The sequence below is a fragment of the Lipophrys pholis genome (assembly GCF_963383615.2).
Source record: "Lipophrys pholis genome assembly, chromosome: 12".
NCBI lineage: Eukaryota > Metazoa > Chordata > Actinopteri > Blenniiformes > Blenniidae > Lipophrys > Lipophrys pholis.
This window is the reverse complement of record NC_137641.1, coordinates 24741651-24792168: the sequence shown is the minus strand read 5'-3', so window position 1 is coordinate 24792168 and position 50518 is coordinate 24741651. Positions and strand designations below refer to the sequence as shown.

At 41.0% G+C, this 50518-nt stretch overlaps 6 protein-coding genes across 7 annotated transcripts; 2 read left to right on the top strand and 4 right to left on the bottom strand.

Moving 5' to 3' along the window:
* Positions 1-1260: 1260 nt before the first annotated feature.
* On the bottom strand, positions 1261-4062 carry s100z (S100 calcium binding protein Z). The gene is made up of 3 exons (XM_080476450.1): positions 3919-4062; positions 3643-3817; positions 1261-2250 (listed from the first exon to the last, which is right to left on the bottom strand). Exons 2-3 carry the CDS (start codon positions 3781-3783, stop codon positions 2092-2094), a joined length of 300 nt encoding a protein of 99 aa, XP_080332576.1. The 5' UTR covers positions 3784-3817; positions 3919-4062; the 3' UTR covers positions 1261-2091.
* Positions 4063-14818: 10756 nt separating this feature from the next.
* Positions 14819-15704, top strand: ch25hl2 (cholesterol 25-hydroxylase like 2; the record flags this gene model as incomplete). The annotated part of the gene is given in 2 exon segments (XM_080477638.1): positions 14819-15637; positions 15639-15704. Coding segments are annotated over 2 exon segments (885 nt in total).
* Positions 15705-19936: 4232 nt separating this feature from the next.
* Positions 19937-22737, bottom strand: f2rl1.2 (coagulation factor II (thrombin) receptor-like 1, tandem duplicate 2). Its single transcript, XM_080476787.1, has 2 exons — positions 22550-22737; positions 19937-21633 (listed from the first exon to the last, which is right to left on the bottom strand). Exons 1-2 carry the CDS (start codon positions 22614-22616, stop codon positions 20543-20545), a joined length of 1158 nt encoding a protein of 385 aa, XP_080332913.1. The 5' UTR covers positions 22617-22737; the 3' UTR covers positions 19937-20542.
* Positions 22738-24761: 2024 nt separating this feature from the next.
* On the bottom strand, positions 24762-26997 carry f2rl1.1 (coagulation factor II (thrombin) receptor-like 1, tandem duplicate 1). The gene is made up of 2 exons (XM_080476788.1): positions 26829-26997; positions 24762-26497 (listed from the first exon to the last, which is right to left on the bottom strand). The coding sequence occupies exons 1-2, from the start codon at positions 26899-26901 to the stop codon at positions 25443-25445; spliced, it is 1128 nt and encodes a 375-aa protein (XP_080332914.1). The 5' UTR covers positions 26902-26997; the 3' UTR covers positions 24762-25442.
* A 298-nt stretch (positions 26998-27295) lies between these two features.
* On the bottom strand, positions 27296-30917 carry LOC308118032 (proteinase-activated receptor 1-like). 2 transcript variants are annotated; one of them, XM_080477235.1, is made up of 2 exons: positions 30758-30917; positions 27296-29567 (listed from the first exon to the last, which is right to left on the bottom strand). In XM_080477235.1, the coding sequence occupies exons 1-2, from the start codon at positions 30834-30836 to the stop codon at positions 28318-28320; spliced, it is 1329 nt and encodes a 442-aa protein (XP_080333361.1). In that variant the 5' UTR covers positions 30837-30917; the 3' UTR covers positions 27296-28317. The 2 variants fall into 2 exon arrangements, with proteins under 2 accessions (XP_080333361.1, XP_080333362.1); XM_080477236.1 differs by having other exon boundaries at positions 27302-29530; positions 30758-30904.
* A 12062-nt stretch (positions 30918-42979) lies between these two features.
* LOC308118137 (proteinase-activated receptor 3) lies at positions 42980-45968 on the top strand. Its single transcript, XM_080477409.1, has 2 exons — positions 42980-43149; positions 43795-45968. The coding sequence occupies exons 1-2, from the start codon at positions 43086-43088 to the stop codon at positions 44859-44861; spliced, it is 1131 nt and encodes a 376-aa protein (XP_080333535.1). The 5' UTR covers positions 42980-43085; the 3' UTR covers positions 44862-45968.
* Positions 45969-50518: the final 4550 nt, after the last annotated feature.

Sequence of the window (50518 nt, the reverse complement as noted above, 5' to 3'; positions counted from 1 at the left end):
GTGATTTTCCTCCACGTCACAGCGGAGAATGCGTCGGTGCAAATCAACTGTCTGGTTTGATATTTTTGGGGAAACGGGCACAGAGAGGAAAACCCTTCGAAAATTCGGCTTCAGTCGACACGCCTGTCCTCCTCGAAGTTGCAAATGTGTGCATTTCTGCTGGAGGGGCAGACTTGTCTGTGTGCGAGAGGGTATGTTGGCTGATGCTGTGGGACCCAGGTGGTCTCGAGTTCACCGTGCGTCCTCCAGACAGGACACACCGTCGTTTCCCAAAAGCACAGCCACTCTGGCCTTGTGAGACGAAGTGAGAGCGGGCTGAATGACACTGGCCGTAGCCCGCATGTTCACACATTCTGAACTGAGAAAAGTCATTTCACTCAAGTGGAAGAACTTATTTATTTAAAAAAAAAAAAAGGGCCTTGGACTTTACTCGAGCATTTCTATTTAAGTACCATGACCCAGGCCTTCAGAGGGGAAAAATGCATGATCAGTTTATTTGGTCTTTAAAAACTTGATTGGATTTATGTCTAAGTAACAAACTGGGGAGTAGATACAGGAAAAGAAAATTCAAATAAAAAAAAAATAAAAAATCACTTTTACTTCACATGTATCTCAAAAATATGGCTTGGCTTAACTTCCCGTCTCAATTTGCTCTGAAAAAAAATAAAAAGTTTAGTAAAGATTGCAAATCCAAGACCAAAGAGGAAGCACTTTAGCTTTACGTTGCTGAAACGTATTTGGGCTTCACTTTGTATAGGTATTTTAGGGGAGTTCCTGGAGACCAATATCGCTGTCAAATAAAAAATAAATAAAAAATTGAAGACGATAAGCCTTGCTCTAAAAAAAATTACAATTTATAGTGACGCATTTTAAGCCTTTTCCACAAGATATTTCATGTATATTAGGAGCCATTGGAAGACTTTAATCCCCATGTTCAAAATCCATATTGGATTTTAAACCCTACAGAAGTACAAGGCTTTTTCGCGGTGCTGTTTTACGTAGGGCAGCGTTTCAAGTCCCAACATGGTATATCCTGGTTTAATATTCACTTCCTGAAGCCGTTTCCTTCCACAATGTTTATTGGAAACAGATCTTGCATTGCACCATTTTTATGTAATGCTTTATTATATTCCATAAGATGTTCCATAATACACACATATATGTATATATATATATATATATATATATATATATATAGAAATTGTTCAACCTGAAAAATACCTGAAAACTAATATTTTAATGCAGTATTTTTTTTTGTTTAAGTGCATTTACCTCATAAATAACAACAAAAAGTCCATTTTTCATTTGGTTGCCAGAAGATGCAGTGCTTTTCATTTACTGCATTTTATTTTTACATTCTCCCCCCCCGAGCCTTCACAAGTTGTAACATTAAAATCAATACTAAAAGCAAAAGGCGTGAATTTGAAAAGGTTTCCAGATGAGTCAGGGAGGAACATACATGCACGACACAAAAAACACGACACGGCAGGCTGTTTACAGTGGAACACAGACACAAACACTTTACACATATTTACCGTGATCCGGCGCACTTTTCCATGACTCCAACCTTGCTCGAGCATGAGGGGAAAAAACTGTTTCCCCTGGGGGACCACAGATTGACAGCAAAACCGACAAGGGACGGAAATGTTCCCCACTAAATGCACCATGAGGAAAATATTACACGTTAACCATCTGACATTTAAAAACTGAACGAGAGCCCCAGTAGGGACTACAAGTGAAAACTATGAAGACATGCTTTCTTAGATGGCGTATGTGTCTTGTTTAAACTGCTTTCAAAGGGAAATGTCAACAAACACATAAATTAGAAGCTAAAATTTTGTTAAAACTGAAATCTTAATCCAAAGGGTCACACGCTAGAGCCAACATGAAAATCTGTGTAATTTAGAGACACGAGAAGTGAGATCAGGTGAGTGTTTAACAGCTCCAGGCTGTAAAATCTGTAATAAAACGTGTGTCAACTGTGAGTATTACTTTGACGAGCCTGCAGCTCAGAAGACACTATTAAAAATCGTACGGCTAAGGGGAAATGGATCAAACTGGAGATGGACTGTCGTTTCTGTCGACACACATCTACTTGGCTTTCTTCTTCTGCTGCTCCTGGAAGAAGTCGTTGCAGGCAACCGTGAGGGCAGCCACCAGCACCACAAACTCGTTGAAGTCCACCTCGTTGTCTTTGTTCGAGTCCAGGTCGTTCATGATTTTCTCCACAAGCATCGGATCTTTCTGAGACTGAAACGGGGAAAAATGACAAAAGTGGACATTCAGACACACACACACACGTATATACACGTATACATAGTAGGGGAGTAAAGCAGTCATCATGTTCAGCCAATGAAAAAGACCTTCAACATTCACTGCATGAGAAAAATCTATATTTGAGGCTGATTGCAGGACTGAAGGGGGATTCTGCCACCGGAGCCGGGCGGAGAGCAGAGTGATGTTGCTGCTAAATGACCCGTGAGCCGCCGCTGATCACTCACGACATTTATTGCTCTGAAAAGACATGGCTTTCCTTTCCACCCTCTGCCCTCCGAGGCAGCGCTGATCTTTCATGAGGTGGCAGTCATTAACAATCAACATTTCACCAAAGGTTAGGAATTTAAAAAAAACAACAACAACAAAAAAAACTCCAATCACACTTGAGGCAATTTAATTCAAGTGGAGCCGCGTGCACGGATATATGTTTTTGTAATGTCACTTTGAAAAATGATGCAATGCTTCTTTTGTGGTCAGACAGAGTCGATAAACATGAACAGATAAGATACTAATATAATACGCAGGTAGAGAGAAAAAAGAAAAACGACCTCCAGAAAAGTCACAACATTTCATTAATGTCATTTCTGTTCGACATCTCACTCTGTGGATATAAAGATATCCACCAATAAAGACGTTTTCTGCTTGGCACTTCTCTTGATGTTGATGTGCTCGTATGGGTGTTTACATCCCTCTATATAAAAATAATATATTAAAGTCATTGATTAGAGTTAAAGGCCGAGGTAAGGATAAAGTTAACAGCTTGGTTATCAAGTGTCAAAGTTCCCTGCTGGCGGAAAGCGAGAGCGAGCTTCTATTCTCAGAGCTGACTGCAGCCCACGGGGAGGCTGTGACATCATGAGGATGTCTATATTTGGAGGTGATATGGGCCACCGAAGATGATGATGATAATGATGATGATGATGTGTGAGCACCTGAGGCTTCCCTTTCCGAATGGAGGAGGACAAGAAAAGGGGAGAAGGATATCTGAAGGTATCTCTAAGCTTTTTGTTAAAAACCGGCAGGCTCTCACCGACACGCTGCTATCTCCGTGACCCAGGGGGCCGGGACTTATCTTGAATGACCTTATCTGTCTCCTCCTCCACCTTCTTTATTTCCTGCGGTGCCACGACGCGAGAGCCATCGGCAAGTTTACACTCTCTGACAGCAGGATAGCAATCAATGAGGCGACGGTATCCTCCAACAAGGTCGTCCACGCTAAATCATGGGAACTGAAAATGGCTCCATGTAATGTGACCTTCAGGCGAATAACGCGACAAAAAACAACGGCCGAGGTTGCTAAACGACTCGCAGACGTGTCAAAAGTCTCGAAAATCTGCGGGAAGACTGGACAGTGTGTTGGCTTACCGTGAGGAAGTCGGTGAGCTCGCTGTTCAGGAGCTGCTTCAGCTCGCCTTTGTTGAGCTTGTATTTGTCGCCGTCGTTTCCGGAGTAGTTGTAGAAAACCGTTATCAGCGCGTCCATGGCACCCTCGAGCTGGCTCGGCATTCTGCTGGAAGGATGAAGAGCTTCGCGTGGCTTCCTGGGAAAAGCAAACGACTCACATGCTCCATTACCTCGAAAGACGGTACATGAGAGAAAATAGACGGGCAATTATGCGTCTGCGAAGGGAAGTCTTCTTACCCGGTTAACAGTCCCACACGAGTGTGATGAGAGACGCTGCCGCTCCGCTTGTTTATTAGGAAATGGGGAGAAGGTTCAGTGGGCCACCCTCTATCTTGGAGGCGATAATTAATTCCACAGGTGAGATGGCCATGGCAACGCTCTTCCTCTCCTGGTTTTAATCAGCGTAGTTAAGTGAAAAACAAAACAGGCACCAGTGTAACCCGGCAGCCCTCCTGGGCATTCCTGTGTCTGTAACACTTAATGCTCCGTTCAACACTTCACCAGGGGGGACGATAGTAAAGACCTGATGAGATGGATTCGTTCTAAAAAAGTACAAGACCGGGTTTATTTCAGGTGACTCTTTGTCGGTGCATCAACAGTAATTCATGTACTTGTTTTAAGACTTACACGGGATTTTACAAGTTTTAATATTTGTACATGAAAACCCTAAACCGGGCCTCGTTGACTCGGGTTGAAAAAGGTTTTAGTATCTTTAAGAATTTTCTTGCTCTTCTTAACACTTAAGTATTTTTTTCTAGGTCCTCTGAAACACTGACATTTATTTTACCCTTTATTCATTCATTTAAATTTTTGGGGGGTATTTCTTCCTAATTCTATCAGTGATTCTTCTTTTTTCTTTGAATATTCGTAAATTTTTTTAATAGTATTTCATCTTAATTGATCACATATTTACGCTTTTAATCACCGAAATTTTTTTTGCTGAACTCCAATTATGATGTCATGATTCATTTATTTATTTATTTATTTTTAATCATACAGTATTTTGAGCTTAATTTATCAGCTATTTTGTATAATTGATATCTTCAGAAGAATAACATTATATTTGAAAAAGATTCACATTTTTAGGCAGTTTTGGATATTTCTTGAAAATGAACACGCTTTCAACAGATTTACCCAGAACAGACATTTGCTAAAGCTGACTCCGTCCAAACAAAAGATAATGTAAAAACCTAAACGTGTGTCTGCGTTCGCTGAATGAAGAGCTCTAAGATTTACTTTCCTCAGTATGAATCCTGCTGCAATGTTTCATCAAACCAGCACTGTTATCCTGCTTCTCATAATTCTGTAATCCCCAATGGTATTTTAATAAAGTCAAGAGACTTTCCAAATTTTAAGGTAAAGATTTTTTTTGAGATTTTCCAAAACAACCCTTCAGCTAGTGGAACAATGTCAACAGTGGTATGACGTTCCGTGCGACTCTGGGGGGAGTTTAGTTTGTGGCTCATGAGGAAGTAACACTGATGATGACACGGTGATGTGAACACGGTCATCTAACCCGCTTCCACTGCAATGATTCCTCTTGTCTTTTTTTTTGTCCGTAATGAGTTCATATGAAGAAAGCACTTTTAAAATACCATTATGAAGACTTTTGCAACGACAAAACAAAACGGCAGTGAAAAAGATCCATCACAGGGATAATTTATCAATTAATAGAGTCTATTGAACAATTTTCAACCATTTTCAGAAAGTTGAGTTTCCCAAGCTTTGCACATCGAGTTGGAGCATTGTCGAAAAGTTCCACCGTGGAAGCCGTTTTTTTAAAAAGTTGCTTTTCCAGAGTCTGAGCACTGTTGTAGCATAAATGGACACCCTGAAATGCAATACAAGTTTGTACTTTTCATCTGAAAATGTTAAATATCAAATTTAAAAGCACACACAGATAATATGTACATAAGACACAAACATGAAAAGGTCCACCACATATTGAACTCTGAACTTATCTGATGCCACCACGTTAGCAACCGAGCCTTTAAATCCAACTACCGTATTTTCTGGCCTATTCCACAAGCAACTTTTAGTTACCACCAGGAGCCACTAGATGGCGCTGTATGACAACAGAATGCTGCTACAGGAAAACTTCCCTTACTACTGTATTGACTGACAGCGCAAGGACATTTTAACCAAAAACAAAACAGTAGAATTTAAATAAAAATTTAAAAAAATATATATATTTAGCAGAAAACTAAAACAGACCAGCAGAAAAAGAGTTTGGAGTGTCTGACAAAACTTGTGAGGGGCTGAAGAAAAGCACTGCTGAAAAGCGTACATGTTCTGCCATAATGCAAACTTTGGTAGTACTTTTTTTTGTGGTGGAGTAGTTATGGACACCCTCACAAGTGTGTGGCTACGTTGTCCCATACATACAAATACTAATTCACTGTGTATTCCCATTACTTTCTATTAAAACAAGTATTAACGGCTGCATAAATCAGAGCTCATCTGTTGTTCATCACACACAGGCCGTCAATCATTCATAATCTATCGACGCTTCGCCTCTCTTGGACCATGTTTGATAGATAAGAATGTTTGAGAAACTCACAAATAAAGCTGCAGTTCTGGAAGCGTCGCAGGAACAACTTGGAAATGGGACGTTACATCAAAGTTCTGATGCAATTGTCCAGCAGTCATAACTTGGCCCTCATCAAACAGAATCATAATTTATCATATTTTTTTTCAAATCTTTTGTCTTAATTTGCTTTCTGCATCTGTCCTATACTTTTCTTTCCATCTTCTAACACAGCAGAAACCCACCACCTCTGAGCCTTTTAGTTAGGTTTTCTCCATTAAAGTGCCTCAAGATGACACTGTTGTTATTGGCGGGATATAAATCAAATCTATCAAATTTACATCTATCCATTACAGGTACAAAAGCAGTTTTTGCCTTGTACACACAGTGGCTCCTATTATATGTATAAAACAAAATAACCAAAGGTTATCTTGCTTTGCTGTTTTTGTTGCCATTTTTTCAGTTTCACCTTGTGATTTCCAAACCGTCACCTTGTCAGTGCCGCTTTTATTTTTTTAGCAGCCGCAGCTTTCATCCCTTGTCATTCTGGGCCACACGTGACTGCACTGCACCCCCCCCCCCCCCCTGTCACTGTGCCATAACTGACAGAGGAGAATAACACTCCATTCAGCCCTCGGCCCCCAAAGACGGCTCCTCGGGGACACGAGTTGTCAGGTGCGCCTGCAACTTTTCTTCCACTCGTCGGCGCTGCCACCAAGAAAATAACTTCCCATTTATTAAGGTGATGAAACAGTTTCCCCTCACTGAGTTGGGGAGTCACGCCGTCAAACACCACATTTTTTCAGAATCAGGGAGGTTATCTAATTTCATTTGAATTTAATTAACTTCATTTCAGGTGATTTAAACCCTGAATTGCTTGACCAGCTTATTACATAACGAGACAGATTTTAGTGAGATGTATTGACGAGCATGAGCAAAAAAACAAAAACAAAACTGCTGAAAAGCATTACGGGTGGAAAGTTTTGTCAGCACTGAATTTCTCATAAGATCGTCTGAACAATAAGAATTTATTTACAATCGCTAGGTTATATTAAAATTGCTAGTCTGCATGTTCACTTTATGAAGATACCAATAACACTAAGCAAGCGCTTATAATTTCAACATCGTCTTCTTGTTTACTGAATATTAACGTAAAAACAGACCATAAGTGTGCTCGTCTTTGACCCACCTGACAGGTGAAGGATCATTTTACATCCTTATGCGTTCCTTCGGGCTCGCCGCGTAATCTTCAAGGTCGCTGACAAGACAAAATGTTTCCGGTGCGTTTTCACTCTCCTCCTGTAATACAGAGGGAAAAATAGGCACAATTAAGATTATTATGCTGAATAATCCAACTTTATTCATGTAGCACCTTGATGTAACACATCTCATCTCAGGGGAACTTTAATGTCGAGACCTTAGAGAGAACAACCATTTCCCCTTTGGGGGATGAGTACTAATAAAAAAATGTAAAAATAAAGTGTGGAGTAGGAAAATGTCTGCATTTAGACTGATGATATACTGTACAGTTTTGACTACTGTAAGGGTAACCAGCACAGTGTCGAAACCAAAGTTATACCACATCGTACATTCATAAATACCAACATGATTTCTTTCTTGTGTATGCAGCTTAACATCAAATTGTTATGATGCGACGCGGCAAGTCACACACAAAGCAACGAGAGAGAGAATCACATTGACCAAGAGGCCTGTGTTTCTCACGGCACTTTAATGAAAACAAACAAAGAAAAAAATCTCAGATGTATTGTAGTGAGAGCAGACATTGGCAGAAAAAAACTGCTTTAAAAGTCGTTCAGTCCTGTGTTGGATAAAGCAGTATAGAAGATGAATGGATGAAAGCAACACACAACACAGTTGGAGCAACAAGAGCATGAGAAAGTAACTGGAAGAGACAGAAGACAACTGGTGAAGCCGAATCTCCACAGGACGGTAACATGACCGTGGACAAAAGCACGTTTTATACAAAGCTTCCGTCATTTTCGAGAGAGATTTACCAATCCGTGATAACTAAGCGTGAGCTTCCTTCCAGGAATCACTGGGATTTCGCCGTGCTTTCCACAAATGTAATTTAAAGCTGCATTAAAGAAGAAACCATGTGTGAAGATAATCTACCAATGCAGACGTCTTATCTCAAATGTTCAGGTGAAAGAAACTGTGTGGAACTTTCGGTATAGTTAATCAGTTAATCACACTTTCTGCATTACTCCATTTGTATGGTTAGACAGTAAACACGCTTATTCTTGTTAGTGTACACGCACCGACTGTGATATTGTGAAAGACTTTACTCACTGTCCTCTTCCGTTATTTGGAATAGTTTTATTACAATTAGCACTCAGTGTAACAACTCATTTGATCTGAACAACAGGTGCATTTCAATAGTTTTTTCTTCAGTGTTTTAACATTGTTTGCAATGGTTGCAACTGGGAGTGCAGACACACACAAACATATATATATAATATATATAATTCTCAGCAAAATGACCACATTAACCATCAGTTTTTTGGTTTTTAAATGACAATAAAACATGACAAATGTCATCAAGCATCGCCAAGCTGAAGCAGTTTATGCTTTACTCGTCTACATTTGGTTCAAAGTTGGAATTTCAAATTGAGGTGAAACAAAAGACTGAAGACAATTAAATGATTATAAAATCAATCATCTCTCAACCAACAAATTGTATTGTTCGACCTCTTCATGAAAACCGTGTCAGTTAATAAGTGCTTATCACTCCAGTGAAAGCAATTGCCTTCTAGAAAATTACAGCAGTGAAACGTTCGTTACTGTTTTCATGCTTCAACATCTTTCAAAAATGCTGAAAGTTTTAAGGAGCCAAAGAAAACGGCGTGGAACCAGCCCAGCTATGGTCGAATAGAGGCTCATATGTTAATTACAGCTACATTTAGGGTGCAGCAGCAGAACAAATGACGGTGAAATCATATTAGACCTGCAGAACAACAGCAGGAAAAGAGGCTTTCTAAAGTTTGCTTCCTGAACTTCCTCTCACAGAGACGCCACTGTCGCGGGTTTTCCTCGCCGACACACGCGGTCGGCCTGCGAATAAACCTGCTGATGTGTCTCACGCCGACTCTCGGGGTTTTCCACCCCGTTGTTCGGCAGCAGGCTGACTGGAGTCTCTGTCTCTCGCTCGGCGGCGGAGGTTGTTTTGAGAGGAGGGTGGACTTGCACCTGTTGATGAGCCCTGACGTGGTTCTGTCTCTGAGGATGTGCCTCTCTTCAGAGCCGCAACACACTGTGGGAACAAACGCTGTCACACAGCCTCGAGCGGAGAATCACAAGAGAGCGAGAGAGAGGGGGGGGGGGGGGGGGGGGGGGGGGGGGCGCCACACAGAAGACGAGGGAGATACAAATGTGGCCCCAAATTAAAAAAAAAAAAAAAAACTGTAGTACTCTGAATACCAAAACTAATGAATTCAGATTCAGGATGCACGATACCGATAACGTCATGCTTCTCATAACCGATTCTGGCACCGATAACATTTTTAATAGTTTATACACACACCACAGGTAAAGAAAGGCAAAGATGTAGGTGGGATGTGATGAAACTAGTAGACTTTTCACCGCCTCTCAGCTGATCATTTATTGCGTTGTCTTTTTCAGAAACAGTGAAAAACGGCCACACCGGTGACGTCCACGTTGGAGGTGGCGCATCAACATCACGTAATCCACACTCCAACAGCAGGTAGCGGCGTCATAGGACAATCAAACGGATTGACAATGAGCAAAATCAAGGCAATGTTGGCGGTTTATATTCGGATCTAATTATCGGCACAAAATGTCCTAATCTGACTTATATGTGTGAAGTCATTTTTTTCTAATATCCGGCCAATAATTATCAGTACCGATAAGTTATCACGCGTCCCTAATTCAAATTGTTAAAAAGACACACGCGTCGGCGTCAGGAGCTCTTTGTGTTTCTAGGAAGGTTCATTTCATCAGTATTGAAATGGAAATTTTGTTCATAATATTGACAATGGTGGTAATATCAATGTGTTCATTGTTGTATTGAAGAAACACACCAGGTAACCAACAACATTTATTTGTAACCTTGGATTTCATTTCATGAAGTATGATATAAATGGACGTTACTATTATATATATATATATATATATCTTGATCAACGGGACTTCTCTTCCTCCCATCAAAGACCTAGATACCAAATGCCGTCTGTCCTGAGCTTAAAGCATTGTCAGAGACTGCACACACCCACACCACAGACATTTCTGTCTGCTGGCCTCTGGCAGGACGAACCGCAGCCTGAAGAGCAGAACAACCAGGTTCTGCAGCAGCTTCATTCCTCAGAGTCATGAGACTCTGCCTGCTGTCAGGTCTTGAGGACGATGCAATAATACAGTGCAACAATCCAGAATTTATTATAAACCCGGTGCAATAATTCCTCAGTGCAACTCCAGTTTTTGTGACGCATCACTGGCACTGGAATGTTTTTTAACTCTGTGGTTTTATACGTTTATTGTTCTTGCATTTTTAGACACCTTTGCAGTAGAGGTGTCCATGTATAGTTCTTTCTATCTATCTATCTATCTATCAACATGAATTTATGGAGGAATCCCTGCCAGCCTGTACTTGCACCAACCTGGAATACTCACTTTGAGGCGAGCTTGCTTACATCTGTATTTTCACTGAATACAACAATAATACTAAACTTTGTGCACCACAGGAAACATTTACCCACCAGTGTATTGATCACTGCAGCAACTAAATATTAACAATATTCATCTACTTCCTGGTCAAAAAAAATCCCACAAGTACTACACAAGTGAGGATACAGTGAGATATAGGAACCGTGTTTAAGATTTCTCTCAAAGCATAAAGAAAGATGACCAAGTCCAGTTGACCTGATTCAATTGCTTTGAGATTCTTCTTTTAGATTCCTTTAGAGATCATTTTCTTACCTCACTTCATTTTGCTCCACATGTTTGAAAGGCATTTTGTCCTGCAATGGAGGTTTCACTATGTTCTCCTTTGGTACTCAGGGGTGAAGGGGGGAGTCTCACACCTTGTCATCCACTCTTGGTGTCGCGTTATGATCGATGTGGTGACATGCCGAGATCCACTTCTCATTTATTTTCTACAACATCTTCGTGGCAAGTGGCAGAGCAGATTTCAAAAACGTCGTGCCTCGTCTGTCTGGTGACTTCTTGTCATTGTGACAAAATGCCAATATTTGTACTGTATTTCCAAAGCCTCAAAAGACTGAATACTTCTGCGTGCCACCAGTTAGTTTGCTCGATCTTCTGCAATAAACTAGCATTTATTTTTCTGTGGCTCACAGCGGATTTCTTCTGAGTCCTTTATGATAAAGTCAAAACCCAGAGAGAGTCACTAAAGCCAGGGGCTGTTGTTATTCTGTCTGCAGACAGTGTGCGGCATTCGACACGTCTTCACGGGGTGTTATCAGTGAATCACTGTTTCTTCACACATCTTAATAAATGTGCTACTCCCATTGCCACCAACATAGCAAATAGTATAGAGACACACTATACTACTGTTAAATCAAAACCTGCTCATTCACATTTTGGAAAGTTTCCATATCGTACTTGATTCAAATCCAAAAATGTAATTCCAAATTAAGATTAATCTGCCATTGAGCCCCTGAAACAAATTTTCACTTTTAAATCTCCCTGAACAAGCACACATTAGATTATATTTGAAATAAGCAAACTCTAATGTGTGTATAAAATAATTCAGACTTCTCGTCATTCATTATTTTTTATTCCATCCTGTCCTCTGTCACTGGTCAAAACTTGATTCTTACTGCCCTCTAGTGGCTGATTGTCACAGCTCAAGCAGAACAAATGAACTGCTCCTCATAAAGCTACTGTGTAGACTTCAATCATTCATCTGGTGTGTGACTACACTGTGTTACATCTGCATTTCTTCAGAACCAACAAAGGAACTGAATGACAAACATAGAATAAATAAAGAAATAGTTGAAAATTGTGCTGCTTCTGTGAACATTTATGAAAACTAGTAAAGCGCATGACACTTCCTGTATACATTTTCTCACTATAACATCAGTATTGTTGCTTTTGCTCTTTACTTTGGAAAAGCATCTCAGTCGGAGCACCTTTTGATACCCAGTACAAAACTAGTGCACGTGACTGTAAGTAAATTCATCAAATCTACACCAAATACATCTTATAAGTCATATTTACTGACTAACTTTAATATGACTTGTTAAAGTCGTGTAAGTCTTTAAATACCCCTAAATAAACTGCATTGTAAGTGTTATTCTAAAATACACAATTAAATATGTTCCTTTGCAATAAATTATAAAATACATACTGGATGACCTCCGAGCACTGGTTTTTTGTTATACATAATGGACATTTGAAGTCCAAATATCTCATAATTATATGAAAGCTGCTTCTCGTTTATGGAGGGAATCAGAATTAAGTGCAGTGAAACAGTATATAAGTACAATTTCAAAAGGGAGGTCATCGGATTAGACCAAAATGACTTAGAATATTATAATACTTAGCAAAATCACCAAGTTCTACCAGCTATATAGATTAAATCTTTCTCCACAAAAGTTGTATCACTGAACGAATAGCATCAAAATCTGGAGATAATAGACATTTTATCAGCTATAGTTCCATAACAAGAGCACCAAGTCAGTCTGCTGTTAGGAAAGTGCTGTCACCGTTACACTGCTGTGTGGAATGTAAACTAATCTACAATTCATTGGAGCTCTGTACAGACTACAGAAACAATAGACACATTTAAATGTATGCAGCCATACATGCACGGTTAGAGAAACGCATACATTTTCATACATTATTGGGGAATAAGTGTTCATCAGAAATTCGATACAAAACTTTTCTGGCCAAAACAAAATATAGACAAAACCGCCATAAAATACCCACATTATTCATTTTTGCAATGTGAAGTAAATCCAACTTCACTGAACTGTGGCAACACTCACCTGCACATCAGCTGCAGTGGTTGGTCGATGTTTCCTATTGCAGAACAAAAAAAAAAAACATTTTCCCCAGCACGCGCGTGCTCGTGAACAGCTTCCCAGGTGCGTTTGATTTTTTTCACACCTGTGGGTCTTTCTGGGTCACATGACCTATTGCCTCTTTACTGTTGTTACACTCACCGGTAAACAGTGGTCGTTGCATAACCGTGTTTCTTTCAATGATTTTATTACTTTCTACCTGATAAACACGTGACATGATATTTCCTACATGCGGTCAAACTTTTATCTCAAGAACAAATGACAGGTTTATAATCTATAAAACCATCAAATATTTCCTTTTTGTTTTGGTGCAAGCAAATATAAATTTGTTATTAAAAGTTATATGAACATCTTTTCTCAAAAACTGAAAAAAGGTTTTAATTCACAAAGTAACATTAGAAAAAAATTTGATTTTTAATTAAGTCCGCAGCTGCAAAATAAATGTATTTATTTATTAAAAATTTTTATTTTTATTTATTTATTTACATAATTTCTGAAAATAAAAAAAATTTATTTTCGTGCAAAGAAAGAAAATTCACTGAACTTAGTCACATTTTGCATGAAATTATAAATCTATTAACGTTTGATAAGTTGTGTGTTCTAAAATGACTTAGTGGGTTTATGACACAAATGATACAATAGAATCTTTATTTTCATTCGTTTTTTTAATAAAAACTAATTTACACTCATGTTTAAGGTCCATTTAGAAGGTTTAACGTAATTTCAGAAATCATTGTAACGATTCTCCTGATATAATGATGAAACGAAATCTGTTGGAATCTATGAAAGCGTGATTGTAAACCACAATGACTTCACATGATATTTATTCAAAGGTCCAGTCTGTGCAGAATTATTGAACGGTACCATAGAGATGAAAGCTGTGATTTCTGCTAAAGTTCAGTTTTGAACAATGAATTCCTTTTTTCCTGTAAACAAACTCAAACTGAGCATCAAGCCGGTCGGCTACCCAGCGTCGGAGAGGAAGTGCTTTTTGTTTTGACAACTCGTTAATGATTAATTACTCTATCGGTCTCATGCTGTCTGCATGTGGGTAATTCAAAATGATCGCAGTGGTCTTATTGCAGGACAGTGGTAGTAACAGGTTGATATTAACACACAGTAGGGAAAATACAAGTCAACATGATTCAGAAATGTTGTTATTTATTGTCTTTAATGGCTAAAAGACATGTTTGGTTGTATTTTATGTGACACAGTGGAATCCACAGCAGAGCGGAAGCTCTCTCTCCATGATCTGGGTCAAAAATGAGAGCCGCTGTGGCCCGGCTCCTGAGTCCTGGCTGCAGTCCTTGTGCCCATGAAAAAAGGGCCTTTACAGAGTGCCTTCTTTTAAAATGCAGAGGGTGGGTGGAGGGGTGGAGGTGGGGCTTCAACATACATAAGAGACTCGGACAGTCCACCAGTTCAATTTGGCACGGCATCACCGGACAATTTGCGCATTGCTGAACCTAAAGGAGGAAGCTGATTGGAGCCTTCCTTTCATTTAGAGGCTCTTTATCCTGTCCTGAGGCTGGTGAGGGAATAATCCTCTTGGACCAGCCCTCTTTAGGAGAGAAACGCCAAGTTAGTGATGAGAACCGGCAAATTACTAAGGACCGAGGCTTTATCCTGGATGTCGGAGGTGCACAACGTGACTGGGGGCCAGTCTGGAGAACTGGTCCTGCAGCTCGTTTGGGACTACCTCCACCAGAACCACCACGACTTCCTGAGGAGCCCCCTCTTCCCCGTGGTCCTCTCGGTCACCACCTACTTTGTCCTGGTTGGTGTGTACACCGTGCTCGACCTGCTGGCTCCCTCGTGGCCCTGCATCAACCGCTACCGGCTGCACCCCGACAGACCCGTCACCTGGCCCAACATCTGGACCACCCTGGGGGTCACGGTCTACAACCACCTGCTGTACATTTTCCCTGCTGCGGTGGCCCAGTGGCTGTGGAGGCCGCCGACCCCTCTGCCTCGGGAGGCGCCCACCCTCTGGAGCTTCCTCCTGGGAATCCTCGGCTGCATGGTGGTGTTCGACTTCCAGTATTATCTGTGGCACCTGCTGCACCACCGGGTCCCCTGGCTGTACCGCACCTTCCACGCCGTGCACCACCAGTACAACCAGCCGTTCAGCCTGGTCACCCAGTACCTGTCGGGCTGGGAGCTGTTCAGCGTGGGATTCTGGGCCACGGTGGACCCCATCCTGCTGCAGTGCCACTGCCTGACGACGTGGGGCTTCATGGTCTTCAACGTGTACGTCTCCACCGAGGACCACTGCGGCTACGACTTCCCCTGGTCCATGCATAACCTCGTGCCCTTTGGCCTTTGGGGAGGCGCGCCGAAGCACGACGCCCACCACCAGCGCCCCGGCACTAACTTTGCCCCCTTCTTCTCTCACTGGGACTGGCTGGGGGGCACGCACACCCTGTCAACCCCCTCCGGCCAGACAGCCGCCGTGGGAGAGCCAGATGAGATGAAAGAGGGAAAAGACTGAAGAGCTTGAATTAATCACTCATTGACTCTCTCTCTCTCTCTCTCTCTCTCTCTCTCTCTCTCTCTCTCTCTCTCTCTCTCTCTCTCTCTCTCTCTCTCAAACTCTGTCTTTTGTAGCTGCTCTCGTTCTCAACTCTCCTGCAGACTAGTTCATCTCCTTTCTATCTCCCGGCCTCCTTTTTCCCTCTCCAGTATATTGATAGTCTCACATCATATTGGTATTTTCTTCTTTCTAACAGAATAAGGATTTATCTTCACAGTTTAGGAGGTGATAATCAGTCTAACATTTCTTGACTGTCTGGTAAGTTGTGCTTTTTTGTTTTGTTTTGTTTAAGTACAATGATAGTATAGGTTATACTGTTGTATTATGTACATGTATCTCTTATTCGTAGAGATTTTTCCATCCATGTTATTGTACCGATGTGTTCCTACGTGTCCCTGTGGCATTCTCAGGTCGGTTTCCACACATTTGTCATACGTTTTAAGCGATTGTGAAAAAAATTTAATAAAATTGATGAAAACACTAATCTGCTGTTTCTTCTGTTATTCTTTGCTGAGTCTTACTGGGTATTTGCTGACGGTAGATGGCGTGATCTGTCAGAATGATTACACACACGTTAGCACGTACATTCTCCCTTCCCTCCCTCCTCGGTCCTGACCCCCTCACACTCCCACACATGAATAGCGGTCTTTTAGCTGCAACCCAGTATGATGCGTGGCTGCAATACTAATCTATCGCTCGCGCTTTCTGAGACTAAATGAGTTTACCGCAAGAGTTCCGAGAGACGTTCCTCCAAATCTCATGTCTTTATGATACCGAGGCTTCCACTGTGCAATTTTCAGAACGCAGCGTTTGCCAAACCTGTAAAATAACAATTTGAGGTTTTCTCAACTTTTGCTCATCAAGTCAAATAAAAGTGAAGATAAAAAATGATCAAACCAAACTTTTACAAACTGGTATCAAAGCGGTGCAGAAGATTGATGAATGCGTTTCATTAGGACAGAATTGACCATCAATGCAGAGTAATATATCTTATAAAGCATTATTTTTTACACAATTGCTTACACTTCAACAAACTAACCAGCAGATGTCCCTCTTCTTTCCAACACGACAAGGATTTAAAAACATGCAAAGCAAAAAGATAGAAGAAAAGAGAATCATACGCTCCTCTTTATAAGAGTCCTAGCTGTTGTTTGAATGTTGATGGATATTTACATAAACATGTATTGACTCGCTGTGTTGTAGTGGTGCTGTTAAGGCTGCTTCTCTCTGTGACTCTCCACTCTTTGTTGTTAGTCATGTTCTTTCCTGACATGCAGAACTGGTTTGACATGTTTCTGGCTGACAGGGGAAGTGACTGTTGCCACAGGTCATACTTTTCCCCAGAGCAACACTGAACTCTAGTGTATCCGTCGGTATGTCTTTGTTTCAAAAATCCAATGACAGTGTATTGTTAGATTCTCTCCCCATGTGTGGCGATTTCTCATCGTGCCGAGAGTGAATTATTTAATTCAACTCGAGAATATAATGAAGTAAAGCTGGAGTGTTTACAATCAAAGGATTACTAAGGATCGACGGTAATTTACGTTGCAGGGTCATGAAAGGAAAATGTTCTCTTGTGCAAGAAAATGCAAGAGCTTGTTGTACTTATTAAGGCAAATATTGCATTAAGACCTCCCACTTACAACTTTTACCGCCTTGCATGCAAACATGTCAGACTTGTAGTTTCTCCAGAATTGTTGCAGCTTACACGTCGTGCAAAGAACATACCATAGATATTTCATCACAGTGATATGCAACACAAACCACGACATGAAGAAAGCATATGTGCAGCAAGGGAGTTACTTAATGGAAGTTTTCTTTTCTATGCATTTGGGGGGGGGGGGGGGGGGGGGGGGGGGAAGAAAAAAAGGTTGATCAATTCTAACAACCCTTTGAAGAGGTACTGCACCCTCTAGTATGCTATTCCTGCATGAACTCCATTATTTACCCAAAACATGAAAGTAGAGTGCCTGCAGCTCAAAAGACTAGAAGTGACACAATCTGATCACAGGCGTCTTTAAAATTGAACAACGGGTACAAAAACAAATGGTATCCAAAAGCAACACACAGGTGTAAATATGTTTGGGAGGTTTAAAACACTGTGAGATGCCATTTTTTACTATTGGATTTTCAGAGAGAAATAAAACAGGCACTATTTGGTGGTGAGCTACAGTACCAGATGGCAGGACAAAAAGTGGTAATGAATTAAAATGAATGTTAGTCACATTCTGAATGAATGAAATAAGTTCACTGGCAGCCCCGCAGGCAGTTAAGTGTCTTCATGGTGGGATAATCACAAAGTTTAATTCTTGTGTGTAAAGGTTGCAGGTTTATCAGTAGTCGTAGAAATGTGTGATTGTGTCTCCAGATAAAAACACAAAAAAAAACCCTGATCTTGCTAGATTGGTGGGGAAATAATGTGAATGCAATGAACTTCTTTATCCTAATGATAACACAACTTCAGAATTACAAGTGATCCCAAAGCAACAAATGAAAGACATCACAAACCTACAAAAAACCAAACTTACCTTGACATGTAAAACCCTCTAACCAGCAGATATCAGGAGGAGGTATTTAGTGCTTCTTGAAGGTAATTAGAAATTCTTTTCATTTAAAACACCTGAAATATGGTTATATTGAACAAAAAACTGATACTTGATTTGAGAAGTAAAGTACTGAAGTTTGATATTAATTGCATGGACACCCCTCTCTCAGTAAATACTTCCATTTAAAGATACATTTATTTTCCAGGTGTTTTATGGTCTGCTGGTTGTAGTGATAAGAATCTCTATAGCGATCATCATTCTCCACTGGTGTTCATATCCTGCTGGAATTAATAAAAGGTCCCCCCCCGCCCCGAGGCACTTTGAAGGAAAACCTCAGACATGTTGCCATGTACGTCCTTAGAGTATGACTTTCTTCGCCCTTCAATGATTCATGCTCACGGGGTTATTCTCTGCAGAGTGCAGCCCGATGAACTGCTTCCATCTTTATGTCAATAATTTCTTCAAAGTTAATCTTCACCGATAAATTCTCTGACTTGAAATGTGGGGGAAGTTCTGAAGTGGTTTCGTTCAAGATATTGCTCCGCCTGTGTGCATGCGTGCGTGTTCTTTAGTCCGGGTTACGCACTGAAAATCACCGAGCGGCGCTGTGTAAGCGCAACACAGCCGGGGTGTGGCTCAGCTGCAGGTGAAAAAACAGGCCCTCTATTCACAGTGTTGACAAAAGGTAAGACGACACTACGCAACAATCATTTACCTCTTTTTAACAACTGGGCCACAACCTGAAAACCGGAAGCTCTCCGTGGTGTTTTACTGCGAGGAAGACATTCCTGGGGGTGGGGGGGGGGGGGGGGGGGGGGGGGGGGGGGGGGGGGTTCACTTAAAACAGAAGTAGCTCAACTTGTGAGAGAAAATCCTTCAAATGGACTAATACCATTGTTGACTATTGTCTCATGTGAGACTTTTCCCTGATTAGTCACTGTGAAGCCTGTTGACAGGAAGATGGATTCGGGGTTTGATTTCAGTGTTTGTAAATGATAAACAAGTTAATCCTGTCTTTGGAGTGTCAAACATACAACAAAACACCATAGACGAAAAAAAAAATAATCCTGATTTATCAGGGCTACTATTGCTAATTTTCACAATATCAAACAAATTGCCATACATTAATCTCTCCTGCTGTTTCAGTCCTGCTTGGTTGTTACAGTTTTACATCATCGGCTAATTTAAAGCTTCTGCTGGTTTTGATAAGTGCCGTGAACTTCGTCCCAATTGTCAGCTGAAACTATCATGCAGGATAGAAATAGAGTGAGACATCCAGCTGAATCTAGTTTCAAACAACACTGAAAACCAGTGAGATGACACAGTATTTCGATCATCCTGCGTGCATGCCCCATCACGCTTGAAACTCACCCACCCTCATTCTCACACTCAGCTTTTCTCCAGGCAAAGGGGAAGGCAAATCATTAACCACAACCTACAATTAAAGCACCAGTTGAAACAAAAAAAAAGGTTTACGGACATCGAGTTGCGAAATACCACATTCCATAAATTCCTGAACTCTCCTTCAGAGACGGACTCCCACTCCGCCCGTCTCTGAACGTAGCGAGTGACCTACATGACACAACACCGAAATGGAATTTCACACAAACTGCATTCCTTTTGTTTTATCATTTATTTTAGAAAAGTATTTAACACTACAAACATCTGGTCGCTCCTTTTCTTTAAAGAAAAAAAAATAATAAAAAATTCACACTCAAGCAGTTTAAAATGGGAAAAAAAAAATAAAAGTTGCACAAGTAGATACGCAAGTCAAGATCATTTAAAAGGCATTAAAAAAACAAACAGGAATGAACATTAAATATAAATCTCTTGAGCCATTTCTCTATTAAGTTAATGTCGGTGTCATGTTGTTGCAGACGCGTCTCTTTTCACAATGAGCTTCAAATGCTGTGATCGAGTCGGTCAAAATGTTGGGGGAATAAAAAAAAAAAAAGTACTTTTATTAGGCAACATGTGAAGCCAGCTGCTTAATGTCAGTATTTACCAGGCCTCCTTCCACATTTGAAAAAAATGAGTTCATTTTAGCACCAAGCTTCGGTACCTGCGCAGCAGCATCAACGCTCTCCCTCCCCTGCTCGTCATATTTCACATTTTAAAGAAAAAGGTCATCTTTGGTCGTTTCTGGTCGCCTGGCTGCGGATCCAAAAGTCTCCACAACGCCGCCATCAGTGCGTCTGAGAGCAACCCGCAGCACGCCGTCAGTCTTCTCCCTCTAACAGGAGCTGCTCTGCGTGTTCCCGCTGTCCGACACGTACGACTTGCTCTTCCTGGAGTACTTCATGGAGCTGAACGACACCCTCATCCTCTCCACTGTCCGGCTGCTGCGGCAGAGCAGCGTGTTCTTCACGTGCTGCCGGAAGTCGTCCGACACGAAGTAGTAGATGAACGGGTCCAGGCAGCTGTTGAGGCTGGCCAGGCACAGCGTGGAGGTGTAGAAGCTGTACCCGTTGTTCACCACGCCGTCCTTCAGCAGGGAGTAGTGCACCACCAGCATGATGTTGCTGGGGACGAAACACACCAGGAAGGTCACCAGGACGATCACGATCAGCATCACGGCCCGGTGCCGGTTCTTCGCCGCCGTGCTGTCCCCCATGCAGTTGCCCAGCGCTCTGAGCAGCATGACGTAGGCCACGATGATGACGATGCAGGGGACGAGGAAGACCACCGTCGCCATGAAGATGAAGTAAAAGTACGGATGTTGGATGGAGGGGAACGGATTGAAGGGGTCGTGGATGACGCTCACGTCGTGGCAGGTGGTGATGTTGGGGTCCTTCAGCTTGGCCGTGTGGTTGTACAGGTACAGAGGCGTGGTGGTGAGCCAGATGAACGCCCAGATGGCAACGCAGACGCCGATGGCCACTTTGTTGTTCTTCCTCTGCTGGGACAGAGGGTGAGCCACCACCCAGTACCTCTGCACACTGAGGCAGGCGATGAACAGCACCGAGCAGTACATGTTCCCGTAGAAGAAGCCCACCAGGACCTTGCACAGGGGCTCGCCATAGATCCAGTTGTTGCCGTCCAAGTGGTAGGCGATTTTCAGAGGCAGCCAGATGACAAAGAGCAGGTCGGCCAGAGCCAGGTTGGCCATGTAGATGGAGGACGGGTGCTTCTTCTTGGTCCTGAAGAGAAAGACCCAGATGGCCATGCCGTTGGTGGGAAGTCCCACCAAGAACACGATGATGTAGATGATCGGGAAGAAGACGGTGGTCAGGTTACTCTTCAGAGTCTGTGAGGCTGCTTCATCCACAATAACTCGATCTGAATCTGTAGGGTCCACAACCCCAAAATGCCCCCGACCTTTACCTAAAATAGAAAGCACAGTAAGTATTATTCATTCAATTCAATAACTGATTAGACAAGTAATAAGTCAGTTTTATGTAAACAATTCTGTTTTTTTCAGTCCTTTTTAAAAATAGACTAAATATCTGTTTGAAAGTTGACAATTGTTTTTAGGCTGCATATCAGACATCAAATTAGAGATGTTTTTTAAACGAATTACCAAACAACTAATTAATCAATATTCCCAGCTTTGAAACATATTCACATGTAAAAAATTGACATTTTAAAAACGAATCAATTAATAAACTTAAACAATTTTCTCTCACTATTTATATTTATGCTATATTTTATTGGGTTTCATTGAGTATGTTGGATCATGAAATGCTATTGTAAATCGTTTAAATCGTTCCAAAAATCCTTCAGCAAACAAAAATGACCCCCACTCTCCTTCTGTCCCACCCTAACAATAAGTTGAGAGTTGTTCGTGCCATATAACATTCCACAGTATCATTGTCATTATGTTGGAACTGGTTGGTTGAAAAGAAGTAACCTGAAACACGTTTCTGTGTCTATTTATATTTTTCCTTAGAACAAAGAAGTTGAGCAAACACAACCCAAAAAAAAAATCAAACAAACAAACTCAGAATCAATCAATGGAAAACATTCAAACAAACTAACTCTCAATTAGAGATTTTATTAATAAAACTAAATTTCCCAGCATGCCACGCGGTTAGAGAAAACACTGTAATTAATCAGCAAATGATCAACTTTTCCCTCCCAAGCTGTGTCATTCATAACGACTGGTTTAAAAACCTGAAGCATAAAACAGCAGAATTCTAACAACAATTCTACCCTTTGAGGCGACTCTAAACGTCTCATTACGTAAACCACGCAACCTTCACACACAAACAAACACACACAACAACGTCAGATCTCTTACCACTTATGCCCGAAGCGTGAGCGCAGAAAAATATCAACAGGAGCGACAGCGACACTTTCAAATCCATTTCTGCGCTCTTCAGTGTGACCCCGAGACTTCACTTCTCCTTCGAACCTCTCCTTCTGAAGACGAGCCGCTCCTTTAGAGTCTGAACAATACCTCCGCCACCTCCGAACTCCAGGCGCGAGGACACGCCCCGAGACTACCTGTGCGCCCTGACGTCAGCTCCCACGCACCCACCTGCTCTGAGCGCGTGCGGTTTCATTGGGCACGGAGGACAAAACAATGCTCCATAAATAGACCCACATCTGGTTGAATTGTGTATCTTAAAAATTTATTTCAAAACTTATCGTTTTATATATATATATACACACACACACCATGTCAAATGCGTGAATAACATGTGCAATATCATTTTTATAGTTTTTTATTTATTTCCTGTAAATACACTGTGTACTGTTCACAGGTCTGGACCGTGCACCTTTCCCCCTACACCCCCCACCCTCCTTCTCACACTATATTCTGCTCTTTTTAACTGCTGCACTGTCACTGGAGTTGTTTTTAATCTCACTGTACCTAGTACAAGTGAGATTAAAAGGCATTCTATTCTATTCTATTCATTCTAACAACAGCGACATGTGTGCAAGACACAATGACGAAAATGTTCAACAAACGAGTTGAAGACTTGCTTAGTAAAATTACTATAATGCACATGTTAGTAAGTTCAAATGAATATACCTTTCAAAAGGAATAATGCGTTTGGGCTTTGTGGTATAAGTGCTAATGAATTACAAAATGCACATGACGCAAACAAAGAGGGAGGTTATTTCTCTGAATGCACAGAATTCAGCATAATGTGCACCGACTAACCTAGAATGAGTTTTCTCTGTTGAGAGAAGTGGAAGTATCACCAAACCTGTTGAAACTTGTTGCTCCATGAACTGTCTGTTCATCTTGGGATAAAGTGACGCTCCTATTAAAACAATCTATAGAAAAAGTGTTACAACTCAAACAAACATTATGTGGACTTATCAGTGGATCCTAATTTGAAGTTGATTTAGATTCACTGCATCCCCCAAATATGAGACATTCATAATCTGTCTTTCCTTTTTTTTTTTTTTATTATATTTGTGGAGCTTGAAGCCAACAGGAGGAATGGCACCGGTCAGCGCCGTGGCACAGGAGGAACATGCAAACTCAACAGAGAAGAACCTGGACAAAGGATTGGTGGCGATGATATCACAAGATGGTACAAAAGACCTTCAATGTCTGTCAATTGTTCATAAATCTTTTTTCGATGTAGTTTTTAAAATATTAGAAAACAGTTGAAAGCAGACAACTTCTCTACATATAAAGTTGCACCTTTAAAAATCTTGTTTTATCAGTCTGACACAACAAAACCCACCAGGGTTTAGTTGACTATGATTTAAAAAAAATCAAAATGCAGCGGGATGTCACATTCAGGAAACATTACAGTTTTCTTGACATCAATTATCTTTGCAGTATTCAAACACATGAATGACTTTAATTTGAAGGTTTTAATACGTAACTGATATAGCGTGGCCCAATGAGGATCAAAGTTAATATCTCTGCGGCCATAAAAAGGAGGAAACGGCACAGAAGACGGGTGGATGGCTCGCAGACAGGTGACCCACATCAGAGCTGATATAAATAGCATTTTATTCACTTCCTCGTTGTGTTTGTATTTGTGTTACTTCCTAGACGTCAATAGAAATAAGGTTTCGAAGGGATCGCACCGGTTGTCTCTTCCTGTTGATACCACAAGATAATTAGATTCCAAATATTTCCCCCCGAATTTGAAATAAGAATCTTTAACCACTGTAAATGCAGGTATTTGATGGCCTTTCACTCATGAGGAACAACAACAACAACAAAACTTTAAAGGTGTTCAAATTACATTTCTCACTGCTCTCATTGCTCACTAAACAGTTATGAGACAAGTTCGGGCCATCTGGTTTAACTACCGTACGTGTGTTAAATATGTGCATTTTGTTTTGAAAATAAGGAACATCCAGCCTGACCTTTCAAAGTGACCCGACACAGCATTCAGTCAGAAAGCCTGAATGCAATGCAATGTATTACTGCGGTTTAAAAAATAAAACATAACGGTTGAGCAGATTTATAAGATTGTGTTTTCAAAAAAATATAAAATAATTGTGGAAATTAAAAAGTTTTAGTGTGAATCGGTGTTCTAATAACTGATAGCAATTTATTTAAGAGGATTAAGTTACAGAAACTTCTTTTATTTAAATATATGGTTAGGTTTTACAGTGCATGACTTGACAAATCTTCACATATAAAAGTATTTTATAGACACGAGTCAAAATAACAAGAATTTCTTTGGAAACGAGGAAACTGTTTCAAATGAGGAAACTGGAGAAAACTGACATGCACGGTGAGAACATGCAAACAGATAGAAAAACACAAGTCTCAGACTAAAAATTATTTTTGCCAACATTGATAGACCTTCTAGTGAGTGAATTACATTTTAAGAACTTCAAGGGCTTCAATGAATTCAGTGCTGACAAAGAAAGTTACTTTTATTGACATTAAATGTGTTGCCTCACTTATATACACACACCTAGGGGCTATTTCATCTCACATTTAAGACCTGATGAATTCATAATAATTATAATAAAAATTAGATTAGTAAAATAAGGCAATCGATCACTTCCAGTTCAACAGATGACTGCTTGAAGAAATGCTCATAAAATAAAACATAATACACATAGTACAGAATCGAAACTTCCAGGAAGTCACATGACGCTCCTGTATTTTCCTACAAGTAGCAAACCTGAATGTCCGTTATGTTTCATACCTGAGGTTCCAAAACAATCTTAAAACATTTAAAAAATAATAATAAATAAATCCTCTAACACTCGGTGCTCTGCGTGTTGGCAGTGTCAGACGTATACGTGTTGGACTTCTTGGAGAATTTCAGAGCGCTGAAGGAGACCCTCATCCTCTCCACCGTCCTCTCGCTGCGGCACAGGAACGTGTTCTTCACGTGGTCCCTGAAGTCCTCGGAGATGTAGTAGTAAACGAACGGGTCCAGGCAGCTGTTGAGGCTGGCCAGGCACAGCGTGGTGATGTAGAAGCCGTACAGGTTGTTGGGCGACTCGCCGAGCAGGAGGATGTAGTGCACCAGCAGCATGACGTTACTGGGGGTGAAGCACACGAGGAACATCACCAGCACCGTGATGATCAGGACCACGGCCTTCCGGCGCTTCTTGGCGATGGTGGGATCCGCCATGGTGTTTCTCAGGGCTTTGAGCATGCGCACGTAGGAGATGATGCACACGACCGTGGGGATGACGAACCCCAGCGTTCCCATCGTCAGGAAGTAACCGGCGGCGACCTTCCGCTGACTGGGCCTGGTGACGTCGTGACAGGTCACGATGCCGAGGTTCGTCACGCGGACTTCTTGATCGTACAGGTAGAGGGGGATGGTGATGAGCCAGACCGTCAGCCAGACCACGACGGAGATGATCACGGCGACCCGGTTGCTCCTCCCCCGCTGGGACAGCGGGTCGACCACGGCCCAGTACCGCTGGACACTTATACAGGCGATGAAGAAGATGGAGCAGTACATGTTGCCGTAGAAGAAGGCCACCAGCACTTTGCACAGCCCGTCTCCGTAGATCCAGTTGTTCCCGTTGAAGTGGTAGGCGATTTTCAAGGGGACCCAGATGACGAAGAGCAGGTCGGCCATCGCCAGGTTGGCCATGTAGATGGAGGACGGGTGCTTTTTCTTGGTCCTGAAGAGGAACACCCAGATGGCCAAAGCGTTGGAGGGCAGTCCCACGGCAAACACAATGATGTAGACGATCGGGATGAAAACGGTCGTGAGACCACTGGTCAGGACTTTCCTGGCCTGTGGGTTGACCCACACCCCATCATTAGTCTCTGTGCCGGAGAAGCCTCGATCTGTGAAGACACAACATGTAAATATATATATATACACTGTATATGAAAAGTTGAAATATACCAGGTAAAAAACCTGCTGACATCAGAAACACTCAGCTCCTCAGACCTGTGACCCACTGCTCCATCCGATTTAAAAAATCAGCTCCAATCAAACTACTGCAGACCGACTGATCAGAGCAGGAGAACCTGCAGTAGCGCACTGATTACACTTTACACAGCGTGCAGTGAAACACTTTCCGAAATACGATCCAGTCTCATTTTCCTGGCGGTCAAAACAAAACAAAACAAAACAAAAAACCCTGCGATGAGTGAAATGAGGAAGGAAACATACCTTCTGCCGTCAAGCAGGTCTGGAAGCAGCAGAACAGCAGAAACACCTGAAACCACCGTGTCCGTGAAGACATGGCTGAAAAACAAGGTTAAAAAATACGAAATGTGTCCGAGGGCGTTGTCCCGCGTCGTTTTTCTTTGACGCTCCGGTTTTAAACTGCCATTGCCTCCTGACAGCAGCAGGTTTTCATACCTGCGTGACGTCACGTGGTCACCTGAGCGCGCACGCAGAGCGCACACACTCCAACCTGCTTTCTTTCTTTCTTTCTTGAAAAGGAAATGCTTGCTTCAATTTAAAGGAGGAATCTACTACTATACACTTCATAAAATCTGCAATTTTTTTTTTAACACGCAATGACTCACTGAAACGTAACCTTGTGTGAACTATAGATAAAACTAGTGATTTGTATTTTGAAAAATTAGGAAAACACTAGGAAACATTAGGGAAATCTTACACAACATGATTTTATCAGCTTTATTTAATGTAATCATCCAAATCCTTCTCAATGTACCTGAATTCACCCTGCCAGTAAATAGAAAGTTTTTTTGTTTAAATGTCTTTGTCAATGTTTTACTTGCGTGCCATTTCCCCCCCAGATACCTTGTCATCCTCATCACCAGATAATAATGATGTGTATTTTCAGATGGTTGGTTATATAATGCTAAGACGTTGTACCAGCTGTTTTCCTCATGTTGTACTTACTGAAATTTGATTTCTTAGTCAATATTGCAGCCAAAATTAAATGCATGTACTCGATGGTGATCTGAGTCACACAGTGAATCTATCATCATCATTTTAAACATTTTATTGCCAAGAATGTAAAGAGCAGTAGTGCAAATGAACAGCTTTAATAGCAGTGTGCATTTCTCACCAGCAGGGGGCAGCATGCGACAAACTGAGTGGAAGCGATTTGTTTTTACACAGTCAAAGTGAAAACAGCAATTTATTTCAAGACAAAACGCAACTAACAAACAACAAACATAATGTGTGTATAAATCGATAACATAAATATAAAAAAAGACAATGGACAGCTTTTCACGGAAGATATGAGAGCTTAAATGCAGTTTATCTGCAAAACATTTGTATAAAATAATACATATTGGTTATTTTCAATAAAATGTAACATCTAAGGAGTGACAGATAAACCCATAGGTTTTTACATATACAGTGCAAAATAGAAACACTTCATTCTATTGAATGTTCTATAAACATGTTTTTGTTTAACGTAACCATCCATCATAATGTCGGTTCTGACTTCATTCATCACATGTGACTGTCATTGCACATTTTACCAGCTTGAGTTGGTGTGAAAGACTCTTATACGAGTTATTCTCTATTCACAACATATAGGTAACCACACAAGGCAAAATCCAACAGATTGGCCAAGTGGCTCTGAAGTTCAAAATACAATATTTCAAATTGATTTTCAAAGGTATAAACTACAGGAAATAGTCAGTTAAATCACAGATTTACGATCTGCTTGGAGTGATCAGACCAGTAGTTTCTTGTATTGGCTGTTGAGGTTTGCTTGGAAAGAGTCGATTTTGGTGACCGAGCTGTTTAATTTGGAGCTTTCTGTACGGCTGGATTTCAGAATTGTCCTCGTGCTGGATCTGCATGAATCAGAGGATGAGTGGCTGATGCCGTTCCGCTCCGTAATCTTCCGACACCTCAGCAGGTTGGACAGTTGTCTCTGGCACTGTGACGATCCAAAGTAGTAGACCATGGGATCCAGGAGGCAGTTCAGGCTTCCCACACACAGGAACACCAGGTAGAGAGCATAGGAGCCGTCGGGCGTCTCCTGGCTCTCCTCCACTGATTGGCTGAATTGCAGGTAGTGTGCGAGCATCAGACAATTTGTCGGCATGAAACAGAGAACGAATATCACCAGCACCGTCAGAGCCATCACCACTGCCCTCGATCTTCTGCGCGAGCTTCCCGAAACCCCTTTGGGGACACGGCTGAGGGACCAGATCACCCGAGAGTAGGACGCCACGGTGGTGAGCAGAGGCAGGAAGAACAGGGCGCAGCACAAGGTGATGAAGTAGAACTTCAACCACGCTACGTTATCGACATACTGCACGTCATGGCAGGTGGTGATGTTCAACTCTTTGAGGTAAACGGTCTGCTCGGAGACGACGAGGGGCACGGAGCCCGCGAAGGACAACACCCACATGATGACACAGGCAGTGATGGCGTTTCGAGGCCTCCTCCAAGCCAGGGAGTCGATGGGATACACAACGGCGAGAAGCCGGTCCACGCTGATGCACGCTATAAGAAGAACTGAACAATACATGTTCCAGTAAAAGGCGGCGGTGACCACGCGACACATGGCCCCTCCGAATATCCAGTTGCTGCCGTCAAAGTGGTAGAAGATCTTGAAGGGGAGCATGACGGCGAAGAGCAGGTCAGCAGTGGCCAAGTTCAGCATGTAGATGGCCGCCGGCTTCTTGGGCCGGATGCCACGAGCGAAGGCCAGCATGGCGCAGACGTTGATCGGCACGCTGATAACGCACACCAGAGTGTAGAAGGAAGGTATGAAGATGGTAGAAATAGGTCCCGTCAGAAACAGCAGCGCCTCTTCGGAAATTCCCTGCTTGTAGCTCGGGATGTTCTGCACTCGCCCGCCGGCAGACTGATTCGATTTAAAGTCGTCATCATAAGAAAATGAATCCAGATCTATTGGTTCATCTGTGACTGAGCTGGGGAAAAAGACAAAAGTCCTTAGTCGTGACGTTCCTGTGAAAACAGAAAAAAGAAAGTGTTAAGGTGATCCAACATAAAAAAAAGTGTAAGTTAGTAAAGTGGTAGAGTTACAGACACCAGTCATCCAATCAATCATTGATAAATGGAAGTGACTGACTCATAATAAACGTTTCTATTTTCAGGTTTATCCATTACATGAAGCAGTTCTAGAAGTGTTTTAAATTAAGTTTTAAAGTATTTTGGGAGAGGTCGGTCGTAAAATCAAATGTTAGTTTCAGTCAAAAAGTTGTTTGTCGTTTAACTACCAACTGGATAGAAGTGTAAGAAACATTTTTATATTTATATATCAATATATTATAGTCCATCTATTAAAAGAGACAGCGTTTGTAATCTTAATTATAAGAGCAATTATTATGGCTGACTTCTTCTCTGGAGAAAAAGGCTGCGAATAGAACCAGACACTGCTACCGAGAGGATTAATGGGGATGGTGATACTGTTTAATGTTTGACTTTTATATCATTAAGTAAAAGAATAAATGAATAAAAGGAGTGGCCTTACCCACAGAATTCCCAAAATATAGCAATGACCGTATCATAGCAAACATCAACTGAAGTATTTTCATATCAATCATTTAGCCAGCACTCAGCCTTACAGTGTAGAAAATTGCGAATAAAGCAGATCACGTCTTGCTACAACTTAGAAAAGAATGCGTGACGTCTTGATTTGACATTGCAAACATTTTTTAAATGGGTGAGTGAAGTAGGACAACTAATTGCAATAGTAGATTTCTGGCAAGTTAAATAAAGAACCACCAACAAGCATAAAGATCACACGGTTTTGTCATTAAATGTCTTTTAATAGGTTGATCGCCCCAAACTCCTAATATTCAATGTGTACCATAATGAATAACCACGTATGATGGCCACAGTTGAACCGAACATTCATTTATTGTCTGTCAAACAAAATAACAAAGATTTTCTGCCATTATTTGTTGAAATTAAGAAATGTGTTAACATTATGTAATTGTATATGTTGAGTTATGAGCAAGTTGCAGTGCAAATTAAGTTTTATTCCTACTATAGTATAATAATAATAATAATAATAATAATAATAATAATAATAATAATAATAATAATAATAATATTAATAATAATAATAATAATAATAATAATAATAATAATAATAATAATAATAATAATAATAATAATAAAAACTTCCTTACCATTCTTCATCGCCGCTGAAGAGGCAGAACAGGCACAAAACAGAACCAACAGAAAAGTTTTGGGAGCCATTAGAAACATTGTCCTGCAGGAACTCGATCCGCTTTGCGTCTCCTCCTCGCTGCTTATCGCGTCCTTTCCAGGCTCCTGCTGCTGCGCTTCATCCGGACCGGGGGTATAACCACCGGAGCTCTGTTTCCGCCCAAAGTCCCGAAACACGCAGAACCAACCAATCAGAGAGCACGTTCCTGCACGCTGACGTCACCTTCACCCGTCACGCTCCAGAGACAGGAAAGCCCACTGCTCCAACACATCAACACGTTCCTGCTCATATTAGGACACTTTTCAGGAAAACAAAAGGAGAAAAAAAAAAGAGAGACCAGTTCGCCGGAACAGGAAACAACTCGGCTAAAGGACTGAATAACATTTAAAACGCTTATTATGTGTGTGTGTATTTTAATATCAATAACTATTAGCAGCATTCAAACGCAATTCATTTAACTTTTCCACTTCAAAGATAATGTTTTAATGCTAATAATTTTTTTGTCACTAGAAAGGTTGATTGTTTTCTAAAATGTATGAAATGTGTATGAAAAAAAGTTACTGGGCTTCGCAGCAATGCAGTGGTTGTCACTCTCATTGGAACGTCACAGATTCAAGTCTGGGTGTGTAGAGTTTGCATGTTCTCCCTGTGCGTTCACTGGTTTTCTCCAGGCACTTTTTTTTTTTTTTTAATTGTTTTTCCACCATCCAAAAACATGCCTATCAGGTTAACTAAACTAGTTTATTCATTATTTTCTCTACATTTGCCATTCCTCTATTCAGGAGGTGTTCGACCGCCACACCGAGACGCCCTGGGGGTCACGGGGTCTTGCTCAGGGACCCACATGGTGACCCGTCCACTGACGGATTTGAACCTGTGAGCTCCCAGTCCCAAATCCACTTCTCTCGCTGCTTGGCTACATTGACACAAAACACGAAGGCTATATGTTGTTTTTCGTTAACGTTCCATCTCAGGACAAACAAGATGTTTTTACCTGTTTGTGCCTTTAAAAAAATAAAAAAAACTTTGAGCCAAAATGTTGCTTTAGACCTGGACTTAAACCTTTGATTGGTTTTGACGACACGTGGCTGGATCAGTCTTATCCTGAACAAATATTGGGTGTAAGTAAAATAACTCAAGAACAATCTCTTAAACTCGCCGTACCTATTCTAAACTCTGTAAACGTATTTACCGGATGGCAGTGTGCATTACGTTGTGAGAGGTAACGGTGTGGCTCCCATCCATCAGCGGCCCTTTCGCTTGAGGATCCTTCAAAATAGCCACCTCGCACAGAAACTGCCCGCGTGCTTTCACTGGTCCTCCTGACAGTGCGACAACATACTTTATCTGCATACGGTTTATCTGGCTGCACAGCCGCTAGCAGATGAGATAAAACTGTTTGGTTTAGTTTTAACTATGGTCCAGATTAGTATCATCTGCTGGTTTTCGGTTCCCTTTTCACTTCTTGCACCTAAATAAGGCAAAGAACAGTGTTGAGAATCAATCGCAACCAGGTGATTGTATACATGTTAATTTGTTTCCCTCAAGAAGACGTTTTAGGACATTTAAGACCAGAACAAACAGACTTTTTTTTGTTTTGTTTTTTTATGGAGTAACTGGAAAAACCAAGTGGTCCATACTTAGAAGACATGCAGCAAATCAGCCCCTGTTAAATGAACAAATGTATTTATATGATGGCAACAACATCATCTCTGGAGATGGTTAAGTGCTTCCTCTGTTTGTGGCTCTCAGATCATCGCAATAAGTGGACAACAAGGTTCCAGCAAGAATTATGTGTTTTGGAACAATTTTAAGTAGAGCGCTCTTTGTCTGACCTTTAGGGATGACATCTGATGACGTCCTGCAACATAAAAATTGAAATATGTGTGCCTTAATGTTCAATGCTTACGACATCGAGTCCTATTTTGGCTTCTCTGGTCAAAAGTTGTGTTTACCAGGGTAAATAAACAAACCGTTCAGATGGTAATCACCTTTCTCACGGGACAACAGTTCCCACTGCTGCTGGTAAACTTCACAAACAAACTGGAGAAACACGAGTTTCCAACTTAGTGTTCAGATGAAAGCACTCAAATAAAGACACAACAATGGAAAAAAAAAAAGGTGGCAGACAAAAGTATGTCTGTTACAGGCCGAGTGAAATGTGCTGATTAGTTTCTCTGTGGGGGATGAGCAGAGGCAGAAGAGGGACACGATGGGGGCGAGAGGCGTCTGACTCATTCATCCGGAGCTTTGGATCCACCGGGTCTCAGTATCTGAGCTCAGACAGCCAGACTAAACCCATTTCCTCACAAAAATAATGGCCACAATGACCTGTTTTTTATTATTCCTACTTTCTGCCCATGACTCTCATATACAGGCTTTTCAAACAGCGCAGCCAGACCAGATACAGATTAAAGTTAGAGAATTAAATGTGTTTTAATCGCCACTTTTAAAAACACATTTCACACAGAGTGACGTAAGATGACACTAAACATAGAGACATAGAGGTAGAGTGTCTTTGATCATGGATTTTTGGGATAGGTGAACTTTTAAATACTCGATTTTTATTCTGAGGTTTCGATTCTGATAGGAGAAAAACTTGTTTTGAAAAGTGAACAAACATATACAAACATATACACGCATGCACGCACGCACGCACGCACGCACACACACACACACACATCTATAACGGTTGTATGTAATTCAAAATCACATGTAGGCAGTCAGTCACCTGTACATGGTGCATCCTGTCTTTTACCTGCTGTCATGTTGAAACGATCCTAAGTTGAATGAATCATTATAGAAGAGTATAATAATTCATCCCGTTCTGGATGATGAGTCACTGCAGCCGATACCAGCTGATGATTGGACGAGGGCAAAGTGCACCCTGAACAGGCAACTCCAGAGAGACCACACACATTCAAACCTTATGGCTAAATGGTCTGTTGGACCAGTTCATACTGGTTAATACTGGCCTCTTCATACACTAAAGTTTCATTTTTGCTGTAATTCTGGTTTGCCTGTGTTGCGTTTCACCGCTCCTCCCCAGGAAGCCCGCTGGGAGTTTTCTGCTCTTTCTTGCTGAAAACAGCTTCCGTTCTGACCGAGGACAATGCAGCCGTGAGCCGAAGCGCAGGCCGGAAAGACCCAGAAAAGGCTCTGAAGATAGGTCTCTATATATACATGATGAAGACCATTGGCTCCCTGTGCTAGTAGTCTCATGATACCCTGTTAACGTATAAATACAACTGCTTTAAATGTCATGAGAAAGAGTACAGCTGGACATGGAATGCACAGCGAAGGTCATTTTGCTCCTACAGCCTGCTGGTCTGGGTGTTCCTAAACTAACAGAAGCTCATTCCTGCTGTCGGAGGAGGAGGAAGAGGAGGAGGAGGCAGGATGCAGACTGTGAGAGATTAGGTCCAGAGTGGCAGAGCTCCAGGTTGCACGGATCTCATTCCTGATGTTTTGACACACGTTGCTGCCAAAGCGAACATGCGACCACCTATTTAACAATAGAGCGTTAACGGCTGTTACCGGACAAAAAGATCAAAACTAACAAGACCGTCGCAGTGGAGACAGTGGACATTGTGTTTTCGTGTGCAGACATGATGTCTCATCTGGGTCACATAACTTTCTGGCCAACAGAAACTAGGATGAAATCATTGTCTGCTCTGTATTCTTGTGTAACACCACTACTTCATGCAACAATATGTGAGTGAATGATGAACTATGAACATAACTTAAAGTTTCAAGTGGGCGGGGTCTGGTCACGGAGCTGCTGTCCCTCTCTGTCTCATGGTTCGCTGTACGATTAGCTGATCGTCCTGAAGGCTATTTCACTAAACTCCTGTTTACTGGAGACGTGTGCCTCATTAATTCCGAACTGACTCAGTCCTCAGCTGGTTTTTGTTGCTCCTTCTTCACTTTGTCATCACTTCATAGATCCACATTTTTGAATAAACGCAAACGTCCACATTATAGAGGATCGTCCTCCATCTAACCCATTTGAATTCTTAATGATTGAATCTGTCATCGGTGTTGGCAGCCCAGATCATGTGTCAATAGGGAAACAGTTGAAAGTGCGACAGGAGTTACTTCCTCAACTGAGGAGATAATCTTAATTAAGAAACTTCACTCATTTCTGAAGAAGTAACAACTGTAATCAGAACCCCATTATGAGTGACTTGCCGTCTGCACAAAAACAGACGTATTGGCTTTTACCATCTGGTGACTGAACCACAACTGTGAGAACAGAAACTGTGTGTGTGTGTGTGTGTGTGTGTGTGTGTGTGTGTGTGTGTGTGTGTGTGTGTGTGTGTGTGTGTGTGTAGAGATATGCTTTAACACGGAAGCTCATGGGACTACATTTACAAACGATGAACCTGAACTTTACATTGAAGCTGCAGCCGTTCAGTTTTAATGCGAGGAGATTTTCTCAAGAGAGATTAATGTAGTGCTGCAGAAAGAAATTCCTAAACATGCTGAGTGGAACTGTGTTGAACGTAAACTCGTTCATGCAGACACAGTGAGGTAACGCTCTGAACCACTTTTAGCCAAAGAAGGAATACTATTTGGATAAATGTGATCGCGGACAGATCAACGGTCGTTTGTACTCCACCCATCTTCTATACCACTGAAGGTCGCAGGGCGCTGGAGCCGATGAGACTGGTACACCATGAGCACATGGTCCCCATTAGTGTTTTATTATTATTATCAATCACAAAACTGTATAGAAAAGCCAACATGTTGTCACTCTCGTGCATCTTTATCCAGTGTCACAATAAAATGTCTCAAAAACAATTACTAATCTGTATTTTATTCAATTATTATTATGTTTTTTTGCATTTGTTCATTAACTTTTGTATTAACAAATTAACAAATTGGCATATGAATGCACATCTTCAGTTTGTCTATATTCAATAATTAAGATAGTACTGTATAATACACAAGATGCCTCTTCTACATAGGATGTAGAAAAATAAACTGCTCTCTTGACATTTTCAGTAATATTAATCAGTTTGCATTACGATCTCAAAAAATTACATTAATCAAGTTAATGTAAAGTTGCAGGAATTTGTGTGTTAATAAATTGCTGGATTATCTTATGATAGATGAATATCTTAATCTAATATCTAATATCTAATTTAAAACAATGTGAAGTCAGGCTAAGACCTCAGAACGACATAAAGAGAGACTCAGCTGAGAGAAAAAGGAACTTCTGGAGCTCCACCTGACTCATTGTCTCTCTGCTGACTGCTGTGGTTAAAACCATGTGGCTAAAGCTATGTGGGGAGCACAATGTGGTTTTTATTGAGTATCCGCATACCACCTAAACACTGTCATTCACGAGAAAGCTTCAGCTTGTGCTTTATCAGGCAGACACACTAATCTCCCTCGTACGTGTTTGAGTTCTGAAGAAAAGCTTGAGTGGCAAAGTGGCTCTGAAATGTCTCCTTTGTTGAATTGATACACAGAATACTGAAGTAGAGCAATATTTAAGGTTTAAGAGGTAGACGTGGGACCAGAACACCTGAGCAAGACCCTTTTATCAGGTGTTAGTCATCAAGTGTTAAGGAGACATCAGTAAAGGTTTGAGCATTAACATGCAGGAGGGACAGTTTTTAAGATTAAAAGTAAAGCACATGATATGTCGAGTATTCAATGTTATCATTGCAGTTGTTGCTGTGTGACACTCTGCCCGTCTCTAATCGGTCTGGTTCCAATTTACCCCCCACCCCCTCCACCTCCCATATCTCGCCCCATCAGGAAGTGACCCAGCAGAGTGATGGTTGGTCATCCATGACAGGAAGGCCCATCAGCACCGATGAGTTGGCAAAAAAAACGACTCTCTCTGCTTATTATTCTCTCGCACAGAGCGGAGAAGTGTTGGATTACTCAACCACACACAACCTACCAATGCACAACATAACAAAAAGCTCTTTGTGGGGATGTGGCATGTTTCCTTGGGGGTTAGAAAGAAGTGTTTGAGGTTGATTGATTACGCTTAAATTGTCTATTTGAGTGAATATGAGTGCGTTGTTTAGTCTGTTAGTGAATTTACCATATGCACAACTTCTAAAAGTACATATCTCACTATGACTTTACTCACAAGATGGTTTAAGATAGATTATTTCTATAAATATTCTTTGAAATTATTCTGACTTGTTTCCAAAACACTCCCTGTTGTGAATTTTCTTTTTTTTTAACTTGCTTTGTTGTAAAATTTAAGTTTACTTTCGATTAAAAACTCACCGTGTCATGTTTGAATGAGGCTGTACGAGTTGCATAATATACAGGTGGATGGACACCAACAATAACTCACTTATGTACCTTTGTTAATTTCCACTGATCAATATTTGCATTGAGAATCAAAAATTTTAAAAAAAGAAAAAGGTGTAAAATGTTTATAAAAGACTTTACTGGAATATAATTTGATTCGGTAAAATACACTATAACTGTCTAATGGATTTAAATAAGAATAAAAAAAAAAAGTCAGTTAGGCAACATAATAAGCAATATAAAGGATAAACACAAGACGATGCAGGAGAGTAAACACTTTTTGATGTAAACAAATTTCCATAGATTTTTTTTTTTAATAAAATGAAAAGCTGTTTGATTTTTCCACTTGGAAGAATTTAGAAGTTAAGACGTATCTTCTGATTTTAAGATTCCACTGATTGTGAAAAATGTCCTTAGTTTACATTTTTTGCCTCTAAAATAAACTATTAAAAAGAGAAAGCACCAATTTTCGATGCATTATGTGACATTTTTGTAATCAATCCTCTTCTTTCACTCTTTCACATCTTGTCTTCTTCCCTCTCTGCTTGAGAAACTGTTACGTCACTGAAGATGAAATAAAGTCCCGACAACACAAAGTCACTGTGATGCAACAGTTTGAGCAAATGTTTGCAACACGGCTCCCAGTTCCTTCCCTGCAGTGACTAAATCATTTCACAGTGCATCACACCTCCGTGGTTTTTGTGTAAAATTCAAAAAGGTGCCCAAATAGTGAATCTCTGCTTGTCCACAGGCTTCCAGCTTTAAAATACGGAGAATATGAAAAATGAAGAGTCTCAATAAGCTTAATATTGTCTTCATTTGGTCACATATTTCTTCTTTGTTTGTTCAAACTTTAACTTCATCAATCAAACTGAACTTCGTGAACACTGTGAAATATAAATTTATTTCCCTGTTAATTTATTAAGGACAAAAATGTTCACTGCATAAAGCAGCAACAACAACAGTAGATTTTATAATGTTTTTCCTGTTGTTTTTGGTAAATTATTTTTATTAGGTTCAATTCAAAATCTCTTAAACTCTTTAAATGTTTAAATGTTTCACAGTATTCGATAAATCTGATGTCAAAATTGTGCTACAGCGGTATTTTTACATTTGTATTTTATCAACAAGAAATGCCAATAATTATTTGCTCCTATAGTCTATAAGTGTAAAAACAACCAATTCTAAAAGTCACAAATTTAACTTACATACACAACAATGAACCCTAACACTACAGAATTTTATAATGGTTATTAAACTGAAAAATCTTGCTTTAATAGGACATATGTGTCCTCAATTGACTCCAGAGGGGAGTAAAGATGTAACGTTGTGTTCATACTGACATCAATGAAGATTAATGAAATTATCAAGAAAGTGAGATAAACTGCAGGTTTCTTTGCCTCCTTTGATTAAAATGTTCATTGTTTAGTCCACTGCCATTTTGTTATTAAGTTAAGTTGTTTGGTGATATTAAATCTAAATTCTGGCCTTGGTGCAAATCCTACAAAAAGACGTAATAATATGCTTGTGTAACATATTTTTGATGATTTCCTGAGATATTCCAGAACAAACATGAACATCACTAAACAGTGGTGTAATGTTATTGGAACCCTTATCAGTGTTTTACAGAGTCTAGAAAAACTTTCATTTTCAAATAATAGTGTGCAAATAGTGTTTTTCACGTTTAGTAAAAAAAAAAAGTACCCGACCACATTGCAGCAGGTCCAATAGCCATGAACTCTTCCACTGACATTGTCTGGTTTGAAAAAACAACAACAAAAAAAAAACAATAATTTCTGTGTTTATTTATCTTCATCATCAGTTTTCATGTTAATTCACCAAAACTAAAGAAGAAGCCTGAAACGTCCAGACGCCTTATTATTATTAAGTGATTTGTGTGTGTATTATAGCACATGAGTCAATCTGGGAAGCCTGGGATTTTACAGAAATCCCACCAATCGCTTGAAAATATATTTCCTTAAAATTAAAAAAAAAGTTATGAAATCAAGATTTTATGACAGAAAAAGACCATTAGATCCTAAATTGAATAAAACTGTTTCATATGCTCAACTTCTCTCAGCAACAGTCATAGAAAATATGATACGGGGGTCAAATTACAGATATTTAATGCTGCATATCTACTGGTTATATTAATGACTATTAACCCCATAAACTCAACATTAATAGCTCCTGAGTTATGTTTGCAGAAACTGCCTGTTGACTCAGATATTCCTTCATGGATTGTTCTGTATTTGTTCTTCTCCATTTTCCAATGATGAAGATTCAAAATATCACACTTGTTTTTCAGTTAGTAAATGTCAGGACAGTAGGAAAGAGGCAAATCAACAAAGTAGCTGGCCAGAGGGAAAAAAAAAAATCCAACTCATCAAATCTGAATATTCACCTCAATCATAGTGAATAATTGAAAGTTAGTGTGGGTTTGTAATACAATTAAGAAAAAAAACATCTAACTCAGTTTAGGCTATTTCATAGAACCACTCCAAGCACAGAAACAGAAAATTGCCGGAAATGATTCAGAATGATCCTCTTATCACTTCCATCTGTGAAGAAGCTGCAGCTCCCAGGTCCTGGGATTCGTCCTGAGGGAATTCAGAGAAAAGTATAATCACCTCCACATGCTTCATCGAAGGCTTTCCCGTTTGGATAACAGAAAAGGTCCTGTGGCAGTGACGATGTCATTACTTATTCCAACACTTCAAAAAAAAAAAAAAAAAAAGTCATCAAGCAGTACAGACTTATGTCGCCCCCTGGCGGTCAAACGATGGCAGCTCTTTTATACACTTTCAACATCAGAAACTGTTTCTTGTTCACTGTCCATGTGTGTTATAAAGAGCTGAGTCCGTTTCTGGTTTAAAGAGTCCTGGACTGGTTCAGGTTTCTATTTTACAGAGTCAGCAAAAAGTTCAGGTTTAGGTCTGATTAAAAAAAACCATTCTGGATTAAAAAGACAATTCTGAGTTTAGGACTCCTCTTACAGTTTAAAGAGTCTGGATGTGTGTCTGGGGGATTTAAACCGCCCAGATGAAGTTTAATGAATCAGTTCAAAAAGTCTGATCAAGATTAGAGTCTGGTTTAAAGAGTTTAATCCTGGTTTACAGAGAGCAGATGATTTAAGGACTCTATTTGTGTTTTAAAGAGGTTTAAAAAGCGCAGGTCAGATTAGAGTGTCATGTCATGTCTGTTTTAAAGGATCCAGTCTTGATGTGGCTTTAGTTTAAAGAGTCCACTTTAGGTTTAAAGGGGGTTTGTCTTGGATTAAAGTGTCCAGGTCTGGTTTAGGGCAGCTTTGAGACATTTATGAGGCTGGTTTGAAGAATTTGACTCTGGTTTGAAAAGTCCCGGTCAAGTTTTAGGAGAGAGACGTGAGTGTTGGTCCGGGTCAGGACTCGTTTAAAAAGTTTCATCTCGTGTCCAGATTAGAATCAGATCTGCGTTCAGAGTCTGACTCTGGATTAAAGAGTTTGACTCTGGCTTTGGATCAAGCTGAAATTGCCAAATTTAAGTTTTAAGGGTCTGGTTTTAGGTAAAAGACTCTGAATCTGGTTAAGAGAGACGATAACTGGTTAATACTGTCAAACCCAGTGTCAAGGTTTCCTCGCTGAGCTTAAATTCTCTTTCAAAGGAATCTGTATCTGCCTATAGAGTTGAATTGTTTGTATAAACTCACAATATCTTTCGAGGGCCACACTTAAGCTCTCTTTGAGTGCCTGTAAGGAAATAAATATCTGAGCTCACATGTGTTCCTGGTTTTTTTCCCCCCTCCTTTATTACAAAGTCAGTCAGACAAACAAATCTGCTTTTCCATGGAAAATAAGAAGCACAAAGTGGAGGGAGAAGTTATTTCACACTGCAGCATAACACAGGAAACAGATGCAATGCTGTTGTTTAAAAGAAGAAAGGAGCGTGCCGCTTCCTGCTGTACATAGTGCGACTGAAATAGAGCAGTGAGTCATGTGTGGATCATCACAGACGCAATTTGAAAGAAATGAAATACAGAATTTGCATTTATGTTGGCTCCTAAAGTCAATGGTGTCAAGCAGCAGGATTGTTTGTGCGTCGTACAGTAAATACGACCTCTCCGACTTTTTCGCTGCCTGTTACCCGACGACAAGACAACAAGTTTATGTTTTGTTTTCAAACCCAACCCGCTCCTCGGCTCTCGGTCTGAGTGGCGGTGGGGTTTTTTGTTTCAGTTCGAACGTCACAGGTGGGACAAGACAAATGTGTGTGCGTGTGTGTTGTGGACAACGCATCCGAAAACACTTCGTCTTCCCACTTGCTGATCAAGAAGACGAGGTGAAAACAAGCGCGCAGGTCACATCTGCAGGCAGCTGGATGTCGGCGCTCCAATAATAAACACTTTCCTAGTAAAAGCAGAAAATGTGAGACACAACCCGCGTGTGTTTTGAAAGTTGCGACACTTTTCCAGAAGATGAAGTTTCAAAGGATGAGAAAATAAATCATTACAACTTCATCAGTGTGCATCCATCTGGGCGTTTTGGACTTTCACAGCATCATGAGACGTTTCTATTTGAATATCTACAAACTGCTGCGCCGTGGACACCCAGAGGTTTTAATCCGTTATGACCAATAGAGCTCATTTATTGCGATTTTCCACCAAATCAAGATTAACTGGAGCCGCAAAACATGTTTAACCTTTAAAATAAGGCATTGCAGCTTATGAAGCTTCATATATAATTCCGATGCACGCACAAATGTTGCAATTATGAAGTTTCAATTACAAGTCATGATGGTAAACATTTCCTTTTCAGTTGTTTTTGTCCCGGATATTCGTGGTTTTACCCTTCCTGTTCAGCATCTGTTAGATAATTTAGACAATGTAGCTGTTTGAATGACTCTGGTTCCTTTTTAAGCAGTACTGAATGTTTTGTTTTCCATTTTTAAGCATAAAAATTCAAGTTACTTAAGTTTTTCCATTCCAGTCTTTTTTCAAAACCCTTTTAAGCCAAGAGATAAGAGTCATTTTTAAAGTGACTCTGGTGTGTAAATAGAATAAAAATAAGTCACATTAATTTTGTGAAAGCGTCAGGGAGGTATACTCGCTTATACTCACACACATCACACCTACTTTTATGATTTGAAGCTTGAAATGATCTCTAAATGTAATAATTCTCTTTTGGTATTTCTATAACAATTATTACAAAGTTAAAACATTCTGTGCTCGCGTAATATCATATGCTGTTCAAAACATTTATAAAAATGCTCATACTGTCTCTCACACCGGTTTTACTTGCACGGTGCATGAAATAAAATGTGCCGTGTTTTTTTTTTTTTTTTCAGAATTAGTTGACATTTTCAAGTTGAATGCATCAATCAGTTGTAATTATGCACAAACTGGGAGTACGAGATAACTTTGCCAAAGCAAAATGCCAAAAACAGTGTGAATGTTATTACGGTAATAATAAATCATAATGGTTCATTGGCTAGAAATGTTAAGAAATGTAAAAGCTATAGAGTTGAATTACAGGAGCAGCTGAAAAAAAAAAAGAAGAAAACCAGGAAGAAAGACAGGAAGTGAAGACTAAACAAAACCTCTCATGTACAGACATGCTTATCACTCTTAAGACACGAATGTCCTTCCCGTCCTCACACTGCCTCACGTCATCGTTCTCCCGAAGGCATCGTTCTGTCGGTACAAGAAAAATTCCAAATGCAAATGCCATCTTTTTGGCAGAACAAGCAGACCGCTTCATTTTTACAGAACAACAGGCATCACGAGTTTAAAGAGAAACCAAAGAGAAAACACATTCCTGTTAACCGGGGGGGGGGGGGGTGGGGTGGGGGTGGGTGTAGGTGGGTGGAGGGGGGTGGAGGGGGGTTGGGGGTACTCAGGGTTTGGGGAGGTGCTTTCAGCCTCAGAGGTGACACTGAGCTGCGAGGATGTGAAACACAGTGTCGCACCACAAACAAAAAGTTTCATTTTCCTGTCAAGTCAACGGACTGAGGGGGGGGAAAAACAAAACATGAGGAAAGTTATTTCTTCACTCATTTTTCTTCTTTTTATTTGGGAGACTTTTCAAAAAGAAGGTAAGACTTTCTTTTGAGTTCATTTCACATGTACAGATACAGGCACAGATTTACTCACCATTATAATCTAACCTATCCCAGCAAAGTTTATTTTATTGTTTATTTAAGGTTCTTTATTCTTCTACATCTTCTCCACCAGGAAGGTGGTACACAATCACGCAGCAAACATTCACTATTGCAAAGTATCACACTCAATATATATGGTATGTGCTCTGGCAATAATTGATATAATTTTCTGTTTCAAAATGTTTAACTTTCTTTTCTTTTCTGGGTTTTAGGATTTTTCTGCACTTTTCATCTTGTGTGATCAGAGTTTCGCTCTGGCCATACAAAAGCTATTTAAAAGTGTTATTAGAGATTAGAGGTGTTGTTGCTGCTGAACGAGACATATTGATAGTGTGGCTTTAACGCACCATTTATTGAGTGTTAGAAATAGATTCCATGTAATGGATTGATGGAACACAGGTACATACAGTAGATTAAAGCTGCGTGTAAAGCATACTACATATTAAGTTTAGATATAGCCAAGTGTATTTGTTATCTGCTGAATAATGTATAAACCCTTCAGTAAGTTATTAAGAATATATTTATGTGTGTAAACATTCAAAGTGACTTGAACTTCTGACATTCTTGTTTGTGTCGCAGGAAGACGAGGGAACAAAAAGCGGCGGAACAGCTCGGAGCTTGTTTTTCCTGTGCCCAGGACATTCTTCGCAGAGCCCGTCTCCGAGACGATCCTCGTCCTGAATGGGTCTCACACTCCCGTTTCAGCTCGGCCCCTTCCTGCCCTGCGGTCGCTAAGCGACGGCACTGTGGGGTACCTCCGGGGCCCCGTGAGCACCAGGGTCATCCCCATCGTTTACGTGTTGGCGGTCGCCGTCGGGATCCCGGCCAACGTGGCCATCCTGTGCTTGTTGGCCACTAAAATTAGAAAGGTGTCCTCTGCCATCCTCTACTGCAGCCTGGCCGTCTCCGACCTCCTCCTCCTCCTCTCCCTCCTCTTCAAGGTTCGCTACCATCTCCATGGCAACGACTGGGCTCTCGGAGAGACTGCCTGTCGGCTGGTCACGGCCTGTTTCTATGGCAACCTGTACTGCTCGGCCCTGACGCTGGCTTGCATCAGCGTCAAGCGCTACCTGGCCGTGGTGTATCCGTTCATGTACAAGAGCATGCCTAAGAGGATGTGCGCCGGCTGGGTCAGCCTGGCCGTGTGGGTGGCGTTCGGGGTGGCCATCGGCCCCGAGCTCCTCGTGCAGCAGAGCTACTGGATCCCCCAGCTGAACCGCACCACCTGCCACGACGTGCTGCCCCTGTACCACCACTCTCACAACTTCTTGCTCTACTACAACCTCGTCCTGACCGTCTTGGGCCTCCTGGTGCCGCTGGCGGTCACGGTGGTTTGTTTCGGCCGGATCATCTGCGAGCTCAACCGATCGCACTTTGACTGGGTGATATACATCAAGGCCAGCTCGCTGGTGCTCAGCATATTTCTGGTGTGCTTCCTGCCTGCCGGACTCCTGCACTTCCTGCATTACGTGCAGCTGTTTGCAGACCGAACAGAAAGCCTCTACATGTACTTTAACGTGGCGGTGTGTCTGTGCTGCCTCCACGCCTGCCTGGACCCGTTCCTCTTCCTTGTCATGTCGAAGTCTGCAGGCTCCAGGCTCTACTTCATGACCTTCAAGGGCAAAACCCTGAGCATATCCATCTGAGGAAGACTGAAACTGCTTTGATGAGGAGTGAAATAATCTCTGAGGCTGGTATCCGAAGAGAAAACTTAAACCACGGGGGGAAGAGGGGGGGTGGGGGCTGGACCTTTCTCTGATGTTGTCATATATACAGCTTATGGGCCAAGACTGGCATGCCGGAGTGTCCAATCCAGACCACAGGGTGACCACACAACGTGTAACAAGCATTAACTTTAATTTGAAATCAAGGAAATATTACACAGATTCTGAAAGAGTTGCAAGCCAGCTTCCTGGTTACGAGCAAGGCAGCATTCGCATTAAAGCCAAACTGTGACTTGGTGAAAATATGGCTGCTGAAGGCCGCAGACGTCATGATCTTAATGTGAAGAGAAGCACTGTGGCAGAAAGGATTCTTTTTTCTTTTTAAATCCTACTAATTGCTATAACTGACAAAGTGGTTAGGCTGAGCTTATTAAAAGAATCGCAACTTTTTCCGGTTTTACATCAAGATTGATTGAGTTTTTGTAATGTGCTCCTTCAGCTTTGTACTAAAGCAAACATCTGGAATTTGTGGTATTTATCAACTATTTTGCTTGTTATTACTGCCTTTCATCCCTTCCAGATCGGACTGTGAAGTATGCACCCCCTGAAGTTAGAGAATTCCTTATTGAAGGAATATAATTTTGCTTTGTAATAAAATAAAGAAATAAATAAAGCAGTTGTGCAAATATTGTGAAGTACACTGCACGGTATTGATGCCATTTCACTTGTCGTCTCGAAAGTCACGTTTTTATATTTGTCCTTTTCTAAATTAAAAAGCCGGTTCATGGCTATTCGACAGCTTTTATTCACGAATGGGAAAAGTTAGCAAAGAGCAGTCATCAAGATAATTGAGGATGCGACACATACAGTAGTTCTGCATCAAATCGTTGAAATAGTAATCGTGATTGAATCGAATTGCGAGACCAGTGAAGATGCATAGCCAATCCAACCCATAGCGTGAAGAGGGGTTTGTGAAAACATGCTCATTCAGAATGTAATTGTAACATTTTATTCTCACTATACGTCAAGGTTATTATGCTGAATCTAACGCACGCTCTTTGTTTTGATTGAAATAAATAAAAAAAGTAAAATTTCTTCCGCTTTTCTAAGTCCTTCCTTTGGTGGCTTTTAATTAATAAGTTATCATGAGGTTTCCCGGAGCAAATATGCTTAATGAGCCTCTGTGAGTTAATGTAAACACAGTAGCACTAAGCTGTGCTGCTTGTGGAGTAAAACTTACATCTGTCTATCAACCCTTGTGTTGTCAGACAGATGTAAGACAGATTGGTCTTTGCTTACCACTGAAATGATTTCATACCAGCCATATACAGACTTTCTTTGATACACATCTTTGTGACATACAAGCACCATTTCCACATTTAGAGCTCATCAGCTCAACTCCCCAAAGAGACAATTAACCACAAACCTAAATGCAATTACCTCGGTCTGTCTCACTGAGACGGCATTTCTCACGCAGCCTGTAACAGGATGTAGGTGCACACACCATGCAGAAGCTCACTGGCACGCCTATACAGAAATGGAGAAATCAGATAAGAAGTTCCTCAAATGATGCGATGACTGCAAAAACGTTAAAAATAAACGAGGTACTGATATGAACATTTAGACTATGCTGATTTACATTTTAAGAACTCTTTTTGAAATATAGCTCATCAATAGTCTAAATCCATGTAGAACTTGGGTGAGGGGGGGGGTACCTTTGTATAAATGGCTCCATCTGCTGGTGAGGAGCCTCCATTGTTGAGCAGAGTGAATAAAAACAAAAACCGCACAGCGGTTCAAATGAAACTCTTTATTCAATATGCAGACACCAGAGGAATCCACCTTTACACTGCATTCACTTGAGCCTTTTCTTATCAAAATAAATCATATCGAGGACAGGTAATTTTCTTATTTTTTTTACACACACCTCCATGTATTGTTTCGTCAGCAGAAGATTCCAGATCTGAAAGTCACAACTCTGGAAATTTACCCCCCCCCCCCCCAACCCCCATCCCCACCACCCCCCCGGCCCCAGTGATTAAATCCAGAAAGCATTTTGTGAAATCAGATCTGACCTCCTCTGTTGGACAACATCTCGTAGTACATACAGTCACCTCACCACCGGCATGCCCTTTCACAACGACCCGCAGGTCAACTGGGTATAATTGAACACCTGTCCACAACGAACCGGACGACACACGAGAATGATACATTCACCTTTGACCCGGGAATCACGTCTGTTCGCCCGCGCAGAGGAACAGCGAAGAAGACACCGAAATGGAAAAAAAGCACACACAACAGAGGGGAGGGACGGGGACGGGGGTGGGGGGGAGACTTCAGTGACAAACATGCGGGATTTCATTCTGGAAACAGGATGTAACAGTGAGCTTGTTCAGCACAAGTGGTGTAGTTTGGGGGGGGGGGGGGTTGAGAAGAGCGGACGGACATCAAACACAGGAAAGCGGAGAGTCTTATCTTGGCACAGCTGCATTTCGATCATAAAAAATAGCATCTTAGGAAGTAGCTGCGCGTGGGAGGTCGTGTGACGTGCGAAATGGAGAAAGTTATGAGAATGTCACAGGTTTTTTTTCTGACTTGTTTTTGTGTGATTGAATGACCACGGATTCAGATTTCACCACTGAAGCACTGTTGTAGCAGCAGGATCTCCATTCGTTGCAGGTTTTTGAAGAGTCTTTTCACCCAAGTCCCCAAAAAACTAAATTCCTTTTTTGTTTCAAAGTTTCATGAGTCAAATGTAGTATCCTCAACTGCATGGCCACGCAAAAACAATATTAGTGCATTATAATCAGTTCGCTTTGTCTTGTCTGAATATCCCCATTGAAAAAACAAAGCTGTTGACTTTAAAGAAGCTCTACCTGACAGTTTCCATCATGTCATTCTCCTACTTTCCTGTTAGATCACTAAACTAGACTGATATCAGTCCCTCAGCCATCAGTCTCTCTCCAGTCAGAACCTTCTATTACTAACAACAGCCACAGGATCATCAGAGACCCCCGTGACCCCAACACTTTTACTTCTAACACCACACACACATAAAATAAGGACTTTGAATTTCGTAGATTATTCTTTCTTGTAACTGTGATTCTTGGTGATAAAACCTGATTATTTCCCTTTTTTCCCCACATTGTGCCACATTTGTAAGGAATATGCATTTGTGGGAGGAGCAGCGAATGTTTTCAGCTGATGATAAAGAGCTTTTATTCTTTACTGTTGATTCTTGTTTGGTGGATTGGGGCGAAAGAAACAAGATATATTGACAATTTACGTTTTTCATTTAACCGACGGGAGCCTCCGCAGTGTTGAATCAATACTGCGTAGAAGGACCATCCACAGCCTCGTGGCGGTGACGAGCCTCGTCACACGCTCCTGATGGTCAAACAGTTCAATTGTTATTATAGCTTCTTTCTTCGGACCAAAATCCTTCGATCCACCAAACCAGACGAAACACCAGCAAAGAAAAGCAGAAAACAAAGTTGTCCAGCCCTCGGCTCCGCTGCTCATCCCACAAATGCATCTTCATCACAAATGACACACTTTAAAAAAAATAATCAATAATCACAGTTTACAATGGTGAAAAGGTTTTTAATTTGCTTTGGTTCAAACAAACAAAAAAAACCCCAACAATCTTTATTCTAAAATCTTTAAATTTAGACTCACACTCATCCTATTGCTATTTTTATTGATGCTGGATGGAGAATCAATCCGCTTCACTATCCAGTCTCCACTTCTTCTGAGGCCATCACCAAATTTTAATTCTCCATACCAAATATTAGCGTACAAACAAGAGTCTCATCAGCATGTTTGAGGTGGAGTAATACAACTTGTGACATCGAGTTTCACTGGAGATCTTTACTTTTTCTGAAGTAACCTTAGTTGAGAAACAACAGATGATACCTGTTCGAAAACTACAAATATTCAGTTCATCTCACATTAGATGCACAATGAAGATTTTTGTCCATCTGGGTCATTCTTAAATATTTATCATGAAAATCCCTGGATGTGCTTGAAGTACTGTTAATAATTTCAACGAGCGCTAAAATGAAGTTTTCTTGCTTTTCACAAGAAGCCGAGGCCGTCTGAAAATGCGAGGGAATCCTATTTTGGGAATTTGGGTGAGCTGACCCTTTACACATGGCTTTTAATTTCAATTTATCTCATGGATGAAATGCCTAACACATCTCAGCTCGTTGGTAGAGCAAAAAACATGGACATCTGGTTTTCCACTGAACGCTTGATCGCTGTGTTTTTACCAATGGTGCACACAGTCACACACACGTACACACCGTGTCATCGAGAGATAGAAGACTTTAGAAAAGAGGAGAAAATTGAAAAAAAAAACAGCAAATGGGTACGATGGAGAGAGAGAGACAGAGAGAGAGAGAGAGAGAGAGAGAGAGAGAGAGAGAGAGAGAGAGGCACGACATCAGAGAAAGGCCTTTGAGTTTTGGGGGGAGCAGCAGCAGCAGCAGCAAGGCAGGAGGCAACAAACAGGACAAAACGGCCCAAGAGACACAATGAGGAAACGTCAACAATGAAACTTGATAAGGAGGAACCCCCCCCCCAAAAAAAAATAAAAACAATGAGGTGAGCTTATTTCGATATCAACAGAAGCTTCCTACAGTATAAATTCTTCTTGATAGATCAGGCTGCAAACGGAGAGCGATGCCCTTCGCGGTGAGCTCGGCGTCACAAGACAAACACAAGACGAGAGAGAGAGAGAGAGAGAGGGGGAGAGAGAGAGGACGAGGAAGCATTCAGACAAAAAGGATTCAAATCCCAAAAGTCTCTGACTGTAAAAAGCAGAAAATGTAAACTTCTTTTTCACTTTAGAAATGTAGCTGCTGAAGTTGCAAGTTTTCATTACACTACTACATTGTTGTTGTTTTTTTTTGTTTTAATCTATGGCCATGTCATTCTTGTGAATTCCAGCAAAAGGCTCAAGTATCATCAACCTTTAGTGGATTACTGATGCAAAGTTGAGAAGAGTTTTAAAACAGTGAATGAATAAATAAATAATTCAACAAACGTTAAATAATTTGTAAAATTTTTCACTTCTTAATTTGTTTTTGCTCAGTACGGTGAGAAGAGTTGTGTACGGTGCATTAATTACGCATAAAGACTGGAAATACGGGTATAGTTAGCCTGACTCTCACCATTCAGCCACAACATTAAGACCACTTACATATTATAGTGTAGGTGATTTTTTGGCGGTGACGCACACCTGACCTGATGAGGTATGACGACCATCAGACCTCTGAGTGTGCCGTGACATCTGGCACCAGAGATGTGAAGCAGCAGATCCTTTGAATCCTGTAACTTTGCAGGTGGAGACCTGGCTGCCCGTGACTCTGTCACATTTTGGCCCACTGGCTCATCAACTGCACACAAATTCTTCACTTGCTGTCTAAAAAATGAAGAGGTAATCAGGGTTATTCACTTTCGCTGCCAGTGGTCATAAAGTTCTGGCTGATCGGTGGACACAGGCAGCTGATTTTTTTCCCCCCAGGATCAATTGAGCCAAGCCATCATGTCCCTCACTTCCAGTCTCGACGACGCTAAGTGGTAGCTTAGAAAGAAGTACATTTAATGAAATGTCAAATTATTCCTTTAATCTGAGC

What these genes read in the sequence shown, in the direction of transcription:
- s100z (XM_080476450.1), bottom strand. Translation starts at nt 3,783, where the DNA reads ATGCCGAGCCAGCTCGAGGGTGCCATGGACGCGCTGATAACGGTTTTC. An exon ending in AGCTCACCGACTTCCTCACG is followed by an intron (nt 2,251 to 3,642) that starts GTAAGCCAACAC and finishes TCCCCGTTTCAG; the next exon opens with TCTCAGAAAGATCCGATGCT.
- f2rl1.2 (XM_080476787.1), bottom strand. Translation starts at nt 22,616, where the DNA reads ATGGATTTGAAAGTGTCGCTGTCGCTCCTGTTGATATTTTTCTGCGCT. An exon ending in TCACGCTTCGGGCATAAGTG is followed by an intron (nt 21,634 to 22,549) that starts GTAAGAGATCTG and finishes TTTCTATTTTAG; the next exon opens with GTAAAGGTCGGGGGCATTTT.
- f2rl1.1 (XM_080476788.1), bottom strand. Translation starts at nt 26,901, where the DNA reads ATGTCTTCACGGACACGGTGGTTTCAGGTGTTTCTGCTGTTCTGCTGC. An exon ending in GACCTGCTTGACGGCAGAAG is followed by an intron (nt 26,498 to 26,828) that starts GTATGTTTCCTT and finishes GTGTCTTCACAG; the next exon opens with ATCGAGGCTTCTCCGGCACA.
- LOC308118032 (XM_080477235.1), bottom strand. Translation starts at nt 30,836, where the DNA reads ATGTTTCTAATGGCTCCCAAAACTTTTCTGTTGGTTCTGTTTTGTGCC. An exon ending in TTCAGCGGCGATGAAGAATG is followed by an intron (nt 29,568 to 30,757) that starts GTAAGGAAGTTT and finishes CTGTTTTCACAG; the next exon opens with GAACGTCACGACTAAGGACT.
- LOC308118137 (XM_080477409.1), top strand. Translation starts at nt 43,086, where the DNA reads ATGAGGAAAGTTATTTCTTCACTCATTTTTCTTCTTTTTATTTGGGAG. An exon ending in GGAGACTTTTCAAAAAGAAG is followed by an intron (nt 43,150 to 43,794) that starts GTAAGACTTTCT and finishes TTTGTGTCGCAG; the next exon opens with GAAGACGAGGGAACAAAAAG.